Here is a 72,089-nt window from a genome sequence, read left to right as displayed (position 1 = left end):
TTTGAATGTATGCTAGCTGACCTAATGTGTGCTTGTTCTCGCTGTCACTCAGTACTCACTCAGTGTGTATTCTAGGCAAGATATAGGCTAACGGTGTTTTCACTATGACATAATATCCACTGACCATACTGGTGTGACGATAACATGAATCTTTACTCAGGCCTACCTGTGGGACAGACAGGATCACACTCATGGTCCAGGCAATGATCAACATGATTTTGTTCTTCCTCTTGGCCTCACTGATCGCCAGCGGGTTCAGGATTGCAGACTGTCGGTCGAGGCTGATGACAACAGTAACAAAGGCGCAGGAGTACATCGCGACAAGTTTCATGAACATGAGGAATCTACAGGCAGCGTCACCAGCCAGCCACTGTACAGTGATGTTCCACACTGCGTCGACAGGCATCACGATGAATGTCACCAGCAGGTCCGCCACAGTTAGGTTTATAATCAGGATTCGGACATGGGACCTGCGCTTATTGTTGGTACTAGCCTCCCACAGTACGGCGAGGTTACAAACTGCTGACACAGCGCACAGAGCAAAGGTAATTATCACTCTGACTTTGGCTGCAGTGGAAAAAGTAGGCAGCTGTAAAAACGGGTCCGCCGCTACGCTGCTGTTGCACAGCGGGAATTCACAGCTGGTGTTCTGCAGGAGCTGGTGAAACATGGCTGTAGAGGTGTTTGAAGAACTGTCATTCATATCGGACGTTAAGGTGACGGAGTGTTGAAAGAGCTTTCTCCATTCGGGCAAGAACTTGATTATTCGACTGTTTAAAATGTTTGCCAATTTTTGGAGACAGATGTTGAGATATTTGCGAGCAGTTAAACCACCTAGAAAGGGAGGAAATTAAAATGAGAATGAGCACAGACAAATTGAGTTCAGAATCCAGACTCAGACCACGGGTAACTAGCTGATTTGACATGTTATCTGATTGGGCTCAAACTAACTCAGGTTTTTTTTAAAGGATAAACATACGTACGCAGATAAACATACGTACATGCAAAACACACGTTTAAAGGCTATGGCACAGGCCTAAAACGCCTCTTGTGAAAATCTGGACACAGATACACTGTCATGACATCGACAATTGTAACATTTATCAGCACCCTACACAAGGCTATATATCCTCAGAACGTCATAGCAGAGATTTTCTGGCGATGACATTGTACGACGCTGCATATTGCAAGTAAATGTCAAATTAATAGCCTGTGCAGAAAGACAACATTAATTAGGTGCGAGCATTACGCATAGACTCATGAGAGAGTACATTTTATACTTAAATTGAGGAAAAGCCATAGGCTAAAGAAATTTGCAGTGACGCCATTTCATATTTTGCGAAAACAAGTTTTTCATTCAGGTGGGAAGACAGACAAAACACAAAGTAAAATCACATTTCAATGGAAAACACAGCGTTACTGACCTGGTAGGTGAATCACCTCATGATCCCGATGAAAGGAGAAAAGTCCATTACCTTTGCTCGTGAATTAGGTTAAAGTAGTCAGCTAGACAATATATGTCAACAGGTTCAAAATACTCATATACGAGGTAAAATAGTTTCGCAAACTCGAGTATGGAAAATCTTAAAGACACCTGTTTTGAACTTGTGCGGCATAGGTGGGAAATTAAGACAAGCCCTTCTTATTTGTTCCTTTGTGTTACAATATAACACCTAAAAGGGAAATCAAAAGCCGGCAAATTATTACCCTGTGTCCGTGGACAATTTCATATTTTGGTGATGATCCGTGTTAAAGCGTTCAACTGAGCCAAATAGCAGAACAGCAGCTTTAGACGTAGTTGCATGCGAGTTAAGAGCGAAGATCACTTTATTCTACTACGGAAGATGTGGATTGATGAAGATGATGGAATGTGTTTCTTAAGTCCAGTTGCAGGAAAGATGTTATCCAAGTCTTTGAGCGCAAATAACCGAACCTTCATCTGCGGCATTCTGATTCATACCGTTGTACCCTCAGCGGACGTGAATGCCGGAGAATCCCTACGACGTTGTCGTCGTCCCCTCTATCTCTCTCACTCACTTTCTCTCTCACTCACTCTCCTTCTCTTTACGTGTCTCTCTATAGCTGTACTATATGCTGTCATCTTAGGCTATACTGATGGTGTAAAAACCCTTAAAATGTCATGACCAGAGCTTTTGGCTGAAGTGAGCAATGTGGAGTGGATTTCAACACGATCATTAACTTGGTTTAACAGAGTGCCTTTCTGATGTCACCTACCCAGAACCTTAGAGGTGGGGAAGCTCACAGAGATAAGTTATTTAACTAAATAAGCATCTCTGTTTTGGCTTCATCTGAAAACAATTGAATATCTATTTTAAGCATTCCTTTTGCTTATAATCCTCATGATGTTTATTTCATATTTGATATGGAAAATGTTTAAGCTGATCACTACAGAACACAGTTACATTTTAAATCATCTTGACATTTTTAAAAGCTGGTCCTGAAAATTGTATCTCTCCCCCACTGTTTCTTTCAAACACACTGGCCTCTGATCGAAATTGGGGTCCACCAGGTGGAGCGAATTCTGAAAAGTGTGAGCTGGATGATCTTGCTAATGACAATGGGGACGTGCACTTTTGTGTCCGCTCAATAGGAAGACGCGGAAAAGAGATGCCTTTGTGTCATGAGGTGTTGCAGACAGATCAGAGACGGTCCTTGGGTGCCTCTGGTCTTGCAACTAGAGTTGGGCTGTCTGGCATGTCACTGGCACTCTAAGCAGAGACCATGGTTGTCTGCCTTCATTAAGGCCCTCTGTCTTGGCATAGACACGTATGCAAACACGCACACACACACACACACACACACACACACACACACACACACACACACACACACACACACACACACACAATCACACAATCACACACATAAATATTCACACACACAGATAATCTTACAAAATTCACTGGGTCATTTGAAAAACCTGCACAATGAACGCGTTGCAGAGATAACACAGAAGAGGTACACCTGTGCTTGTGCAGAATTGCTTGCATATAATGAGGACTATAATAGGACTGAGCAATAAACATGAAACAAGAAGAGCAGATTAGTGTTTCTGTGATTGTCTGTGGAGCCACCCACTATGGTTATTTGTCTTATGTTATGAAACTTCTGCTCATTTAAAAATAAAAATATATTTTCTCTACCCAGTATTCCATTTATTGATCTTGTTTTTGTTTTGTACACACAGATATGCTACTGTGTGAAACTAACAAAAGTCTTGGACACATTTTAAACTCACTCCACCATTTAAGTGCTATATTATTAATTCAATCATTGACAGCATTTGCCAACACCTCGAAATGGAGATCACAAGAACATGAGATGCAAAAGACTTGGAGGAAAAACTCCCATGACCCTTTAGATGGAGAATAATTAAGAGTGTGAAAACTCCTCACCATACTTAAGTACACAGGAATTCATGATGTGCATAATGTCCAGACATCTCTCTTCACATATTTAATCAGTCATACCATCACCTCCTTGTCAATTACCTGCATTGTCTGGAAGGCAGTATCTTGTACCATGAGCAGAGACAAGATTCTGCCTTCCAGACAGGCGACATGCTGGCCTACAGGAATGCCTGCAAAGAACTACATCTAAGCGCGGGTACAAGCAGTGCATTGAGGGGCACTTTGAAAACAACAACCTCTGTAGTAGCCTCTGTAGCACAGATCAGCCATGACGCTGCCCTCCCCCATTGCCCTGAACCAGTGCTTTGTACGCTTCGACAAATAAACAAGGGGAGAGAGAGCGCCACCAGGTGAGATCCACTCTGATGAAAACAGACGTCACCAAAGCAGCAGGACGGGGTGGTTTCAGGACGCAAACTGAATGTGTGCTCTGACCAACTAGCAGGAGTGTTTACCAGCATCTTTAATCTCTCCCTACCACAGGCTGTAGAGGCACATCCTCTTTGATGACCTTTCATTAAAAAAAAGCCAGTACTTGTATGCAAAGCATCTTCACCTTTCTCTGGCAACTCACTACTTCAGCCAAGCAGGGGCACAGTGGTGGGAGTAAGTTCAGACCGCTTCGAATCCAGGATAATCAACAATGTGCCCCCAGGGCACCTCCAATGCTCAAGTATCTTCATACAGACATGCAGTAGTGATAGCATTTTATCTGAAAGGAGACTGGAACATGTTTTTGAAGATGCTTTGCCAATTATAAGTCATCTGAAAAGTGTGTGCTGTCATGTTGCATTACTATATAATAATATAATTATATATAATATATATATATATATATATATATAAATACTATGAGGCTTGCCATAATGCCTCTGTCATGTGTAGGGGGGAATCATTATATCTCCAAGTTCTAATATTCTAATGTTAGAAGTTGTACATAGTGTTGAAGGGAAAATATATGTGGAACTTCCAACTTCAACAAGGGTATACTGAATATATCAAGACACATTTTGAAGTTTGGGTGTGGGTAGCATAGCCATGTTCTTTCACTGTTGCAAAGTTTGATAGTCAACCTTAGTTCAGGTTCAGGGTTGGTGCTATCCTTTACAAAAATGCACTCACATGATATTGCAGTGTAACTGTGAGGACCAAGAGGATTAGATTTCCTGGCATCCAAAAGTAAGATAACAAAAACAAACATTTTTTTTTTAAACTCTAGATTTTTTAAAGGTTGTATCATTTTTGTGTAGATGTATTGTTAATTTAAGTAGATAGCAGATAATGACCGCTCCAGGCATATTCCACACAATTTTGAATCGTATGCTAAATATCCCCATCTACTCCTAAAAGCTCCAAGGATTTACATTCCAAGCTCTGAAAATCCTCTGCAAGAGGAGGCTCCTCAGGAACCATGAAAAAAAATGAAACACAAATGAATCAGAACGTATATCCCATTCTGTGACAGCAGTGTAAACAGACTGTTCAAATTGTCCTCCCAACCCTAGACCCACATATTTGGCAAACTATTGAAGGGTTCAAGGGAAGACGTGACACCAACACTGTATTATTCCTCGTCTTCACTTTGCCCAAAAAGAAACATAAAAACACATTCAGCTTTGGGGACATTATGAGGAGGTGTGAGACTAAGCATTAAGGAAACAGAGAGTTGGATCAGATCGCCCACGCTGGTAACATCGGTGGCCCTCATCTCAGGATCTCTCTCGCTTTTCCTTCTCACCAGACGGTGGTGGGAATCACTGTGGGAAACGTACAATCTCACTTTTTTCCTGACTGCCTGCTCTGGTTCACCAGGCAGTGTGTGATGGGGATTATGGGAGGGATTATCTTCCAGAGAAAATTGTGGAAGAGAGGCTGGCTGCGTTGAAGTGGTGCTTCTGCCCCTGGCATATGAGCATAAAAATAACTTGCTTAACAAACATGTTGATGACAAAAGAATAAAAAAACTAATCTGAAAGATTTGCGTTCAACATATTCAGATATTTGCCAAGAATAGTTTTGCTGCCCTACTGCTTCCCTGAATGTTTCCCCACCACTAGCCCCTCCTGAACCACTCGGGGGAGGAACAGATATGACCATGATTTGGCAGAGTTCTCGATCACACGTCTGGATACACTCCTAGCACTTGATTCACTTGCGTCTTCTTGTAGATATATACAGCATTTACTAATATGTGGTTTTATATGCATGCGTTCCTGCTCAGGTATTTTGAGTCATTTCACCGTATCCTTTAAGTTGTTTGAGCGGAATTAGACGTTCTCACATGCACATTCACATGCACATTCAATAATTCAGAGAAGACTTTGATGCAATCTGGAGAAATTTCTGTGCAGCCTGTAGTGACTAGCTGGCTGTAGATTCTGTGTTGTAAAGGCAGTTAATGTGATAGGGAACTAAAGTTTCAAAGGAGATTATTGAAATGATAAAAAAAAGAAATTCACTCATCCTGTCCAAAGAAAAAGGTCCCCAAAGCTCATAGTTTTCATATCATTCAGGAATGCTTTGTAGAGTCCTGGGGATTTTTCAGATAAATGGTGGAAGAGCACTTTGAAAAGCACAATTCAAAATAGACTGTGATATTTTCATTCTTTCTTCAAGGGCTTTGGCTTATAAGGGTAATTCAACATACACAAAATAGGAAACAGCTCCACAAAATCTAAAAAATGTTCTAGGAAGGACCACTTGTCTACGCATGGGGGGACAACAGTACATTGGCATTAAAGGTACAGAGTGTAGTTTGTAGTGGCATTTAGAAGTGAGGTTGCTGAATTGCAACCAGGTGAATACCCTTCCCTTTACCAGCGTGTGTGAGTACCTACGGTGAATGTTTGATATATGCTACATGGAGAGGCTCAACAGGAAGTAGCCCATGATCCCTGCGGAGTGGCTCCATCGACTCATTTTACTGTCTATGGTCTATGCCCCTTGTCATGTGACACGGTAGCATCAAAACTGTGAAGGTTCTGGGTGAGTCTTTTGAAGGTGTGGAAATGATTAAGGACGATATAAAATAAATCACAAACAATGCAGAAATCCTGTTACTTAAATTTGTGTGAATTTATCAAAAAATGCAAGATTACAAAATCCTGGAGGGACTGTATAAGATAATATAAAATGACCATCCATCCTTAATCTTCCTTGTCTTGTATGTTGTATGGTATTGTGGTTCCATGCCCATCAACACAATTGATGTCATCATGGGCTCTCTGGAATGCATTATCTCTATGGAGACATACTCTGTCATCACCATGTGCAATTCAATGCAGGCTCTCCTAGCTAAACATGCATCAATGAGTACATTGATTCCCCACCAATTAGCTGCCGGATTGCAACCAGAGTGCTACCTCTTTATCCACAGTAAATCTACTTCCACGCCTAATAACAAGGGCACTCCAGCATGTAATTTCACAGTGCATTATCAAGTGGGCACCCTTATTTACCTGTGCATTGTTGCATTGCATTAGTCCCACAAGGCTCAAGGATGAGTCATAATGTCCTGGGTCCATGTTGTTGCCCACGTTAACGGATGTAGATAGATAGATAGATAGATAGATGGATGGATACTTTATTAATCCCGAGGGAAATTAAGGTCATCCAGTAGCTTATACACATATACACTTATACACCTCACCGACATACATACATAAATCACATATACATACACATAGGGAGAACATTTTCACACCGAGTGTTTCCAGATACAGGAAAGGGTCTGACCCTATTGTACAGAGTGCAATGATTTTGACAGTGTCGGTGTCCAGGAGGAAAAGTGATCTTGTGCTGCTGGTGTGGATAGTGCAGAAAAAAAAATATATATAATGTTCTTGTGCTTGTGAGGATGGGTAGTGCAAGATAGTGATCTTGTGCTTGTGTGTGTGTGTGTGTGTGTTTGGAAAGTGCAAAGAGCAAAGTGATAGTGCAGAATATGTAAGTGGTAAAGTCTGTGCATGGGGCTGAGATGAGATGAGAAGGGGAGGGCAGACTGAGGTAGACTCATGCAGAGAAGTCCATCTCCCTCACCCTCCCCTTCTGTGTGGCATTAAAAAGCTGGATGGCCCTGGGGACAAAGGACTTCCTCAGCCTGTCTGATGAGCATGACAGTGACAGGAGTCTGCCACTGAATGTGCTCCTCTGTCTGTTGAGAGTACTGTGTAGTGGATGGTCAGCAACCTACTCAGGGTCCTTCTCTCCGCCACTGTAGTGAGGCAATCCAGTTCAGTGCCAACAACAGCTCCCGCCTTCCTCACCAGCCTGTCCAGTCGCCTTGCATCCCTCTTCTTTATGCTGCCTCCCCAGCACACCACAGCATAGAAAAGGACGCTGGCAACAACAGACTGGTAAAACATGCGCAGGAGTTTGTTGCAGACATTGAAGGACCTCAGCCTCCTCATGAAGTAGAGTCGGCTCTGACCCTTTTTGTAGATTGCATCAACGTTGGCTGACCAGTCCAGTTTATTGTCCATATAAACACCTATTTGTAGGTGTTGACCACCTCCACACTGACCCCCTCGATGGAGACTGGTAGCAGAGGAGGCTGGGACCTCCTAAAGTCCACCACCATCTCCTTGGTCTTAGTGGCGTTCAGCTGCAGGTGGTTATTCCTACACCACTGCACAAAGTTATCCACCAGGCTCCTGTACTCACCCTCCTGTCCATCCCTGATACATCCCACAACAGCAGAGTCATCAGAGAACTTCTGGATGTGGCATGACTCCGTGTTGTAGGTGAAGTCAGATGTGTACAGGGTGAACAGGACTGGTGAGAGCACAGTCCCCTGTGGAGCACCAGTGCTGCACCACACAGTCTCAGAGACACAGTCCTTCAGTCTGACGAACTGTGGTCTCTCCGTCAGGTAGTCAGTGATCCAGGATACCAGGTGGACGTTCACACCCATCTGCAAGAGCTTGTCACTCAGTCTAAGGGGCGGAGGTAAACAACGCGGTGGAGGAGTTTGTGTTTACATACGGGATGCGTGGTGCCAGGACGCTGTGGTAGTATGCAGACATTGTTCACCACTGGCGGAGTTTATGATCATAAAGTGCCGTCCTTCCTATCTGCCGAGGGAATTTACTGCAGTTTTGCTAATCGCGGTATATATCCCTCCAACCTCCAGCAGCAGTGACAGGAATGCGGCACTTTGTGAACTATATCATGACATCAGCGAACAACAGACAGCACACCCAGATGGATTTATTATCGTCGTCGGAGATTTTAATCATGCTAATCTTAAAACTGTACTACCAAAACTCCATCAGCATGTAAATTACCCAACAAGGGAGAAAAACACCTTGGACTTGGTCTATACCTCACACAAAGGAGCATACAAGGCCTCCCCCCTCCCCCACATCGGACGTTCCGACCACATCACTGTTATGCTATTGCCAGCATATAGGCCCAGGGTGAAAGTGGAAAAACCGGTTCGGAAAGAGATTTCACTGTGGCCCGATGGATCAATGTGTGCTCTTCAGGACTGTCTTGCGACAACAGACTGGTGTAAGGTCTGTGTTCTGTCCGTGTCTAATTTCTGTGTTTGTCTCCCTTGTGTGGTCACATGTTTGTTCCCATGTCTAGTCCTCGTGCTTCCTTGTTCCCGCCATGTGCTTTCCCTATGTTTGTTTGTCTATGCCATGTGCCCTCTTGTTGTTGTCCGTGTCTCCACCCCTCACCTGTTCCCAATCTCCCGGGTTGTGTGTATCATTGGTTTCACCTGTGTCCTGTTAATTCCCCTTGTTTAGTCCACCTGTGTCTTTGTCTGCCCCGCCTTGATTGTTCTCACCTGTCCCTCGTTATCTGTTGCCTGTGTGTATATATAGTCCTTGTTTTCTTGTTCCTCGTGTCTTCGTAAATTGTTGTTTCGTGGTATGTTCCTTGGTTTTCCCGCTGTTCCCCGTGTTCCTAGCGTTTAGCGCTTTTCTCCTTGGTAAAGTGATTACTCGTGCTTCTGACCTCTGCCTGCCCTACAACTATTCTCCTGCTTATTCCCTGTTTGGTTTTGTTTGCAATTGTTGGACTGCCTACCTGTGTACCGAACTCGGATAGTAAAACGTTTCACCCTTTGAATCTACCCCTGTGCTGAGTCGTGCTATTGAGTCCTGCACAACACCCACCAGTCGTAACAACTGGGGCATGTTCAAGCAAGCAGCTACACACAACAACTACATAGACAATGAGGAGCTTACAGACACTGTCTGCTCTTACATCCGCAAATGCACAGATGATGTGACCCACACAATGACCATCATCAATCGGGCTAACAAGAAGCCATGGCTGACAGGAGCTGTCCATCGGCTGCTGAGGGCCAGGGACAAAGCCTTCAGAGCCGGGGATAGAATTGGCCTGAGAACAGCGAGAGCCAGCCTGTCCCGTGGCATCAGAAGAGCAAAACAGGACTACTCAAAAAAAATAACCAGCCGCCACTTCAAAGACAGCAGAGACACGCGCAGCCTGTGGCAGGGCATCCAGTCCATAACGGACTACAAGCCTGCATCACAGACCTGCGAGGACAACATCTCTCTGCTCAACGACCTCAACAGCTTCTTTGCACGGTTTGAAGCAACAAATTACACAAGCCCACAGAAAACTCCCCCCCCCCCCCCCCCCCCCCCCCACGACCAGGCTCTGTGCCTGTCTGCCGCAAGTGTGAAGAGGGCACTCTCCACTATCAACCCCCGAAAAGCAACAGGCCCTGACAACATTCCAGGCCGTGTACTGAGGGACTGCGCAGAGGAGCTTAAGGATATCTTCACGGATATCTTCAACACTTCTCTGAGTCAAGCTGCTGTTCCATCACATTTCAAGACCTCCATCATCATACCTGTGCCAAAGAAACTGGCTCCATCCTGCTTCAATGACTATCGCCCTGTGGCACTGACCCCCATCATAATGAAGTGCTTTGAACGTTGAACACCCACCACTGACCATCGATGGTGCTGCTGTGGAGCGAGTGAGCAGCACCGAATTCCTGGGGGTGCACATCAGTGAGGACCTCTCCTGGGCCACCAACTCTGCATCACTGGCGAAGAAAGCGCCTCTACTTCCTCCTCAAGCTCAAGCGAGTGAAAGCTCCCATACCCATCCTGAACGCATTCTACCGGGGCACCATTGAAAGCATCCTGTCCAGCTGCATCACTGTGTGGAGCAGTAGCTGTACTGAACACAGCAGGAAAGCACTGCAACGCATAGTGAACACAGCTGGTAAGATCATTGGTGCCCCACTCTCACTCCCTTCCCTGCAAGACATACACCACCCGCCTCACCCGGAAAGCTACCTCGATTGCAATCACAACAGTTTATGTGCCAGTGTACCAAGTGAAAATTATATAAACATGTAGTAGAGTCACACCTTAGGGTTTCCTCCGATCCCTACCACTTGTTTTATGTACACATGATGCACTGACCTGGACATGATTGACACATCAAGTCCTTATCCTCACTGGCCACAGCTTGATTGTCTTGTGTGATTATATTTTTGTGTGTGAGGTCACATCGAGGTTGCCAAAACTGATATGGAAACTAAAATTTTTACTTCCAAAGTTATCTTACAAAAGAGTCCAGAGACACAGCGGCAATGGGTTTTTGATTAACATTTTTATCCAGCTTGCAAGTGAGACCACCTGCCATTCTCACACAGTCACTAATACAATCCCTAGAATTGGACATAAGAACAAATGACACTGATTGGACGTTAGACATGGGGTGATCTACACATGAGATGTTACATCAGGGCAAGATACTTGTTCTCCAGTAAAAAGCCTAACTTCTGTCTGCTGACATTTAGTCTTCTGATTTCCGATGTTGCTCAGTGGGTTCCAGAAAGTTGTGCCCTTACAGAACAGTTATAATGTCTCCGTTTCATGGAGATTGTCTTTCCAGCCAATCATATAGTTTGCCCTTCCTTCTCCAAATAAGGAACATTACATGGTGTTTTTTTTAGCAGAGGGAAGTTTGTTATGCTTATGACATTATAGAATTGTTCAGCATTTACTGTAACTAGATTCATAAAAAGCAAAAAGAATTTTTTGTTTAAACACAAGTAACGTTTCCCATTACAATCCACCCATTCTTTAAATAAAACACATAACACTATCATGCAAGCAGACAGCAATTTTCACTGTAATAACACATCAGTAGTTTGTTGCATGTTAGCAAAGTTTCTATTAGAACATCTAATAAAAATTGTTATTTTAAACCTTATAATGAACTACTATTCACAAGGAGAGGGTATCATTCATTAAATCATCCAAAACATTTGTCAGAGAAAATAAGCAAGCAAAGGCCAGAGATTCCTAGTATGCAGCCCATCGTAGGTGCTCAGTCTTTACCACTGGCTCTTTCCAGTCAATGTTAACACAGTCTTTTTTGTATGGTACCTTCAGAAAATGCCCTTTGTTTAAACAAAACATTGAACTCAAAGAAATGAAAGGCAAAATCTCAAAAATCATTCGCTGGTGGATCAATCAGGAAACTCCACTATCTGCCACCCTATGTTTCCTGCTTGTAGTTAGCCTTCCCAGCCCGCACCGCAGGCTTTGTCAAGTAATGGGCTTGACCTTCAGCTCTCAGGACCACCTACAGTATTCCTTCCATTGATGAGTTTTCTAATTTCCAGCTCATACAATTAGCTCAAGCAGATGCTGAATAGGAAACAGGGTTTCCACTCAACATAAAAACAGACAAAGAGACTGATGCGTAATGCTCTGACATGTATGTGAGTGCTCATGCCATATAGCCACTCATCATGAAATGTATGTGAGTGCTTATCATGATGAGTGGCTATATGGCATGAGCACTCACATACATGTCAGAGCATTACGCATCAGTCTCTTTGTCTGTTTTTATGTTGAGTGGAAACCCTGTTTCCTCTTCATCATCTGCTTGAGCTAATTGTATGAGCTGGAAATTGAACATTCTGGTTATCATGCTCTTATTATACGGCTCTTCAGAATGTTCCAAAAAGTTCCGTTGATTTGAATGGGCCATCCCAACGTTCGCCGGTGAATATTTCCTGATATTCACCGCTGCGAAAAGATATTGACCGCTGTCATTGGCAACGGGTTTTTTTGCTTCTAATTCACATCTTTCATATCATTCCGCAAGTAGTCCGGTCATTTAACGTAACAGACTCATTGTAATTTGAAGTCAGCAAGTAATGGGTTGCTACGCAACACCTGAAACTTAAAAGTTCTATTTGCTTGAAGAACTATTTATTTCTTAGCGGAAATCACGAAACGGCAACTAAATCATTAAAAAGAGGTATTTTGGAGGAATGTCTTCTATAGTTTTTGGCAAGTAACCGTATAATAAGCGGGATAATGTATTGTCCGTCGGTCATTATCCAAAAATAAATCCCTTCAGGACGAAATAACACCCCTCCGCTGCGCGTCGGGGTGTTGTTCGCCCCGTCGGGATTTATTTTTGGATAATGACCTCCGGACAATACATTATCCCTTACCTAATTATTGGTATGACACAGCATGAGTGGATAACACAAACAACAGCAGTTGGGACTGCTTTCCACAAGCCCGAGAACAACCAGTCCCACAATCTTAGTTTCGACTCCCAAATGTGATTTCATGTAATTCTTTTGTAATTGTTCATTAAAGTTTTATCATTGCTTTTGTGAAATTACCATTTGGATCAGTGTGCATAGGAATAGCAGTGCAACATCCTTTCCCTATTGTTTCACAAACACCATTTTCTTCTGCCAATAGGGTATCTAATGCTAGTCTGTTTTCTATTGCCACTCTACTTATAGCATGTATTTGTTCTCCTAGGGATCTCAAGGCCTCTTCTGCATGTTGTCTTTGCTCTAAGAATGAGCAGCAACCACACCAGTAGCTAGATCAGTGGACACCACTCCCACTGTTTACAAAATGGTTATCACCATAAGGTGAACAAGAAAAGACAAACCAAACAAGGTTACTGCATTTACCAACAACAAAAATAATGACAGAGGTGACCAAAACAAAAGTAGAAAATAATCTTGTACAGAAAAATCAAGTTGCTACTTGTGGACAGTGCACACTGAAAGCATGCTGTTGAGAAAGAGAGAGAGACTCACCTGTATCTGCTTTACAAAATATCTCTTTCCTGATTAACAGGGAGTTTTTCCTTGCCCCTGTCGCCATTGTGCTTGGTTTACAGGGGTTCTGGCCATGGGCTCTGTAAAGTGCCCTGAGACAATTTTATTGTTTTGGTCTTCGATGGCTTGCCGAGGTCGAGGCGACTTTAAACTCAGTGGGTCACAGAAGATCAGAGACACAGCCAGCTGCAACACACTGAAGCGTACCTCCCACTCAGGATTACCACCACAAATAAGAAATGCAAAACAACAAAGTGACAAGCTCTTCAAACCTGCACAATGACTGCCTAATCAGGGTGCTCAGAACAGAGAAACTCCAACTTGCTGAGGCAATCATCTGACCAAAAAACACAACCAAACATGTGCTCCGACAAAAGAGACACTACACTCAACAAAAACACCACAAGAGATGCACAAATAAAATGACACACATTTACCTCACCTCCTGGACTTTCGATTCGGACTCAAGCCCCCTTTCGAACTCGTGGGTTATGTAATTTACCACTGGTGGTTTTTCTTATTTAGTCTTATTAAGTCTTTTGCTAATTGATGTTTTTTGCAATTCTCTTTCCTCGTCGATGTATTATGACTGTTTGATTGGTTTGATGACTGTAAGTGGTCTCTTTTCCTGTCACATAGCATTTACTTGCTCTGTTTAGATCTCCTCCCTCTCCTAGCCCATGGTTCAACAAGATCATTAATATAAACAAAAACATAAACAATGACACGCCAAGGGTGGTGCATCTAATCTATTTGGAAAGCACACGTAAAGTAGCTTGATTGCTACCCTCCTGTGTCTAACAGTCTCTTTGGATAGAAGGGGAAGGAGGGTGATCCACTGGGTGTTACCTCAGGTCTCTGTGTAACAGAGTTGAAATTAACCTAACTTTAGATTAAGTGAATTCAAACTAAATTTGTATTTCATTTAGATTTAGATTTAGATTTAGATTCAACTTTATTGTCATTGCACAGAGTACAAGTACTGAGACAACGAAATGCAGTTTAGCATCCAACCAGAAGTGCAAAATAGCAAAAAAGTGCAGAGTATGTGCATATGTAAAGTGGAGTAAGTGAATAAATAAATATATATGTACAGTAAGAAATAGATATGTGATATGAACAGAATTGGGACTAGCAGCAGTTGAGGTAAGAAGTGTAGTATATAGTATATAAAAAGTGCAGGTGTAAGTATTAGTGGTGGCAATAAGTGAAATGAAGTGAATGAGGTATTAGTAATACAATGTTTAAGTAGTATTGTATGGTGTAAGTACGATTAATACAGTTATTACAGTAATAAGTGGGATGTACAGTAGTAAAAAAGACATTGTGGTGCAAAAGTTCAGTGGCTGGAGGGGGGTGTCTGGCAGTCAAGCCAGGGTGGAGGGGGGGGGGGGGGGAGTACAGTGCAAATGTGTGTGGCAGTCAAGCCAGGGGGAGGTACAGTCACAGGGGGAGGTGTGTGTGGGGGTGGGGGGGGGGGGGGGGGGGGGGGCTATCGGCGTGGTGCAGAGTTCAGAAGGGTGACAGCCGCAGGAATGAAGCTGTTCCTGAACCTGCTGGTCCGGGAACGGAGGACCCTGTAGCGCCTCCCAGAGGGGAGGAGGGCAAACAGTCTGTGGCTGGGATGTGAGCTGTCCTTGACGATGCTGCATGCCCTCCGCGGACATCTCTTGCTCTGGACAGCATCAATGGTGGGGAGTGAGGAACCTGTGATGCGTTGGGCAGTTTTCACTACCCTCTGCAGTCTTTTTTCGGTCGGCAACAGAGCAGCTGCCATACCATACTGAGATGCAGTTTGTAAGGATGCTCTCGATGGTACAGCGGTAGAAATTCTCCAGAATCTGAGGAGACAGATGGGCCTTCTTCAGTCTCCTCAGGAAAAAGAGACGCTGGTGTGCCTTTTTGACTAGGGATGAGGTGTTGAGGGTCCAAGAGAGGTCCTCAGAGATGTGGACACCCAGGAACTTGAAGCTGGTGACACGCTCAACCTCCATCCCATTGATATGGATGGGGATGTCTGTGCCAGCTTTCTTCCTGAAGTCCACAATTAGCTCTTTGGTCTTCTTGGTGTTGAGAGCCAGGTTGTTGTCGGCGCACCACACCGCCAGGTGCTGGACCTCTTCTCTGTAGGCTGACTCATCGTTGTCACTGATGAGGCCAATCACCGTTGTGTCGTCTGAAAACTTGACAATGGTATTAGAACCATGTACAGGTGTGCAGTCGTAGGTGAAGAGGGAGTAGAGGAGAGGACTTAGCACACAGCCCTGTGGCACGCCGGTGTTCAGGATGAGGGTTGAGGAGGTGTGGTTCTCTACCCTAACAGACTGGGGTCTGTTGGATAGGAAGTCCAGCAACGCATGAGGTTAGCCAGTAAGGCAGTGTTTGCTAACTCGTACCTGAGAGCTAGTCTATCCCTGTTGAAGACGTACGTAAGCAGTCGAGTTTGCAGTAAAGATTTTATGGATTAATTGTTTCTATTGTGAATGCAGGCAATAAAAGCCACTGTGAAGAACCCCTGGTCCGATTCTCTGTCACTGATACCCACGAGAGTGAGGGTCGTTACATCTGCTAGGGTGTGGAAAACTAACCTCTGGTGCACGAGTCAAGTGACGGGTGACCAGGGCCAGGACACAAGGGTTTCCAATAAAAGGCCTTCAGATTAGGGGTTTGATGTTGGCTGTCCAAACCACATCCAGGGTAATTCACCTGCACACACTGTCAAGGCACTGTGACATTTTGGGAGTCTGATCAGATTTCCAGTCCGACTGTTTCGCTGAAGTTGGTCCACGTGGATCATTATTAAGTTGCCCTTGGTGGTTTTCATCTGGTCTGCAAATCATTTTCAAATGGGTGGTTTTGAGTTTTGACTATTGAGCCTTCGCTGTTGCTCCTTTCTTCATGTTACACCTCTACCCTTTCAACATTTAAATCCCACGAGGGGTGCACTTAGGATCTTTCATACTCACCAGTCTGCAATTTACACACATCTTCCTTTAACTACTTTGTTCATATATCAACTATCATTATTATTAATGTACCATGGGAACAATTGAGTTTGCTGCTTGTGGTTTTAATTCACTTCACATTGTTACAATATATATATATACTGTATACAGTATATATATGGCTTTCAGCCATCTGTTGGAGTCTGTTAATTACTTATCTTTAATGGAATGTTCCTTTTCCTAGAATACAGTTGCGTTGCTTCATTTACACTTTTCACACACCATGACTCACTCAGTTGTCATGCTAGACAATAACAGCCAATTTTCCCCACTCCACTGCATCCAGCAGTTCCAGTGTAATAGCAGGGGATCATTCAGTGTGTGATTTGGGGTATTGCTTCAGCATTGTTGGTATTTGCACACATTGCTTACTGTTTATGTACATTAATTTATGCTCCTATCTGTCTAACACACACTGCATACGCCATGGCTCCGAGGGTTATACATAAATGTTGCATTTTAAAGAAACACAATGTGAAATTATAGCCCATGTTGGTTATCAGTGACTCACGAGGAGCATACATTTGGAACCTGTGGTCCATGGTGGTGTGTTTTGAAGTTTCCCTACCTTCTTTCAACTTGCTTTGTTCTTTCCTCCAGGCCCAGCCATGCATTTTTCAATTAACTTTACTGGAGTGTCTCACTTCTCTGTGGTTTCCTTGACTTCGTAGGAAGTCGGTACTCCCCGACAGAGCGCTCAACAAAGTCCCCGCAATGATTCTCACCTGATGATTTCCCTCCTTAAAGGTCTAAGGCCTGTTAGACCTTTTTATGTAGTCTGACATGCCTTGATGTTTTTGTATATTTCCTCTAACTAAAAAACATTGATGCACACGTGGCATATATGATTAAAGGTTTCTGGGGGTGTTCTTTTTATGATTCTAGGACAAAAACTCACAGAGATTTAAAGGCATATTGAGTACAAGAACAAAAAACAATTTTCCGACCGATGGGAAATCGACCTTGAGTCTCAGATGGCTGGGGAGTCAAGAGGCTCTTAGGCTGCGTGCAGTTTTTCAGTCAAGTCTCCAGTGAGGGTGAGATAAGACCCGTGTTAGAGGGATCGGCTCTGGATCGGCAAACTGTTATTGAAATAAATATTTTAACTCTCAAATTTATCCTACAAAAGAATCCAAAAACACTGCAGCAAAAGGTTTTCAATGAAGATTTGTATCTGTAAGTGGGACCAACAGTCACTTTCTGGTGTGGAGCTGATCCTTAAGGCCCCCAACACAATAAAAAACAAAAACAGATTTTATATCACTTTTGTCATTTACCCAATTCCTAGGATTGGACATAAGTAGACATTACACTGATTGGACATTAGACATGGGGTGATATCAGGGCAAGATACTTGTTTTCCAGTAAAAAGCATAATTTCTATTCTGCTGACATGTAGTCTTCTGCTTTCAGATGTTGCTTAGTTGGTTCCAGAAAGTTGTGTCCTTACAGAACAGTAACAATGTCTCCGTTTCATGGAGATTGTCTTTCCAGCCAATCATATAGTTTTCCCTTCCTTCTCCAAATAAGGAACATTACATGGTGTTTCTTTTGAGCAGAGGGAAGTTTGTTAGGCATATGACATCATAGAACTTTTCAACATTTAACTAGATTCATAAAAAGCAAATACAAAGTTTAGTTTAAAAACAAATAATGTTTCCCATTACAGTTTGTTTGTTTGTTTGTTTCATTGGTTTCCCCCTTAATCACAGAGCCTGGGGTAGTCACAGAGCCCTGATTAGGACCTTTTATTTTTCTGAAGTAAAATAACACAGATAGTTCAAGACACAAATCCTAATTTCTTGGATTGATTGGTTTTCCCTGTGCCTACATCATTAATTTCTGTGTACAAGAACAAAAGAGCTTCTCAGGTACACTCAGCTGCACCGGACTTCTTTGGTATCTTTATTGGTCATGTACAATATAGAGAAGCTTTAAGTGGAAATCCTCATTTAATGTAAAGGTTTACGTGTATAACACAACTGCTTTCACAATGTGAGTATGCTCTATGCTAAAACTGTCACTGTGACCCATCAGGAATGTACTATCTTTAAAATGTATTTTACACATGCGGTGTGTGCCAAAAATGGCCTCTAAGGCATACTGTTCTTTGTGTCATTGGTCATGCTGGCTCAAGGATCTAGTTAGCCCTTCTGGCCATAGAAGGGCTTAGATAGGGTTAAAGATAGGGTCCCTGAAACTAGGTTTGCAAAGGGCTTTGGCCTTCAAGAAATAGAACACAATATCACAAACCTGCCTCTTATTTTGCCTATAATCAGTAGAAACTAGCGCTCACTCAAGATCACATGAATTCCCTGCATTGCCTTTCCCCTTTGGTAACCGACTTTGGCTAAAGATGTGGGCCAATTAGTAATGTAACAAATGTTAAAACAAACTGCAGGCAATGTTTTAACAACGTTGCAGGCAAAGAGTTCTCCTGTCAAAAGAATTGTTCACCTTGGTGTGGATATATCAAATGACATAACCAGTGGCCAGAGGTACTCGTCACTTGTTGGCTTTTTTGCCCAGAAATGGGGGACTCAGGGAGAGAGAGCAACAGCAAGCTGTCTCTGGGCAATATGGGAAGATGGATCTAATAATAACTATGTGAAACTAATAATGGTTATCTAATCAACCTTTGATTTTCAAGTAGATTTCAAGGTTTATATGAATAAAGGGACACATACTGCAAGGTGAGTATGCAGTCCAGAAACAAAGAAACATTGAGGGTCACTACTGGATAAAAAAGTAATATACGTATCTACATGTTAATAATAACGTAATGGACTAGTGAGGCAAAAAAAATCAAATAAGCAATAATGATAGTGAATAATGAACAATAATGAATGAAAATAGGTAATTGTGGTTGAACTAAATCGGGGGCCTAAACATACATTTATAAATGACAATCATGAAGCATTGTCCTATAATGTGTTGCACTCGTACATCTTCATCACTGACAGTCATGGAAGAAAGGCACTAAAAATCCCCTGTCATATGCGTATCAGTCTGTCCCCCTGATCATCACTTGGGCCCCCTGCTGTTCTCTCTGTCACTTCCTTCTGCCGATCCTGACAGAAATGCATGCTCCACGCTGAGAGGAATCAGTCCTCCTCCAAGCATTGGCTTAATTTGGGCCCGGCAAAAGCTCTGGCATATTGGTGAGAAATGATTTCTCAAAGCATGCAGGTGGGTATCAAAGTATCCCTTGCGTGACTTGCTGCCGTCCTTTTTCTGTCACGTGTGTTTGAGTCACTTTGATCACTGAAGTTAATTGTCTTATTATCGTGGTCCCCGTTTGCTGCTTGTGTGCTTTTCTTCAGAAATCTGAGGAAAAGATTTATCCCTGAAATAGGTTTGAATGAAACTCAGCTTCCATCAAACAGAAAGAGCTTGTTATATAAGAGTGGTAGGCAATTATAGTCTCTGCAAATGTTTCTATTCATAAATGTAATTGATGCGTTTTAGGCTTGACATTCACACTGTTTTTATTTCCTTGGAATTACATTTTTTTTAAGACAAATGCTCTCTTCTTATGATCCACTGTGAAAATGCAATTGCACAACCTAGGCAGTCAGTCCAGCATCAGCGGTAATTGGTTTGCAGTTGTTATCTTACACCATGATTCTTTTCACCAGATGTATTCTTATTTTATGTGAATATGTTCTATTTCTATGAGAATATTTGACATTGTAACCATATAATTATGAACCTGAACACCTTGCAGTAAAAACAGTGCCCTCTCATTGCTCTTGCTCATGTCATACTGTGCACGCATACTGTCAGCATGTGATTTACAAGTGGGAAAAGCATGTCTTCCCTTTGGAGATCATGCGTTTGACTACTCATTCCATTGTATCAGTCAATATAATGTATTCATGTTGATGTTTTCAGCTTATTTCACAATATTTATATACAGAAAAAACTCAAATTTGTACTACATAGGAGTGCATGAGTATGCAGGCAAAATGAGCATGGCTACTACTTGAAAATAAATCTAATCTCGCCAATACTGACCTTAAATTATAAATGCCTTCTTAGGATTGGCAATATCATTATATGACTGGGACCCCTCCCTTGTCATGTACCTGCCCTTTAACCCTTTCCCTTACTTCCTAAGCAATGAATCAAAAGGTTGACCTATCATCTGAACAGACACACTGGGGAGAGTACCTTAACTGGCACCAGTTGGTGTGGCTGAATTTATATTCATAACAATTAAATTCAACTGTAATATTATATCACACAGGGGGTATGTGTGTGTGAGAGTCCTCAATTAATTCCTCTATGCTGTGATAAGAACACATTTGACACATTTTGATCAGCAGGACGTTCTTGTCATCGTTTTGTGAGAGGATGTCAACACCTGCCGGTTTTTTGTGGCCTCACTCCACAGCCCTAAGGTCAACATTCTTCTTCTTCATCATCTTTTGACCTGTGTGTGTGTGTATTTACAGAATGTAAATGCTTTTTTTTTAACCACAAGTGTATTTTATGGTTACAGGTTTTCCATGTTTATTTTTTTTTATGTGTTTCAATTTTGCTTTGAGAAGACTTTTATTTTATAATGGTCATGGCCAGCGTATTGAACTGAACTAATGGGGGTTAATGCACCTCATGGCTAAAATCATTAATGACATGTCATCTGTTCAATGAAACAGGCTCACGTTTCTTCTTTTATGTCTGTCCTCAATTAAACTTTTTTAAACTTTAGATGCTCTATCCAGAGCACTTGTCTGTTGAGTAAGTGGGCCGTTTTCTCATGGTTACAGACACTGGAGACAGATTGTATACACTGAATATTACCTTCAAGGAATAATGTACAGTGTTTCAGCGGATGGCTTCACCTGGAGCAATCAACCATTAATGTTGTTCACACAGTTTTTATATTCCCTCTTGTTTCAATTGTTCAATTGTGGAATAGATTGAAAGTGCTGATCCGAGTGTACTGATCATATTGTGTATTCATGGATAACATTCATTTTTTGCTGACTAAGCATTTAATTCAAGTCAGACAAATTAGATTACCTCTTTGCAGACACTCGAGACTTTCAAGTGGTTTAACCTTTTAAAACAAACATTTCGGGTTTTTTAAAAGCCTGTCAGGATTATTTGCACGGGTTCCCACCACCAAATGTGGGCCCATTGTGTTACAATGAACATCATAGCTTTTAAAGTAGTATTGATAAAGGAGTTGAGACCCACCTTCAGTTTTACTGTTCAAATATAGGACAACTTACATTTACATGTCCAAAGCTTTTGTCCAAAGCGACATACAAGGGAGAGAACAGTCAAGCTAAGAGCAATAAAAAACATGGTGTAACAATAAAAACTACTTTACATAAGAATTAGAAAAACGACCTAGAAAGGAAAAAGATGTGCAGAAATGTAACTGCTGAAGTGCAAGTTAAGCGCTAGTCAAGGTGCTAGTTAGGAAGGGAGGTGCTCTCTGAAGAGTTGGGTCTTCAAAAGCTTCTTGAAGGTAGAATACAAGTAGATTTTAATTAGGAACACGACTTTTAACTTGGTTTAAATAACGTTCCTCTTTGTTGTACCTCTCAATTCTTTATATTTACAATTACGTTTATTTAGTAGCGGCCTTTATCCAAAGAGACTTACAATTGACCGATCGCGAAACTCCTCCCTAGAACGGCCCTCGTCCAATCATACCTTAGCAACCGCTACTAAGAGAAGAAGGTCCGACAACTTTGAGGTCTGAGCAGCATGGTGAAGCAGTGTGCTTACGGGACTTTTAGATCTGACACAGAGATTAGAGGGATGCGTGTTTTTTTTCCGCATTTCCAAAGCCCAAAACACAAGAGGAAAGGTGCCGGCGGTGGATTAAACAGTGTGGGAGACCCCACTCCCACCTCAATATATCGAAAAACACACATATGTCTGCTCCAAAGTAAATGAAGCTGCTTGCAGCTAGCTATGATATCTATCTAGCGAACTACGCTATCGCTAGGTATGATAACTAACTGTCTAGTTGAGAGAACATCCCCAAACAGTTATGGTTTATGACAACTTGTATCATTACCACTACAAGTACATAACTAGTCTCTCCAACTAAAGTGTTAATGTTAAAATCAAAATGTTACCGTCAAAATGTTAATGTTACCGTCTGTAAAATTGCACTCTGAGCTATCCTAGCTAGCGATAGCAAACGCCAGCATTGAACAGAACTTTTAACGAACACTTTGTATTTATGCTTGATACAACATTGAACAGAACTTTTAACGAACACTTTGTATTTATGCTGCTGGCGTTTGCTATCTCTGGCCAGGATAGCTCAGCGTGCAATTTTACAGACGTAACATCAACATCGCTAGCTAGGATAGCTCAGCGTGCAATTTTACAGACGGTAACATCAACATCGCTAGCTAGGATAGCTCAGTGTGCAATTTTACAGACGGTAACATTAACATTTTGATTTTAACATTAACACTTTAGTTGGAGAGACTAGCTCGAGCTTAACATACTGTATCAATGTTGAACAAAAGGCCATTATGAAGTTGTTTTATTTTAATCTTTGTGGCATTTTGTGAATGGGCAACCTACTCCTGAGTATCCCAAGGTATGCATAAGGCACAACCTGAAAGCAATAACCTGGCGATCTGATACAAAGCCATAGCATTACATCAGGATCATCATTTTACAAGCAAGTTATCACTACAGTGACTGTGAAATACTTTCAGCAACATGCACACACATCCCTTGAACAATAACGTCACTAGCAGCTATCTTGATCCACACTGGTACGTTACTGTACTGTTCTCTAGATTGTCACCATCCTAGCTAGCTAGATCGATAGATACCTCCAGTACCAGAGTGTCTCGCCACTTTATTATAAGAATAAAGAATCTTTGTAGGTTATTAGCTAGCTTGAAATATTATATACATATCTTACCCAGTGGTGAAATAACATGACTAGTCTACAAGGTTTGTGCTGGTTGCATTTAATGAAGAGGTCGTAGGGTTTCTCATTTTTTTTTATTGAGACCTGTATACTTTTGCTTCGATTATTGTTGTGTCCACTTCGTTGTTGATCTTAATATTTTGGATATCCTTCCACTGCATACTGCAGTCCCTTTTGCCTTGATCTGGAGGATATCGTGGAGGTATTACTCCAAAAATCATCACACACTGACAGCTATAGCGCTTGTCCCCGTACTCGCCATGGCTTTTAGCTTGACAGTTCCGGGAATTGTGTCGGACGTAGCAACAGTAACTAAGGGGGTGGGGCCCTGGCGATCGGTCAATTGAGATACAACAATCAAGCTGCAGTAAGTAAGGAGATGCGATCATAATAGGCACCACCACATTTGCCCAGTTAAAGGGGAAGGGAGGGTAATGTCAGCACTACAGACAGGCTCAAGGACAAAACACAGAGAAACCGGAACACTATTATAGACAAAACACCGATTGGAAGACAGAGAGAGGACAAGTAGGGGTGGGAAGTGATTGGGGTGTTAGGAAAGAAGGTGACCTCGAAAGAGGTGAGTTTTTTTAAGAGAACAAGAGAATCTTGAAGCTAGAGAGGGATTGCTTTGAAAGCATCGAGGGACCACGACTTCAAAAGGTCGGGACTGTGAAAGGATGGCAATGCCAGACGTCGTTCTTTGGAGGTTATAGTTGGAGAGACCCACTAAAAGCCTGAATGATGGAGTTTGGGTGGATGGGTGCAGACCTAGTAGTCACTCTGTAGGCAAACATTGATGATATATTTAATTTGAGTAGTCACTCTGTAGGCAAACATTAGTGATATATTTAATTTGAGTAGTCACTCTGTAGGCAAACATTGGTGATATATTTAATATAGCGACTATGAGGAGCCAGTGGAGGGTAATGAGCGGCTAAATGACATGTGCCTGTTTTGGTTGATCAAAAACCACCGCCATGCTCTGGACCATCTGGAATGGTTGAACAATGTATGCTGCTAGGCAACGCCAGCAGAGCATTGTAATAGTCAAGTCGAGAGATCACCATGACCTGTTGAAGGAGTTTGATGGTACTGATTGTCCTGATCTCGTACGGTGATCAGTACATAGAGGTAACATGTTCAGACAAGGTTAGCTGGTCATTAGTCATGACACCCAGGGTTCTCACAACATTGTCATGGTGAGAGATGAAGAGGAAATTTGTATACTGATATTGTGTTGAATAAAAGGATGGGCTGGGAATACCAGGAGTTCAGAGAAGTTAATGACCTTTATAACCTTCAAGATTCCTAAATTGCTATGGAGTAGCTGGAGTGCAATAATTAGCTATGCTGATTGTCTCTGTCCTTGGAATATGCCCCCTTCAGGTCACTCAGGAATTGGTTTTATTTGAGTCAAGACCACCACTTATTGGTACTATATTAATATTACATAAAGTTATTTATTGTTCAATAGAATATCCAAACTTTCAAATGTCTTAGGTCCATTTGATGGTTTTTAGTTTTGTGAACATGTCACTTCTAATTACTACCACCACTGGTCACTACAGCATGCTGTGGACAGTGTTGTTAATAGGCTGATATAAATCAATCAAAAGCCTTTCTTCATCAGCTAGACTTTTGGTCTCGACTTGGGTTGTTTTTACCATGGTCCTGGGGATGATCATAATATTTTCTCTATAAAGTGTTTTCATCCTGGACCACTTGTCATATTGTTTGATGTTCTTCTGGCAAGCAAAACAAAAATCCTCAGACTGTGGGGGATGCAGGTTGGCTGCTGCTCATCCATATAAATCCAGCAGGTACACAAAATGATATTCAATGTGTCTTCTAAAATGCTCCATTAGCTCCATTATGCTATCTACCTTCATGACTGAAACTTCATCCACAATAACTTTTAATAATTGGTCATTTCATTTCGATCAAAGCGATAGCCTTTGCATACAGTCATGCAAAATTCATTTTCATAAGTAATGCATTATTCATTCTCAAACCAGGACTTTATATGCATTTATTCAATTGCCACCTAAATATCTAAAAACATCTGAAAATATCTGGTGATCAGTGTCAGACATAGTTTTCCCCTTCGCCTCTGCATCAAAATGTAAGTTGTCAGCTGAGACTGAAGTCAGGTTGCAATTTCAACCTTAGCACTACACTGTATGATTTTACAGTACTAAATAGTGCCTGGGGAATGAGGAAGGGAGAATTAATTTCTGAGATTCGCTCAGGGTTTTCTTCATTAAATTGGCCATCCTTACATGAGAGTCACTATCATTGTGTACGCTAGTGCTCTTAGTTCTCACGGTCATTGTGCAACACCGCCAAATGGGCTTGGCTGGCCCTCTGGCACATTTGCCACAGTAACACAACAGGTTGCATCTTTAGACGGTTCAGTATACTGCATGCATCATTCAGTACCACATAATTGTCCGCATGAAGCCTTTGTTAATTTTCCCAGGTAGGAGATTCCATCCCCCTGATATCCTGAAAGGAATGAGATTCCATCACCTTGATATCCTGATAGGATAGCAAGACTGTTTGAGTGCATTCACACATGAATATGAACACATGTCTGAGGAAATATGAATGATATGACAAGTGTGATGTATTTGAATCATGAGGTTGCATTTTTGGATACTCTGTTGTGCCGTAGTCTTCTCAGCTTAACTGATGCATGCTGGGATACCTGGGGGTTGATTGACTTGAGTAAAGAGCGTGTTACAAGCAAATGGCTGCCCGTCTACGGTGTGATTATTACAGAAATACACCACAACAAGAATGACAAGAACACGTCCATTCTGCAGGGTGAAGATGAGAGGTGAGTGTGAGTGTATAAGAATGTGTGTGTGTGTGTGTGTGTGTGTGTGTGTGTGTGTGTGTTTGAGTGTGTGTGTGCAACAGAGCGAGCGAGAGAGGGAGAGAGAGAGAGAGAGACAGAGAGACAGAGAGAGAGAGAGAGAGAGAGCGTGTGTGTGTGTGTGTGTGTGTGCTATTTTCAGAGCTGATGATAACACACAGTTCTTGGCCCCTGCTGCGTCACACCCGTGTCCATCAGCGGGGCTGGAGAGCACACATGGCTCTGTGACTCACCATGGCGTTTAGGGGACTGTTCTCCACAGGGGAGCATCCAAACTCTTTCAGAGGAGTCAAAAAAGCTCCAGAACCCAAAGAGGGGCAATTAACATATTATTGCATATTGACTAGTAAGTAAGTAAGTAAGACTTTATTTATATAGCACATTTCGTACAAGAATTGCAGTTCAAAGTGCTTTACATAAAATCAATAAAAGCAAGCAGCAAGAGCAATACATGGAGTTAAATAATGACTAATATTGTATCAGAACCTGATGTTCCGATAGGCTTCTTGAATTACTAAAATCATGATAAAAGGTATAAAAGGAATAAAACCCTTCTGAAATAATAAAAATAGTGAAAGTTACAGTTAGTATCAACCCCACAGAAAATTAATAATATTAATAAAATTGATGGAGATAATTTCCAAACACAGTAATACAGTAACAGTAATAATAAGAAGGTAAAATGGAAAGTAAAAAATGAGAAGGTAAATGGGAAGTTAAGAAAAAGAAGAAAGTGAGGAGAAGGTAAAATAGAAAGTAATAATAAGAAGGTAAAATGGAAAGTAAAAATAAGAAGGTCAGTGGGAAGTTAAGAAGAAGAAGAAAAAGAAAGTGAGGAAAGTGAAGTGTTAAAATAGAAAGTAAGAAGAAAGAGACATCTAAAAGCAAGTCTAAAAGAGTCTGAAAATAGAAACATAACTAACCCTAGTGTGAAGAATAAGATAAAGGTAATTTAAAAGGTTTCGAGATCAGTTAGAGGTATTAAGAGAAATACGTAAAATAACTTTAAAAAAAGGGGAAAAAGTGCGTCAAAATCAGAAGACGTACATGATAATGGCAATAAGAGGTGATTTAAAGTGTCTACAACAAGAAGAAAATTGTAACACTGATATGAAAATGTTTTTACATTATTGGTTGCGCCAAACAGAGCAAAGCTTACGGTAATGGTGGCAAGAAAGCCAACGATTTTTTGTTTTGTTTTGTGTGACTCTGATTACTGTAATTAGATGCCCAGAACAGTAAGGGTGTAAGAAGAAAGAGACATCTAAAAGAGTCTGAAAACAGGAGAGATATTTAAAAAATACAGATTATGTTTCAAAAACATGCCCTACAAACTTATTAGGAAGAGATGTGATATGGGTTGGGCATTAGAATTGTTCCAACAATACATGGGTTTTAGAATAAATTAAACAATGGTGTGTCAAAGAAATGGTGTCTCAAAATTTTACTATGTATAGAATATACACTGTTTAGCCCCAAAAAGATTTAAAGAGAAATTGAAGCCTGTCACACTAACTACATTAACCTAGACTGCAGTGTTAATTTTGGCAGCTATTTTAGATTTAGTCTTAGTCTTTAGACGAAAATGCATATTAGTTTTAGTCACTTTTAGTCATTTTTATCCTCCTTAGTTTTAGTCTAGTTTTCGTCGACGAAAACTCAGAACATTTTAGTCTAGTTTTAGTCGACGAAGTCTCATTACATTTTAGTCTAGTTTTAGTCACATTTAAAAGTCCATCTTATAGCCACATTAAACTCCTTTACTTCCCTTCTCAGGCCCGGGGACCCCTTGTGTTGTGTCTACAACTGCATAATAGTCAAGCTTGCAGTACTTAAACTGTGGATGCAATTAGTCTCTAAAATACAGATCTCCTGGTATATGCCTACAGCTGAATTCCAATGAATTCAACGTAAATAATAATTTTAAGGCAATACTTAATTAACAGTATTATCATTAAAATATAAGAGAATATCAAGTCTAGATTTTGAAGATTCAAATGATGTGATAACACAATACAACTACTATGCCTACCTGGCCTTAGTTAAATCAACCACATATCCTCCATATGAATTGCTGTGCAATCTGATAACCAACATATTTAGCTAGACAGATAGTTTGAGAGTTGAAAGTAATGCCAATGATAATAACAATTGCATAAATAGACAAGGATATGTAAACCAATCACGTATTCATTTATTTTTTCTTGATTAATGTCATGCGTGGCCTGTCCTATAGTCCATTCTGCAATGCGTTTACTAGCTAGTTATCGATAGCTAGTATAACTTAGCTAGCAATCGATAGCTAGTATAACTTAGCTATGCTACCTCATAGTTAGCTAACGTTAGCTAGCTAAACGTTTTGGAACTCATTTGCCTAGCCAAACGGGAGGTTTCAATCGAAAATGACTAGCTAGTTGTACAAGCTGACACAACATATACACTCGACTGCCCTTTTGAAGTTAACTTAACGTTGGCAAATATATTCTAATAACTAGTTAACATTAGCTAATTATCATTGACAGTTATTAGCTCATTTACCTTGGCATAAATGGCAGGGTTGTCTTGTGCGCTTTCAGGTGACTCTTGTTGTGTTCCTCCCACCTATTTTGAAGCCACAAGGTTTCTCTCCGGTTATTGCGGTGCATTGTGTTTTATTTTCTGTCAAGTTATAATTAAAGACTGTCCAGATATCTATTCTTATTTTTCTTCAGCCATCATAACGTCTGTTAGGGCGTCACTTGCATGTCGGGGCATCTCAGGGAGTGGAGGAGGGATAGATACAGGACCGGGCAACATTCAACCAATGATGTGCATACAAGTTTAGAAAAAAAAACTATTGTGACTTAGTCAACCACCAACATTTTGGTCTCGTCTCGTCTCGTCAACGAAAGTTAAAATAGATTTAGTCATAGTTTTTATTTATAAAGATCCGTTTTCGTCACGTCTTAGTCTCGTCTTAGTCCCGGGAAAAAGGTCGTTAACGAATATTTTTCGTCATAGTTTTCGTCAACGAAATTAACACTGCTAGACTGATGCATTGGACTAACACAGACTGGGTGGGGGTTGAGTGCTGGCTCAAAAGAATATGCTGTTCCTCCAGATAAGAAGACCTGTAAACAACATACCCTGATCTTTAAAAAGCACCACAGCCACAGACAAAGAAATAAAGTATGTCTTAGCACATCCAGGACATGACAAAGCCATTCGTACAGACTGTAGACTGTAAAAAAAAAAGAAAAAAAGGTTATATAACATCTGTGTTAATGGATAAGTGGGGACTTAAAGTTGATACCAGTGGCATACTATTCAACACGGCTAGATCCAGTAGCCCAAGCAATGTCTGAATGTTTACAAGCAGTAGTGGCTGCAGGCCTCTGCTCCTATTGTACTAAACAGACACTTACACTGAAAGTTACTTATTTCTTTTAAATTTTTATTTTTTGTTTGCTCACTCAGCCTCGTATCAATATTGAGCGCTGCGTGACATTTAACCCAGTTACACTTTTACTTACAGCAGAGAACAGATAAAACTATGGCAGCCAGAGCTGACCTACAAGATATGCCTTTTCCAAAAGCTGATTTAACTATTGTTTGTTGATGGTTCAAGCAAATAAACATTGAACGCATAGCCACTACTTCCACACTATTCTGCACAAGCAGCGGAACTAATTGAACTGATTGCGCACACATGCAAACACCCGGTTTCATTGGGAAACCACAAAGCAGACAAGGCCACTAACCAGGCCGCACTACAACAACCATCTGACACGTACACAATTGAAGCATTAGATTTTACAATACTAAAAGATATGCTGTAATATTGAGCCATGGTAAAAACATGCCTCAATAAGTGGGGATAGTAAGCATATATTTATACTTCTTATTTATATTTCATGAGAAAGATGTTTAATCATTCATTATTGATTTTATTGAGTTAAATCCCAACGAAAGAAAGAAATATTGTCTAGCCATAGACAGCCATTGTTCATACAACCCCCAGTCAGCAGGACTGGTAGAAAAGAATGAACCAAACTATTAAAAGTTAATTGAGAATCCAAGAGTGAAATTAGTGAAATTAAGCATGCATGTTGTTATCACTGTTTGAAATGATGTATGGAAGAATCTACACTGCCTAAACTCTCAAACTATTTGCTGAAACAGACAAAGAGATTGAATATACATTTGCAGAATTTATGTCAAAGATGATGTCGAAACTAAATGCTCTCAGACTTCTCTCCCCTACACAGGAACACTGTGAGGCTGAATTCAAGGTTGGACCGGGAGATTGGGTCCTAATCAACAGCCTCAAAAGAAAACACTGCCATTCGCCCAAGTGGGACAGACCATAACAAGTGCTACTGTCAACACCTACCGCAGTCAAAATAGCTGATAGAGCCACGTGGATACTTCTGGCTCAATGCAAACGGGTAAGCCTGCACACGGCTGAGGCAGAGGAATAAAGATCATCTTTCTTTGCTGTTTCCAGGGTGTGCCCACTGTGACAGAAGACCAGCCTACAAAGGGGTTTAGATGTTTAGATTCTATTCGTCTCAACCGCTGGCAGAAGATACAGTACTGTCCTGGGGGATTAGAACCTAGTGGAAATTGTGAAGTGAGAGGTCTCTTCCTCTGCAAAGTCATGGGAGGTTACCAAAAAGTGGGCCAAAGGATGTGGGGGACTCTTAGCAACGACTGTACGATTTTACATTGTTGTTCTAGTAACATACTTATGAATGATACAGCAAACACAGGCCCTGGACGAATATCCACGATGGGGCCTGGCTAAAGATCATCCGTGATGGAAATGGGTAAATCAGACCGTCAGAACGCAAGTACCACAAGTTAGTTTAGTCTGTTTAGTCTGTGCAGGGCCCAGGGTGCCGACCAAACCACTCCTGGCAACCTCTGTACCTTATGACATAGATCACTGCGACAAAGAATTTAGAGAAACTGAAGCCTGGAAGAAACATGTCAACTTACTCTTAGTTATCAAGTGCACGTGTGAGATGTGCCATCCAGCGGACACCTCGTGTCGTAGAAAAGAATGTTCATATCTTCCTGCCCAATGTAACTACATACAACAGCCAATGTGTTCTGCAGAATGTTTGCTGATGATGGGAAATAGGGCGTTTAATGATACAGCTATACAGCATGACTGTTCACATTTTAACTGACCCTACATGCCAGACAATGTTGCCCCACCTCCACACATTATTAGAAAAGATGCTCTGTTTGAATGCTATTTAAAACCTGGGGAAAAGAACGATCCACACCTAGGACACTGGACAATGTAAAATGTGATAGATAATGGGAAAGAAATACAGTTAAATACTTCCACTGAATGTAAAATAGCGGGGATGTGTTTGAATGACAGACTTCTTGAAGTACAGGATATAGCCATAGCTGATAAGTGGGGATGGTGAATTAAGAGCTACACTACCTGTGGGTTGGTCTGGGCCTTGTGCTAGAACAATGTTGGTACAACCTTTTCAGATTTCCCTCAGGTCCAAGACTCACCAGTACCTGAGGAACGTTCCAATTCATTCCGTACGAGGGATGAGAGAAGCAGGGGATGACAGCGGGATCTGGTCCGATGGCCTGGGCATTCCCTGAGGCATTCCAGACCACTACAAAGCCTTGAACCCAGCAGCCAATGGCCTGGCATCTACCCTCTGCCCCTGGTGCGTCATCGGAGCACACACAGATTGGATTAACTTCCTTTACTACGCTGAGATGAAGTTCCAGAACCTGACCAGAGACGGACTACAAAAGATCAGAGAAGAACTACATGCCAACTCCAGGTTTAACGCGGCAAAACACAACCGTGCTTGAAATTCTCACTGCCATGAATGGAGGCATTTGTGTCATGCTTGGTACTGACCAATGTTGCACATATGTCCCTGATAACACCCGAGATGGGAAAGACTTAGATCTGATCCTACAAAAGATGCAAAAAGTTGTCCAACAGAATGCCTGATGGGGAACAGGGCCTTCAAGGACACAGCAAAGAAACCTTGTTCGAATGTTATCTGAAGCCTAGGCGAGCTAATGACACACACACAGTCGACACCCACTATGTTGGCCTACAAATGCAAAGTATACAAATGTGTGATAAGAAATATGAGGACATTTTAAATGATTAACTTATGGAGTGATGTTAAGTAAATGATCTCTGTTCCGAAAATCCATGTGATTAAGCTCAGAGTGATGATTTTGAAGTTATCCATTGAAATTGATAATTGACGAATTAAGAAAGATGGTTTGTGATTGTGATTGTGATTTTGAATTATCCATTGAAACGGATAAAAGGAGGGACTGATGGAGATAATTTCCAAACACTGTTAATGACTTAAGAATATAATAATCAAGTGCCTTGTATTATTAATTACCTTATATGAATCATGTACTTATGTAAGCAGGAACATGGCTTTTCTGTGTTTCTGCGTGTGTGTAACTTAGAATATTAGGTGCCACTTAGTCTGCACATGTACAAGAGCATGTTTAGACCAGAAGTGATAAGAAGGTTCGAACTGTGCTTCTTCCGACCTTGCAAAACTTCCATCCTTGCCTCGGATATCAGAAATCCACCACGTGGTTATCTCGCTGAACGCTCAACTTCTGTCTATATAAACCTTGTGCGATGTGTTTATCAGGGCTTCACTTTCATACTTGTTTTGTGAGTGAGCCCAATTGCAATTGTTGTTTGTCTAATAAATATACTTATATGCAGCTCCGGAGTCCTGAGGTAAATAGGGTGAATTTTCACCTATCAAAAATGCTTTGGTAAAAAGATAGGTTTTAAGCTGCTTTTTGAAAGTGTCTAGCGTGTTTGCTTCCCTAATATTAATGGGTAATGTGTTCCATAATTTTGGGGCGTAGTTGACAAAGGCTGCATCGCCAATCTTCTTATGACTGCTTCTGGTGACCTGTAATAGACCTGTATCTGATGATCGCAGTGTTCTAGCTGGTGTGTAGTTAGTAAAATAGTTCAATGTAGCTAGGTCCTTGTCCATTTAGAGCTTTGTATGTGAGGAGGAGGACCTTGAAGTCAATTCTAAAGGTAACAGGAAGCCAGTGTAAAGAAGCTAGGACAGGACTAATGTCTAGCATGTGTCATAATGGTTCCTCTAAGAATGCTTCAGGGTATCAAAAATAGATAATTCTACAAGGAAGGCACAGGAAATACGGATGAGTTCATTGCTTTGAAGCCAGTCACTCTCTTGTTTGCTGATAGCGAAACACTACATCTGCATTTTATCTCCTGTCCATGTTCTAAGTCTACAGCAACCTGTCCCTGAGAGGTTTCCCAGCATGTGTGACAGCGAGCTCATTAATGTGTGTCTCCTGTAATGGTCCATGGTCCATTCTGCTCACGATGTGATTGACATAGATGGTCTAGAATGCAGCACCTCATCGCCATCCCCCTAGGCATTTGCACTCCTAATGCCATCTCGCCTGGCTCTTTGAAGCAGGAGCTATTGATTAGAAAACGAGTAGGCCTGTGATGGGAAAGCATTGGTCAATTTGGAAACATCTGTCAAGCTCTGTGTTTCACCTTGCATGTGATGTCGATGCAGTAAAGGTGAAATGTACTTATCTACTGAAATACCTCACTCTAAATCTAATCTACTGAAATAACTCACTCACAATCTAATCTACTGAAATAGTAAATTTGCACAAACAAGGACTTTGACTCAATTTAACTTACACAAAATATACAACACAACAGCAAAAAGGTCTAAGAAATCTAAGAAATACATACAGGGAGGAATGGCTATATACAGGAGCTGTGAACTGTAAACACAACAAGTAGTGCAAAGAAGTGGAGAGTGCAATAAGTGCAGAGGTAAATATTAAATGGTAAGAGAATGACGTATGAAGTACAGTATATACTGTATACAGCCTGTATTTGTACTATATACATTTCGTATTTGTGAGTAAAATAAATAAATATGAAAAATATGATTTGTAGGTGTAATTGTACAGTGGTTGTTTTGGTGATCCAGGGTTATTGCACAGTGCCACAGTGAGTTAGCTGTTCATTAGTGAGACGGCGAGGGGGAAGAAACGGTTTCTGTGTCTGGGGTTTTGGCGAACAGTGTTCTGTAGCGCCTACCAGAGGGGAGAAGTTGAAATAAGTTAAGTCGAGGATGTGAGGGGTCTGCAGTGATTTCCCCTGCCCATTTCCTGACTCTGGAGGTGTACAAGTCTTGGATGGTGGGCAGGTCGGCACCAATGATCTTTTCTGCAGACCTGACTGTCCGTTGGAGTCTATTCCTATCCAGTTTGGTGGCCGATCCAAACCAGACAGTTATGCGAGTGCAGAGAACAGACTCGATGACTGCAGTGTAGAACTGGATCAGCAGCTCCTGAGGCAGGTTGTACTCAACTCTTTGCCAGTAGTCATACATAAAAGTCTTTGCCTCACTGCAGCACACAATCAGTCATGCAAAAGAATGCCAGTGACCAGAAATAACTATCTACAATATACTTCCTTTGAATAGAAAATGACTACGATGGAATAAGAGACAATCCTCCAACTCCTTTTGTGAACCAGAGACAATGAGACCAGTATGGCATAACTGACATGTCAATTTCACCCTTGAAGGCTCCACAGTTATTATCAAGCTAAAAACACGAACAACAGTAGGTGAATACTGGTTTGGGCTTTTGCAGTAAGAGTAAGATGGTAAATAGTGGTTTTGGTTTGTACACTGCACTACGATGAACTGATGCTGATTTCCAAAACACAACTTGTCTCGTGGTATGGTAGAGGGTACATAATGTAACCAATGGCAACAAATCTGGTCTTCCACCTGGCTATTTACATATTGTGCTGTTATTTTGGTCCACTGGCTCCCAGTATCTAGCTTCAGTCTTGCCAGAGGAATGCCTACAGCCTGTGAATTTTGCCTTTGTGATCTTGCAACTTGCGTCAGAGATGACTGCATTTAATAAAGCACTGGAAACCCGCTGTGAAGTTTTTCAAATGAACATATCGACTACCATATGGACACTGCCAAAGGAAGAGAAAAATGTACACATGTGGGAGTCAACAAAGATGAGGGAAGGATCACATTCATTGCAGTTCAGCTCAAATACCTCAATTCCAACCTGCCAGGGATTTTAAAACAGTTCCCTGTATAGTGTGTTTTCAAGACAGACAGTTTTTATACTTTCCGTCATCTTCATGTCAGTTCTGGTCAAAGAGGAACTCCCATTCTAGACATTGCTCATGTAATGTCAGTGATTCTTTCAGTCCCCTGTTCCCCTGTTCACGTCACTTACTGGACTAGACTTACTTGCTGGTAGGATTATTGCTTGGAAATGGACCGCTGGAATGTGAGGCTGGTTGAGGCCCTTCTGTGATATTGCACTTTTATCAGCTGCACTCAGACTTTGCTGGCACATTCTATCACAGTGGCTTGATTGTACACCTAAAAAGAAACACGTTTGGCAAAAGCAAAAACTAAGTAGTTTTTTAAATCCCTGCTGCTCTAAACATCCAAATATGTTTTTTATATATATATAAAAGCACACCTGAACTCACGGTGCCTTGAAAAATGATAGACTTTGGAGCTAATAGCATGTAAAAATGGTACATGTTCATGAATACATTAATTTAATATGCAACTGGCCTTTTACACTAGTGCCTATGAGTAGTTTAAACCATATGAATACTACTACCAGGAAAGGGACTCTAAGTTTGAAAGGGTAGACTGTGGCAGCATCTAACAACGGAAATCAATGTGTATGAAATTGGCTGCTTTAAGACGCTTCAGAGTGCTCATAGTCTGGATGCACAAACTAAAGTGATGAATGAAAGCTCAATTTCACCTGAGGAATGGATATAAGTTGAGCAACGACAGCAGTAAATGAAATAAGATATGCAGTACATTAAGTAAGTTCAGCATCATCTGTCTTTAACACACACACACACACACACACACACACACACACACACACACACACACACACACACACACACACACACACACACACACACAACCACATGTTTTTGGAGAATATTGGGAAAGCAAACTTGGTCACTGATGGCCAAATAGTACCACCTAGATTGCTGATGTACTCAACTGCAGTGCGTCACAGATAAATATCCACCCACTCAACAACTGCAAAATGCAATCAGCACATGAATAGCCAGAGGCTGCAAGGCCATTCCACTTGTGTTGCCTCCAGTGAAGACAATGCTGTGTCAGAGATGGGCCAGGCTTAGCTTCAGAGGCAACAGACAAAACATGTATGCATATGCTGAGATTCCAATCCTGGTTTCAATTAGGGACTCAACCTTGCAAAGCTACGAGCCCTGCTGGAGAGCTAGGAAATTAGTATTTGCATTCATTGGCCAACTCAGCCACATCTGTTGGGAAATTGGGCAATCAAATATTTATCTTTCACTTCAGTTCCCGGCTATTGCTTGCTTCTGGGATTATCCGGATGTGGAATGTGGTATACGTTTCCTTAAGCACATACAGTATATTTATGGCAACAGTGGGTTTGTTCTCCTTTGAGAGCTTTGCGGCAGAGTTGGTAAGGTTCTTCTTCAGATGCATTCTCACTGGTACCCAACGCATCTGCCCTCAGGATGGAAACCGTTTTTAAAATCCCACAAACCGTCTTCAGCGTCCCTCCGCATCACTGCAAATACAAAACAACAAGCAAGCATACAGAACTGAGAGACTTGCATCAGTCACAAAAAGCTAAACCAACCATGAAAATAAAGTGTATCTCTATGAAACATGTATGCACGCTAAATGAGCAGCCAGCATGGTGAGGATGGTTGCATTTGAACCCAAACAGGACTCATTGCTGTCTAAATCATGGCAATTTTACACGAAGAACGTGGTGTAGCGGCCAATAGCCCTTCTCAACACACACAACCATGCATTCACACACACACACACACACACACACACACACACACACACAACCACAAATACCGTTTGCAACCAAGATGATGGCTTGAACTGTACATTGCTGCATGCAACCTAATCTCCATATATATTGTTACTTACACACTCATTTGGTGCTACGTTGTGAGCATGAGTAAACTAGAGCGGGCTTCATTCTCTCTATCATGGTGGAAACCCTGGCTGAAGTCAGTCTCACAGCACTGATGACGCCACAACACACCACTGATGATTCACTCCTGGAGGCCAGCACACTGTTTGAAGATGTTAATAACCTCATGATTCCCCACAAGGCAGTGTTAGCTTATATCTTTTTTTTAAGCTACAGCCACATGTTGGATGTCAGAGGGTGTCTCAAGTGTGTGTGTGTGTGTCTCATATTTCCTGTTCAAATAATTCATGAATCTGTGTTGTTCGAATGATTCGGTGAAGGTTGAAGCACTAATGCTGGCAGAGACACGTTGACATTTCACAACTGTTGGCATAGATCTTATAACATTGATTTTATTTCACGTGTCAACTGGTGTCAGATGCACTGTTTTTCTAAATCAATACCAAGGAAAACAAAATGAGAATGAGGGTTTAAACCCATTTCTCAGTGGAAAAGATAATAAACCGGACTGCTCATTTTCAGCCAGAGGACCCTGTAGGTGATTCATCACCTGAGAAAACATGCAGTCCACAGCGCTACTCATAAAGGAACAAACATGGAAGTCCATAAAAGGAAAAAAATATGAACTATGTTTGAACATCTGTGTGTGTGTGTGAGAAAGAGAGAGACAGGGAGATTGAGCAAGAGAGAGAGAGAGAAAAAGTAAGTGTGTGTGTGTGTGTGTGTGTGTGTGTGTGTGTGTGTGTGTGTGTGTGTGTGTGTGTGTGTGAAGAAGGCCTGGACAGCATAAGGCACAGCTGATTATTATAGCCAATTGAGCCATCAATAATATATAGTCCAAATAGTTACGTTAATGTTGTTTGTAGGTCTGTTGTCACGAAGCAATTACCTCCCTGCGGGAATTATCGATATGAATGGCCAATTTACATTTTAGCTGAATTATTTGTCAAATAATAGTCAAAAGCTAATGGATATCTGCCGCCTTGTGGAACTGAATGGAAATGCAATGATATTTTGGGCGGATCGTCATGGAAATGTCATTGTGTCAATTAGTGATTTATTTGTGTTGGTGAGGCAAGTTTTCCCTCTCAATCATGCTCTAGAGAGTATGTGAGGGCGTCGACCTAGGGTAGCCTATATGTAACAGTATTTCTCAAGTTTCTTGGTGCACAGTCTCAGTCCTTACAAGTTAATGGTAAGTGCAAGGAGAATTTAAACACTCACTCACTCACTCACACGCAAACGTGAGGCAACAGATCAGCATACAATTTGGAATTATTCAATATTAGTCTTGCATATTGTTTTAAGATTAATGTTAGCAATGTGGGCATGCGGTCAGGTTACTCCAATGTTTCTTTGTGCCCTGGATGCAATTTACCATTAGTAGATTATTACTTGTGGATTAAATTCTAGTTTATACTCATCATAGACTTATATCAACAGTTTTGTCAAGATGGCATCGGAGAAAACAGCTGTGTGTGATGGACAACAGAAGCAGGTAGGCAACGTCAAACGAGCGACACAAATCTTCATTTTCAGTGTTGCTCATAGTACTTAAATGAAATCAAAAGCATTATCTAAAGCCACCAGTCAAAATTGCAAGATTGTGCACAATATGTTTCACTGCCTAAAGAATGAAGCTATTGGCTGACAATGCTATATTTGGAAAGCCTTATAATCGTCCCGATATGCTGTTTTTGTTATGTGTCCCCTTCCTGGTAGGAGAACGTGTTTGTCCGTCTCCTTAACTTCCCCGTCGTCAGCTGCACCTGTGAGATGATCGACAGGACTTACAGTGGCACTAAGCAGACACATCCACTGGTGAACTACGTGTGTGAGGTGTACGAGCGCGGAATGAGGACTGCTGGTAACTTGGCTGTGAGGGGTGTGCGACCTGCCATTGATAAGCTCGAACCGCAAAGTAAGTAGCTACCCTACTAAAGGCAGACTAACCACTGGGCATTATAACACATCGTGCCATTAAGAACCAAAGACTAAAACAGTGAATGCTACAGAGAAATGTACCAGATATACATATTTACTCCATTCTAGTAGAAACAGTGGAATTTGTAAACCTGAAGGAAATCCAGCTATTTCCAACATCCTTTAAAAGTATTTGTCATTATTAGTTGTGTAACTTTTCAAGCAAAATGAGCTTGTCAGTGTATAATCTATGAAACATTTATGAAATGAATCCGGCCCAGGGTAAATAAACTCGTCAAAAAAGTTTGGAAATGTGTGTTTGGCCGACAATTTTTCTGTTGTTACAATGCTAATTGGCATTTTATTTTATATCGTTGGAAAGCCTGTTAATTTACCTTTACAATGATGTACAACTTGTAAGGTTCATTCATTTGTGGGATGAGCAGCACAGCTGATTATGTGGGTAGCGCCCTAGTAAAAATTGCCAAAATTCTCTGTCAATGCTAAACAGTGTATTCTCCTGTTGATATTGATTCTTGTCGATTGGATGATTGAACTCTCGATCAGTAACAAGGAACAAACAAGACATATTGGCAATTTTACACTTTATTCATTTAATACACCGTCAGGAGCCTCAGTAGCGGGTGTAAGATCCACACGGATCGGAGTGTTGGTCACTCTAACATGTACATCACGCCCAAGCTGATCCCACAAGTGTTCAATTGGGTTGAGGTCTGGACTCATGGCAGGCCATTCCATTCTCTCCCTGACGGTGTATTAAATGAATAAAGTGTAAAATTGCCAATATGTCTTGTTTGTTCCTTGTTACTGATCGAGATTTCAAACATCCAATCCACCAAACAACTCAAAACAAGAGTCAGTATTGACAGGAAGGATCAGCAGGAAAGGATCTTTGGATTGGAAAATCACAGATGGCCTTCTTCCTCTGGTAACTGCTAATTTGTTGGGGGTTAGGTGTTGGATTATGGTGCCCCCAACAAACATTCCAGAGATGCAGTGTACCAATTGTTGGTCACCCACCCCCCTGCTGAGACTTATCTCAATCTTCTGTCTCTGGTTTTCTCCCTGTGCTTTTCCATACCGGGGCGAAACTAGGGGCAGAGAAATGAATGTAAGAGTGCTGAAGTGAAATATTGCATTGGAAGATGATTTCTTTATCATGTTTGGACTTATTTGAATGGTCTCAGTCTGAGTGGTAGAGTGGTCTCAGTCCTACAGCTGCATAGATTAGTCTTAAAGCAACAATATGTAACAATTTTACCTTTAAATAACAGCTTGAAAAAAATTGTGCCACTACAATTACTTTTATTATGGAGAATGGCCTCTCCGCCATTGCCATCGGGGGTCTGTAGGGAAAATGCTGCGGTATGTAAGATTTCTGGAGCGGCCCGGTCCTTTGTGTCTGAGCATGCGCGACTAGGATCGGGTAGCGATTTCGATTCAGAGCTAGCCATCTTTCTGCTGGATCAGTAAGTCGTTTATTTGCTGTCCTGCTTTGTCTTGTCTTGCACTTGCTTGATGTTTGACTGTGTTAGCAAAGTTGTTGACTCGCTAGTTTATATTGGCATTATATGCTATAATTAGCATTGTAACAACAGAGAAATAACCGACCAAACACAAATTTCCAAACTTTTTTGACGAGTTTAGTTAAGCTCTGACTTTGTGTGACATGTTTAATAGCTAATAGTTATTAGTTGATGTCGTTAAGATGAAAGACCTGTTAGCCAGGGAATCCCAATGGCCTGTGCTGGCACTTAATTTAATTTCGACAATGCTTTAAAGCAAAGGCTGGGACACTAACTCTATGCTAAAAAGGTAAGATAGAAATGTTATGCTGTTCATAATTACATAATTACAGTGTATTACATGTCATTGTGTTATTGATGGTCTTATGTGTTCTTCCTATTGTAAGATGTAGACTTTTTATTGAATTATTTCTGCACTTTCAGGTCAACATTGATCTCTGTCTCAAAATAACTACATAAACAATCTCACCATTATCTAAAAGTATTAGTGTTAAAAAATAAAAAAGGTTTCACAAACGTATGATTAAAAGACTATAAACATATACAAATACGGGACAAGGAATCAAGATATTGTAAAATAAGATGTTTTTAACTCTTCTTCTAGACGTCCATCATTATTATAGGTCTGGATTTTTTTTTATTTCAATACAACAAAAACGACATATTGCACCTTCAAACACCTCTGTCATTTTTAGGAACGTAAAGCTTTCTTCATGAACTTGTTAAACTCCAGTTGTCCTTCCATGCCCCCAGGGCACCTGTGGGTTTGCACTGTCCTTGTGAAATCCCTAATGCCTTCGCTGAATGCTTTCCCCGCTGCGGTCTCATGCCAGCCCCTATCAGCTGAAGTGTTCTCAGACATGGCTAGACTGTGTTCCATTCTTTTCCTCTTTGGGGATGGCAGACTATCCCTCAGAGGCAAAGACAGACTCACCTCGGTAGCAACAGTGTACCAGGTTGTGCAAGTGTCTGAAAACTAGGTGAGAGTGGGAGTAAAATAAAACTTTGTTCCGAAGTTCAGATGCCTTTGTGATTGCATGATTAATTGGGCAATAACATCAAATATTGGTATTACTTGTATGTCCACTTGGGGATTACTCAATATAATCTGTCTGCAAGAGCTAAGGCAAAGGTCAATTTGATTTTGAATACTAGCTTAATATTGGAAAAAGTGGATGCTTTATTGTGCAAACTGGTTTACATAGCATAAATGTTCTACACAAATTATGTGTAACATTCTATACGGCACCAATTGATAAATTACACAAATACATTAATACGTCCATCCACCTTATGTCAAATAATGTCTTTATGTTAAACAATGCAGTGTTGTACATAGAAAGTGTACACTTTCAAAATGAGGGTAGGATATTCAAAATCATACACTTTGAGACAGAGAAAGATGTGTTTTGTCATGACAGTGACCCTAAAAACAACTGCCGTTGTCTGAGAGTGTGTGGCAAAGCTATCAGTGTGTGCAGCCAAGTAAGACATTGCCCTGTTCTGACATTCACAGTCAATGCCGCTAACATCCTGGTCTGTCGAGGCCTGGATCATCTGGAGGAGAGGATCCCAGCTCTGCAGTACTCCCCTGAGAAGGTAGCCAGGAACACTCATGCTGACTTTTAGACACTCAGTGCCTCCCTCGTGTGTCCTTAACAGACACTCCATCTGTGCTGCTCTCTCTCTCTCTCCCTCTCTCTCTCTCTCTCTCTCTCTCTCTCTCTCTCTCTCTCTTACCCAGCTGGCCACGGGGATCTCAGAGGCGGTGGCTTCCACCATGCAGACGGCCAAGGATGGCATCACCACTCCCATCAGTGCGGCGTCTGACACAGTCGTCAGCCTGGCGTCTGGGGGCTTCCAGATGACCAGGACTGCCCTGAGCGACGGGGCGCTGTACGTGCTGAACAGCAGGCCCGTCCGTCTGGCTGAGGAGGGGGCAGACAGTGCCCTCACCATAGCCGAGCGTCTGGTCGCCTACGTTCTTCCCCCCTCCCCCGATGAGACGGGTGTGGAGAAAGGTGAGGAACACGTCAAGCTGGCTGCTGACAAAATGCTTGGTTTAAAAAAAAAAAAAAAAAACTACAGAATACCTGTGTTCAGTGTTAAAAACTGGTAGGTAACACACTATTGTCCAGATCACTGAAAATAAGTGTGTTTCCTCATACTGACATCAATTTGACCCAAACAAGAGTGCATTCATTCAGTCTGTAATGAACTATGTTTAGTCCTTTTCTACACTTTCATCCTTTGGTTATTTAATTTTAACAGATACCAGTATCTCATGAACAGACTTTTATTGAATCCCTTCTCTCTGCTGTTCAGCAGGTTCACCTAGTCTGGTTAATAACCTTAACCTTAAGGCTGCCACCTTAATCTAACACACTTTTGGAAGGGTTAGGGTTGGGGTTAGGATTAAACTTTTTCTTACTTCTAATGGCTGATGGGGGGAAGTAGGTGAGGGTACCTATAAAAGGCTTTGACTAAAGGAGGCATGTCAACTGGAGAACACATTTGCACATTTTATTTTAGTTGTTATGACCACTAGATGTCCTCATAGCTCTGGATTCTGGTACGTGACTAACCTGGTAGTGAAGAGGTTTGCTTGCCTGTTAGGTGGACCTCTTTTTGATTAATATAGAACAGTATGAATTTATTTTTTTGTCCATTTGTGTTCGGTACCAAGTACTAGAATCCGTCAACATGAGATTAAGCTTGATCAGGATGAGGAACAGGAGGATAATATTCATGATCATGATTCATTTTCTTTGTCTGGAGAGTAGAAATTCCAGACATCGAGAAACAAAATGAGACACAAAAACAGTTTAATCTTTATTTTCAAAACAAATGACTGATGAGAAGATACTGGCTGATGTGACCACTGGAATAGCATGAGGATGAGGTCAAGGAATAAGTAAAGTGTTGTTCTGGGTGTTACCACAGGAGGGTGCTGTAGAGATCCATGTGAACAATCCATGTGAGCCATGTGAACAATCCATTTTTGTTGAGTTACGCACAGATCTTTCATCAAGCTGTTTTTGAAGTAGTGTTTTGAATTTTCAATTCAGTTCATCATGTGAAGGCTAATATGAGGTATTTGAGGGGTTTTCATTTATGTTCTTGCAAGTTCATTTGACTATCTAAATATTTGCCTATTATTTATGTAATAGTTATTTTCGCTGCCTGTGGTCTGCTCACATGCAAACACACAGGTAATGTTACCCCCTTTTTCAGCCCGGGGAACAGGAAGAGCTCTTGGCCCCTGGTGCTGGAGGTTAAATCCTACTGCCTCCCCCATCTGACTTCATGCTGAGCCTCAGGGTCTTGCTCCCTATAGAACAGAACATGCTGTACTGGAGCTGATGATTAGAGCCGGCTGCTGGCCACTGTAGTGCGCCAATGTCCCTTGGTCCCTTCATCATCTGTGGCCACCAGACCGCTGCCCCCCGCCCCCCACCGCCCCCCAACTCCCCTGACAAACAAAACAAAAGTCCCACAGAGGACCTTATGGTTAGTGCAAAATATGGGCCTCTGTACTATTTAAAGACACCCAGAGTTCCTGGGCCTCAGAGGTTTTTTTGAAGGCACTGCTATATGGGCTGGTTTCATGATGTACTTTTGGGAATTGGGGCTGGTGGAGGTTAGAAGTTTGTGTGGGAATGCTTGGTCACCAGCTCCCTCTTTTCCCACCCCCAACACCCCACAGGCGGTGAGGCCCCGAGAAACAACAGCACACAAAGTTCCCTTTGCCCTAAGGACAAGCCCATGTACATGTCTCTCTCTTTCTGCTTCCTCTCTTTTTACCCTCCCTTACTTTCTCTTGCTCCCCCTCTCTTTCCCTCTCCCTCTCTCTCCACCTGGTCTGTGGAGCTCTGATGGAGCATGCCAAAGTGTCTCAGTTGTGTGGCAGAAGTAATGCCAGCCTCACGTGGACCGCCAGCAGTCCCACGTTGGCCGCCCGGCCCTGTAATGGTGCCTCCTCAGCCTTTTCTCTGGCGCTGCTGCCTGCCTGCCGCCTCCCTTAATGGAGCATTCTCCACAGACAATCCGTTTAGCGTGCTTTTCATCTGCCCTTCCAAATTGAATTTCGTCAGCGATATGGCCATGTATCGAGTTGGAGGATGTGCTGTATGGAAGTCTGCCCCCCCCCCCCTACTCACAAATAGGCAGGATGTTGTTATCTGTCATTGTGATGCCAACTGCATGTTGCCGTTTACATTCATTGCAAGCGGCAAGGCACTAACTCTGTCCTGAAGCTCAAGTCTGGTGTCAGATGAGCTCATGTTCCACTCATGTGCGACTGTCCGGGGAGGATATATCATCAGCCAGTGGACTCCAGAGTTACCCCCAGTCGCTGTCTGACCAAATGAGTGAAGCCTGCTAGTGAGCCTGAGGCATACATGTAGGTCAGGGAGAGGATACGGATATTTCATGATTACATTAGTGGTTTTGTGAAACTGCAGGAGAGGAGTGGAGTGATTGGGCCTTGCTTGCTAGAACTGTAAACACAATGGATGAATCGTTCACTGTCGAAACCACACTGAATTTGTTTTCGGCAATAAATGTTGACCATTTGATAGATAAGAAAGAGGGTGTGAATGCTTCCAGTACATTTATCTTCAGCAAAAGTTAAAATCCCTTAGAACTGCACATTGTGCATTTAAATAGGAAAAATATAGAGGAAAAAAAGCTACAGAGAGATAAGAAAAGAATGAAAGGGAGTGAGAAACAAAACAGAAAGAAAGTCAGACAAAGTCAACAATGTGTCTTTCTTCATGTATACTTGTCACTGAGAGGGTCATTTTCGTTTTCAGAAGGAGACGTGTCGAAGGAGCAGCAACCTGGTGATAGCAGGTCCCCTGGCCCAGAGCCCAGCCTGAGACGGCTCAGTGCCCTGGTCAACACTGCATGCCGACGTGCCTACAGCCAGACAGCCGTGCAGCTCCAACACACCGCGAGTCAAGGCCAGGACCTGGTGGCACGCATCCCTGGAGTGGTGGCACTGGTAAGCCGTCGGCCGAACAGACCTGTGGGCTCCCTTTTACCTCCCTGGGTTTAGTTTTGTGCATGTGGTGTGTTGTTGTTGTTCGGCTGTGTTGGTGCATGCAGCTTAATAGGAAGTATCCTCAAGCAAATGACCTATGCAGTCAGCCCTGGCCAACATTGTTTACTCACTGAAAAAGGCTTCACTTAGGTCATACTGGCCTCATTTTTGTATTGGCCTCATATCCAATACAATAAAATCCACACAAACATACAAACAAAAACTGCTTCATGTGCAGCTAATAAACACTTAAAGGTCAGGTTCGCAATTCCAAACCAATACACGGTTTGTCAAACGTGCTCCTCACGGTCCTCTAGATGTCAGTTCAGTGTGTGTGTGCTCATAAAACTCTGGTATTTGTACACAGTCCTGGCTCTGAAAATGGTAAACAAACCTAGTGGCTTGGACCGAACCATGAACAATTCCAGCCAATCAACATGTGGCTTCAGGAGCACAGAAGGTATATGAGGGTATAGGAGTGTAATTTGTTTGGCTGTTGAGCTCATATATCAACAACCATCTTTAAGCATGTTGTGGAATGTCAACAGCAGTTCAGAGTCTATCTGTTGTTTGTAATATGAAGATTAAAAAAATACTTCCTATTGTAGTCTAGTTTGCAGCAGGCAGAATGTGTTTGTACATTGCCAAGTTTTTAGGCACACATTGAGATAATATTATGCCTAACATGGGTGCTAACGTGTTAGTACTTCTGCCCCTGAGAGTTCTTTACACTGAAGTCAGTGTATGGGTGTTTTTTAAGCTTTGTGATCAGTGTGTTAGTGCTTGAATTGGTGCGTTTAAAAGGGAACAGAAGTGAACGGAGCTGAGGGTATGCGAATCAGCATAGTTTTAGGAAGAAAGCAGTTCATGTCCCAGGACAGATTTTGTGGGTTACCACCTTTCAGTCCTGTCAGTGAACAGCCAATATGTTTTACCTGATAGCACTGCAAATGCAGCTCCATTGTGTTCTTTTGGCAAGGCAGCAGTGCCCAATATAGCAATAAGCAGACATTTTTGTCTGACCTAATTCCTGAAAAAACAACCCCTAGAAAAGACAGACATCATACCACCGCTTTGAAATTCACAAGGCCATTTTTTATCCTGTGGTATTTCACATTATTTCACATATTATCCTGTGGTTCTGGAGTCAAAGTATTTTTAGAGGATTAATAGTTCTGCGGACTTATTCAAGTAAGTATCAGATGTTCGCAAATACAAATATAAAAACAGATTCTTTTGCATTTACAGATGGAGAGCTGACACATAACAAAAGAGGGAATTATGATATTTTTAATCTGTGACAGTGTTATTACTGAGGAATGCCTTTGATTATCTTGTGAAGTTTTGAATGAATGAATGAGAGAATCTTCCAGGTTCTGTTCAGCGCCTATGTAACAGTAGTTTTATAATAGTTTGTCTCTCCTTGTCAGATGTGAAATTGAAACAGTGTATTTGTCACATAGTGAAATTGTGTATGTTTGAATAGGAGGTTGTGTCAATTTATTTTCCAGAGAAAGATAAAATTATACAACAGAAAACAAAAGAGGTAGCAGGATAGCATGCTCTTGGTGGCTTTATTTGTGAGCGCTGCATATCTTTTTTTTCCCACCACTGTAGCACTTGACACAGTAGCCTTTCTCTTCTTTCCTTTTTGAGAAGCAAAACCCCAAAGCTGAAGGCCAGTGATGATGAGGGTCTGGATGTTCTTGTTACATTCAGGAGTTTGACGTCAGCTGATAAAGGATGATGAACTGCAAGTGTTTTTTGTGAAAGGGTGCTGAATTTGGCTCTGCCTTTGATAGAGCCCTCTTCTCCACATTGTATCTGCACTAGACTTATGGAATAGACTTGTTCTTCACAAACCTGCCTGTCTGCATAGCAGGATTGCCGTCCGCTTGTGGCCTTAGACTGAACAAAGGGACAGAGATACTGAAGGAGAAGATCACAGATCATTCGCCAGAAAGCACTGACGCCATGCATTCACACTGAATCTGCTAGCGGGTCTAGACACACAATATTAGTTCAATAATTTTAAGTCAATGGACTGGATCTGAATAGAGGGAATATTCCTTGCATAATATCTGGGACAAGCTTATTAGATGCTCTCGAAATAGGGTTCTTAGCTCTCCGTCAATATGTTCCATTTTTCAGACAGGACATTCATATGCTACATTTATTTTGACACAAAATGTGATACGAAATAGGTCACAGAGACATTCTGTAATGCATCACCAGAGTGACTTTCTGTTCTGTTACCCTGTTTTTCGTGCAGGCCGACTTTGGAAAGCGGAACCTGGAGACTGTGAGTTCTACAGTTCTGGGCCTCGGTGGTGCAGTAGCTGGACTGTTTGTGGAAGAACCTCAAAGGAGAAGACAGGAGGGGACTGGAGAAGCACTTCAGGTTGCAGCACTGACATCATATCATTATGTTCATGCAGCGCATAGAATACCTTAATTAATGGTCCTGAATAGATATTAGTCAAATATACCAAAGACCACTCTCTCTAGGTTAAGTCAAGGTCATGCTTTATATCAATTGAAGAGAAACTTACTTGGTCGGTTGCAGGAGCGACAAGTCACTTTTGCAACTGAGGCTCCAACTCCAACATTTTAGAAGTGGATGTGGGGGTGAGGTGGTGGGGTGGTGTCTAGTTTATGATACAGAGGGTTGACCACAAACTTGTAGTTGTGTCATGGCTGGTTTCATCAAGTCAATTTCATGTTACACGCATATTAGAGACCTTTACTCACAATAAAAGGGAGCAACCGTTTCAAAATAATACATAGTAAATAATAAAATAATAAATACTATCCTATGTTAATTATTTGTTAAGATAGGTGTGTTGCACATCAGCAATATTTGGCTGTGAAATATAATGTTCAAAATCAATTTAGCCTACAAGGTCGTTTCCAACAGATGTGACGTCTCGATTCAATTTCAACCAATAGACTTTGCTTTCTGAACTCACCATATACAGATGTGCAGGAAGATGTATCTACATGTGTTTTATTATATACAGTGGCATTTCACTGATTAAACTCAATGGAGGACATGCAGTTTAATAGTTCATCATATCTTCGTGATGGCGTGACTGTGTTTCTGATCGGATTGGTGAAGGCAACACCAATTTAGATTCCCTTGCCCACACAGTAGCATTTTACTATATGTTTTTATGGACGCCAAACATTCTACAACACTCGGTACAACACTCAATTATTATTGGCTAATTATTATTAAATATTCATTGAAATGCATGTGCAAGCCTAGGCTATTGTATAGCGAGAGATTTACTTGTCATAGAATAGTCAACGATATGATTTTGAGAAGCAATCTCGTCACTATAGTCGGAGGGAAAAAAAGTAGCCTACATAATCCAAAATAGAATATAATGATGTGAAATGTTTCATTAAAGGTTATTTCACGTGTGTTATTGTTATAGACATTTTCTTGTCTTTTGTCATTAAATTCTGAAGAAGCCTGGTTTCCATCTGGCTTCTGCTAGGATAGTGGATAGTGATGGCTAAAAATGATGATCGCTAAATGTATTTACCAATGTTTGAGTACACCTTTGAATTCAAAATACATAAAATAAATAATAAGGAAAATAGAATTTGGCTAACATAGACAAGGTAAACATCTGCTCATCTGCTCATCTGCAAAGACCATCAACCTAACTGTGCAATTGTCAGTCATATTACGGTATGTTTCAGGTACATGTTGATGGGTGTCCTCACTTTGTCTGGTGAAGCCTTTGTTCATATCGGCAGCCTTCAGGTGCTTCATACACTGGAGTGTTGGCTGTCAGAGTGTTGGCTGTCTACATCTGATCTTTGTCAGAGAGTTAAAAGCACCCTTTCAATTAAAAAACGATGCTCAGCTTAACTAAGCTCACTCCATGTCACAGTTGGTACAGGTATTTAGCTGAAAAGGTCAGAGATTGTGATGACGATTAGAGTATTATAACTTTGCAGCACTAGATGAACGAACCCCTATTACTGAAGCTTTAGATCAGCCACACATTCCCACTCCAAATAGACAGATCGTTTTCTTTCTCCAAACAATACAGTTTACTGCCAATACCGTCACTTGCATGTTTTCCATCAAAACGATCCTAGAGTGCAGGTGTATTTATTATTGCTTTGTTTTATGTTTATTGCTATTTATTATAAGGACCGATAGTAGGTTAGCATGTGTGGATCAAGTGCTTACACCCACAATCAGCTTCCAGCTATGTTGAGCTATGCTTTGTTATGTCTTTTTTAACAGAATGTATTTCAATGTATTGTGCTCTACTTTGGCCTGGGGTATTCACTAGCTCTACTAGTGTTCTATCGGTGTTCTTCCCTACATCAAACACCAGCTGAAATCTATTTGGTCTTTCCCTCTGAAGGATGGCCCTGAGGATCTCCCAATCTGACCCCACCATTGCGTTATAGGGGGGAATTCTCAGAAATCTTTATTAAAGACATTCTTAGCATTCAACACGCATTCCCCACGCCCCCCCCCCCCCCACCCCCTGCACTGTAATTCGGGTGGGTGGCTGTCGTATAAAGAGATTTTAAGTGCTGTTACACAACATTCCCCTCTGATACTTTCACTGTGATGGCAGGAAGCCAAGGCTCAGTCGAAGTTGACTGATGAGCCGGTGACCATACGCCATAAAGTATGTGTGTTTATGTAGTTTATGTAACAGTGCTGCAGCTTGCCACCCGTTGGGGATGAAGCCATGCACATGTGTATGTGTAGTGGCCCACTGCACGTGTTACTGTTTATAGCAGAACAGCAGATCTGAGAAGTTGATGAGTGTTTGTGTGATAGAGGTGTTTCCCTACTGTGTTGCAGAGTGGAAGTCGGGTGCAGGAGCTGGTGAGCGTTGTGGGACAGCAAATTCAGACTGCCTACGTGTCCATCATCTCAGGGGTGAAGAGTGCCCCCAGCATCACTGTGGGTCTGGCCAAGGATGGGTCCGACTTGGTTGTAGAGTCCTTGAGCTCTGCCAAGGAGCGCTTGCTCAACAACATCCCTTATTTTGGTCTGGTGAGTCAGTCATCCCCGCTTGTGATTTGATTTGTCTGCTCACGTGCATGGATCTGTCTGGCATCTACGGGCACGTGGATGTCTCACGTGCGCACACCCCTTCCACGCACCCACAGGTTCATCCATCCGTCTCCCTCCACCCCCACTTGGCCCCAATGCCCCCACCCACCCCCACCGCCACCCCATCCCAGCCTGCCTCCCCAATCCAATCACCCATTATCTTCACCAGTAATGACCCCCTTCCAGCGAATGACGTGGCAGATTTTTTTGCTGCCTTTGTTCTCGATGGACAGTAGAGTCTTTGGGTAATGAAGATTCATCACTTGCCCCCACAGAGAGCACACATGGTGTCTGTACTTTAGATTGATAAACTCTGTAGATTTAATCCTGGTCATGAACTCACATGCATATTTTTAATGATCTTTACCAAAACACTGGGTGGAAATGACCTTTCAACTTAATGTATCGTTTTTACTCTCGCGCACAATTTGAGCAAAGTAACTCTAGAACCTCAAGTAAACGTGTCTTAAACAAATAAATGTCTCTACTCAGAGGTAATATTGGTTGGAATGGATGTCATTAATTCAAATCCATGGCACCCATAAGCACACAGAATGGAACACTGTGTCCAGAGTCTGAATTTCATATATTCAAATATTTAACGCAATCTATTTTTAAACTGTCTTCACATATTCACAAGGAATTCTCTAAAGCCCATGTGGAGAGATTTCTGACCGTTTTTTCACCCTCAAATTTGATCACCTATTACAAACCTCTTCTTTTTTAGTATCTTTGGAGCATCCGGTGCTCTATTTGACCATCAATAGAGGATTCTATAGAAGCAATTTCTTTCATGTCTGAAAGTTATTTAGCTCTCAAAGCCAAATCTCTCATGATGGTTTTTTTTTTGTGATTCAAGCTGTAATATTCTTCCCTGTGTGTATAGCTTAAATGGATAGACGGAGATAGGAAACAGAATCCCCTCTCTCTCTCTCCCAATCATTTCCCTGCACCACAGCCTCAGGGATATGATAAAAGAGGGGATTATACTGTTGTGCTCAACTCAAATCTTGCCTTCATTACCAGTAATTACTGCAGGAGTCCAGGTTGTTCCTGACTGATCCGTCCATTCTGCAGTAATGATTACAGCGAATATAGCTCAAATAAAGCAGCCAAACATTCTCTCCCGTCATTACATCCCTCTTCATAGTGCTCAGCAGTCAGCTCGAAGTCGGGAATGTAAACAGAACCAAATGTCCTGAAAATATTTCCACTCACATGTAGGGATGGGTATCGTTTGGTTTTTATCCGATACCGGTACATAACCGATACTTTTAAAACGATACCGGTGCCTAAACGGTGCCGGAACCGATACTTTTATAAAAAAATAAAAAAATGTTTACGATTGACGACATTTAAGCTTTATTGCCAAATATATGAACTGTTTAAAGTAGATTATATATATAAATAAATACAAAACACCTTTTAACTTAAAACTTAAATAATATATGAACTGTTAACAAAAGTTTAGACTATACTTAAATAAATACAAAACACACACACACACTCTGTACACACACTACAGCTTCAATTTTTTTTCTTCAAATTGAACAATATATTAACTGTTTAAAGTATATTATAAATATAAATACATACAAAACACTTGGCTTCAAACTTTTTAACTTCAAACTATGAACATTATATTAACTGTAAACAACAGTTTATAGTATACTTAAATAAATATAAATAAATACAAAAAACAGCTTCAAACTTCTTTTGCAAAAATATGAGCATATTTGCCTTTGGAGTCAAAAATGTATTATTTTGTTTGCATTTATTTCATGAAATTTCACCATTTTATGATTTGTTTATACCTATCTTTTCTAGCTTGTTCATAGTTAATCTTGTTACTTGAACACACTGAGTACGAGAAAATGTGTACTGCCCCTTTAAGAGACTACCGTAGGTTAAGTATAGCTGTCATCTCCGTTTATTTTTCAGTCTTCGGTTGCTGAACTGCCGTTGACTCTTTGCCTTCTCTCCACTCTTTTCACGCAATTGTTTTGTTGCATTTGCTGCACGTCGCGATGTTTGAATATTTTGGTGCGAAATACAGCCACACTTTTGACCGTTTACCTTTCGGTATTTTCTCTGTTAAAAGGTTGATGGCTAGTTCTGTTTGTGCTTGCTCTGTGAAATGCTGCATGCTCTTCACTGTCATAAGACTGTTGCTATGAAAACACCAATGAGCGTGAGCGACACAGGACAAAGTTTACATTGGGAGCTGGGGCAGTTTTACATGTGCCCCGCGGAATCTGCCTAGCAACCGTTTTCAATTGGCTCAGGCACCGAAATGAAGCACCGAAATCTGCGTTGCATTTCGGTCCGGGTAGGTACCGGTTGTATTGGAACCGGTTCCATATTGGTACCGGTTCTCGGTACCCAACCCTACTCACATGTCACTCCAGTCTCAGGCATGGGCATGATGCCTGCCTTCCACTTGCCCAAGCAGTCGTGAAACAGAACTCAGTGAGGAGGTGTGTTTCTGTGTGTGTGTGTGTGTGTGTGTGTGTGTGTGTGTGTGTGTGAGAGAGAGAGTACTGAACTGTACGTTTGGTGTGATAGCATGAGATATTTTAAGATTTTGACAGAATATACCCGCAATGCATGAGGTGGCATCACTGAGGTTTTTCTTTTTCAGATTTCCCTATTTCTATAACTATTGTAGTCCTTCAAAACAGATGATTGCAATCATTTACATGTACTGGTTTCACTGATCTACTCATTGAAGAGCTAAGGCTTTCATTCAAACTGTGTGTTCTCCCCAGGCCTGATGACGTGGGTACTAACAATGAACAGCGTCCTTGCTTTGATGCTCTACTGAAATATTTAGTGTCCACCTGGCAGCACGGCAGTCAAGTCTCTCATTCAGGAAGTGACCTGCTGACCTGTCATTAGGGATGGGTATCGTTTGGTTTTTATCCGATACCGGTACATAACCGATACTTTTAAAACGATACCGGTGCCTAAACGGTGCCGGAACCGATACTTTTATAAAAAATAAAAAAATGTTTACGATTGACGACATTTAAGCTTTATTGCCAAATATATGAACTGTTTAAAGTAGATTATATATATAAATAAATACAAAACACCTTTTAACTTAAAACTTAAATAATATATGAACTGTTAACAAAAGTTTAGACTATACTTAAATAAATACAAAACACACACACACACTCTGTACACACACTACAGCTTCAATTTTTTTTCTTCAAATTGAACAATATATTAACTGTTTAAAGTATATTATAAATATAAATACATACAAAACACTTGGCTTCAAACTTTTTAACTTCAAACTATGAACATTATATTAACTGTAAACAACAGTTTATAGTATACTTAAATAAATATAAATAAATACAAAAAACAGCTTCAAACTTCTTTTGCAAAAATATGAGCATATTTGCCTTTGGAGTCAAAAATGTATTATTTTGTTTGCATTTATTTCATGAAATTTCACCATTTTATGATTTGTTTATACCTATCTTTTCTAGCTTGTTCATAGTTAATCTTGTTACTTGAACACACTGAGTACGAGAAAATGTGTACTGCCCCTTTAAGAGACTACCGTAGGTTAAGTATAGCTGTCATCTCCGTTTATTTTTCAGTCTTCGGTTGCTGAACTGCCGTTGACTCTTTGCCTTCTCTCCACTCTTTTCACGCAATTGTTTTGTTGCATTTGCTGCACGTCGCGATGTTTGAATATTTTGGTGCGAAATACAGCCACACTTTTGACCGTTTACCTTTCGGTATTTTCTCTGTTAAAAGGTTGATGGCTAGTTCTGTTTGTGCTTGCTCTGTGAAATGCTGCATGCTCTTCACTGTCATAAGACTGTTGCTATGAAAACACCAATGAGCGTGAGCGACACAGGACAAAGTTTACATTGGGAGCTGGGGCAGTTTTACATGTGCCCCGCGGAATCTGCCTAGCAACCGTTTTCAATTGGCTCAGGCACCGAAATGAAGCACCGAAATCTGCGTTGCATTTCGGTCCGGGTAGGTACCGGTTGTATTGGAACCGGTTCCATATTGGTACCGGTTCTCGGTACCCAACCCTACTCACATGTCACTCCAGTCTCAGGCATGGGCATGATGCCTGCCTTCCACTTGCCCAAGCAGTCGTGAAACAGAACTCAGTGAGGAGGTGTGTTTCTGTGTGTGTGTGTGTGTGTGTGTGTGTGTGTGTGTGTGTGTGAGAGAGAGAGTACTGAACTGTACGTTTGGTGTGATAGCATGAGATATTTTAAGATTTTGACAGAATATACCCGCAATGCATGAGGTGGCATCACTGAGGTTTTTCTTTTTCAGATTTCCCTATTTCTATAACTATTGTAGTCCTTCAAAACAGATGATTGCAATCATTTACATGTACTGGTTTCACTGATCTACTCATTGAAGAGCTAAGGCTTTCATTCAAACTGTGTGTTCTCCCCAGGCCTGATGACGTGGGTACTAACAATGAACAGCGTCCTTGCTTTGATGCTCTACTGAAATATTTAGTGTCCACCTGGCAGCACGGCAGTCAAGTCTCTCATTCAGGAAGTGACCTGCTGACCTGTCATTAGGGATGGGTATCGTTTGGTTTTTATCCGATACCGGTACATAACCGATACTTTTAAAACGATACCGGTGCCTAAACGGTGCCGGAACCGATACTTTTATAAAAAAATAAAAAAATGTTTACGATTGACGACATTTAAGCTTTATTGCCAAATATATGAACTGTTTAAAGTAGATTATATATATAAATAAATACAAAACACCTTTTAACTTAAAACTTAAATAATATATGAACTGTTAACAAAAGTTTAGACTATACTTAAATAAATACAAAACACACACACACACTCTGTACACACACTACAGCTTCAATTTTTTTTCTTCAAATTGAACAATATATTAACTGTTTAAAGTATATTATAAATATAAATACATACAAAACACTTGGCTTCAAACTTTTTAACTTCAAACTATGAACATTATATTAACTGTAAACAACAGTTTATAGTATACTTAAATAAATATAAATAAATACAAAAAACAGCTTCAAACTTCTTTTGCAAAAATATGAGCATATTTGCCTTTGGAGTCAAAAATGTATTATTTTGTTTGCATTTATTTCATGAAATTTCACCATTTTATGATTTGTTTATACCTATCTTTTCTAGCTTGTTCATAGTTAATCTTGTTACTTGAACACACTGAGTACGAGAAAATGTGTACTGCCCCTTTAAGAGACTACCGTAGGTTAAGTATAGCTGTCATCTCCGTTTATTTTTCAGTCTTCGGTTGCTGAACTGCCGTTGACTCTTTGCCTTCTCTCCACTCTTTTCACGCAATTGTTTTGTTGCATTTGCTGCACGTCGCGATGTTTGAATATTTTGGTGCGAAATACAGCCACACTTTTGACCGTTTACCTTTCGGTATTTTCTCTGTTAAAAGGTTGATGGCTAGTTCTGTTTGTGCTTGCTCTGTGAAATGCTGCATGCTCTTCACTGTCATAAGACTGTTGCTATGAAAACACCAATGAGCGTGAGCGACACAGGACAAAGTTTACATTGGGAGCTGGGGCAGTTTTACATGTGCCCCGCGGAATCTGCCTAGCAACCGTTTTCAATTGGCTCAGGCACCGAAATGAAGCACCGAAATCTGCGTTGCATTTCGGTCCGGGTAGGTACCGGTTGTATTGGAACCGGTTCCATATTGGTACCGGTTCTCGGTACCCAACCCTACCTGTCATAGAATAGTCAATGATGTCACAGGTACAAATATATATATTGTTATATATAGAAAAAGTGAGGCTGCACACAAGCTGTCCTCTGAGCCCACAGGAAGGAAGAAGCAAGTGACATGCTTTGGGAGAACACTCATGTAGCCACCTTCAACAGGTGTTGTGAGGATGTTGAGAGAATTTCTTTCTTGAGCTGATGTAAATGACAGGAGAGAGCGGAGAGGAAAGAGTGATGAAAACCTCTGTCTTCCCCTCTCCCTGCCTCCCTCTCTCTCCCTCCCTCTCTTTGTGTGTGTGTGTGTGTGTCTGAGTGTGTGTGTTTGCTTGAATGAATGAATGAATCATGCAGCTCCTTTTGTATAAACAGCAGCTGGGATAGGTTTCAGTAACACCTACTTGTCTAACAGACAAGTGAAATAATAAGCTACGGTATGAGAGGCCAGTGGATGGTTCAAGGCACGTTCGGTGGAGTACTCCAGCTCGGCCTGCAGTAGGGAGGGAGAGTGAGAGAGAGAGAGAGAGAGAGATTTGAATGCAGGTAGCAGGGACGGCCAGACCAAAGGCACGTGCACAAGCATGTTTTCGGGGCCTGTGAAAGGTGTTGTTTTTTGAAGGAAACACCCAAATTTGGCTTTAATCAGAGACAGACTAGGCCCTTTACGTCTGATTGATGGCGAGAAAACGTGTTATTCTTCTGTTGAAACGGAGGCAGTAAACGTGAAAACATAATGCCTCGTTTTGTACCGGGCACACAGGCATTCATTTTCCCATCATGTGAGTTTCAGAAGGAACTGCAATTTGATTGTGAAATACATGGCCATTACTTTCCACCCTTGTGAAGTAAATTACTAAAAGCGACACACATTCTTTCAGTATCTTTTAGAGCAGGCAGGTTTGAAAGATAGGCAGGAGTTTAAAAGAAACTTATAATAATAAATCAATAAGCTTGATTTCCTTGAACAGTGGTGAATGTTGTCCGTCGTATTGAGCAGGCTGTAAGAGTAAGGGAGGGAGGCGGAGTTTGTCGGCACTAATTCGTTCAAAGTCAAGAATTGTGTGCACAGGAAGTTGAGGTGTGGAGGCCAACTGGGGGGGTCTTTCACACAGCTGGGGATCCCAGGTGCTCTGGAGGGATTCTGGATGACTGGCATTTTTGAACTGTGAACACATTTCTAAATGGCCATTTTATTAAAAAAAAAGTTTTAGTGTTTTACAGTTTGTACATTCCAGACCCCCTGCTAACCATGATAAATCGTTTATTCTTAGAGGTACAAAGTTAGTATGAGAGTGGAAATAAAACAGCACTACAGGGTTTTATAATGGTAGACAAGAGGGGTCCATTCTATGCATTATGTGGTGTATGACCTCATGCGAATAATCTATTTGAAACCATTGGTTGATAAGATTTTGCACACTGCATTGCAGTGTCATATCTTAGATACATGTCTTTACCTAGGTTCTGTAGAGCCTTTTTTCACATACTGTCACCGACATGCCCTCTCTCTGATGTACTTAATCCCTTGATCCCTTTACTTTTTCTCTTCAGAACGGCCCCAGAAAAATTTGAACAGTTGCTATGTATCATATTTGTCTACTCCAGTCCATACCAGTCTAAATTTAGAGTAGGGTAAAGGAATTCTGCACAAACAATGTCTGAAATGCACCTTAATCACAGACTCTTAGAAGGAAATTTTCACATATTTTGAGTGATTCCTTGGCAACTTGACCAACAGGAGGTGGGGGTGGTTTGGGTCATAGGGGTCCACAAATGGCGTTGCTGTGTATCTGTCGGCAGTGCAACACAGTCTTAAATTCATCCACCAGTATTCATTCCGTGGCCAATGTAACTTTACCATTCTCTCCAGCATGTAGAAGAAAGGACTGAGTGTTCTTATCCCCAGGGTGTAATTTAGCACTTAGCTGAAATACGGTACATGTATTGATTGAATTTTTCCAACCCTTCAAACCTATGTAGAAGTTGTATAATAATGTCATGTCAAAGCGTTTGTAAGGTGTCTGAACAGTCTGAATGCTATCACATATGATCTGTTCTGCACTCATTTCCGCATATTCCAGCTGTGTCTATTCTAAAGGAAACCTTTAAAGATAGGGGTATCCTTGCCAGTCAATGAATTGTCTAACTAATAATAACAATCATAATCATAATCCTAATAATAACAATAACAATCATAATAGAAGAAGAAGAAATATTAAGTATATATTCAAAGCCCCAGTCAAGAAGAACAGGTAACACATACAAACAACATAGATCAGGTGAAAGGCACTACAGGGAAACCCTTAGGTCACATGTTTTATGGGTATGGGTAAAATGCTTTGCTAAAGAGGTGTATTTTTTACTAAGGAGACTAGCTAATTAGCATAGTTGACAGAGCTAAGCTCTTTGACTGAGGGTTTTATCTTACCACTAAGAGTTCTGACTGGCACTGAAAGTTTCTAACTAAATGTTTTCTCCTAAATCCTATTCACAAAGCACCTGAGACCAACTTTTACTGAGGAAAAGCAAGAACTTACAGAGAGAAAAAAAGAGGAAGACTCTGTTGCTATGGCTGACATTAAGTGTCATGCACTAGTTTATAAGTTTTCAAAGACCTTGGTGATTGGTTGATAAATGGCAGGTCTGTGCCAGTGAGCAGGCATGCGCTTTATAGGCTAACACGAAGAATGAGAATTAAATTAATAAATAAATAAATATGTAACATAGGCTTCATATGAAATAATAATGGAACAGTGCTAAATGTCCTCAGTGCGAAATTACATGTTGAATTACACAAACTGGATAAAAACATATATCAATAACAACGCTTGAATTTTTCTGCAGTGCAATTTGACACAAATTGAAAAAGAAAACCCAGCAATAACAATGCTTGAATTTGTATGCATTGCAAATTCATTGGGGTTGTATATTTTGATTGAAAACAAAATTCCCGCATTTTAGCTTATACTTCCATAGTGGTATGGATGATGAACATGATTTATACTGCATTTATAGACAGGATGGTGCCTAGAATTACTCCAAGACTGACCACAAAATCCTGTGTGTCAATGCTCCACTGACAATAAACAGGCTTCACATTATGACTGAAATCGAGACAAAGTAAATACTGTTGATGAAATGGTGATGGCAGAAAACGCCATGACCAATCCACAGATCCTGTTTGTTTTGTTTGTCTTTGTATACCCTTAGTTTATTTACTGCAGCTTTATTGACTTCTCATAAAGCCATGTCTAATTCAATATCGTGTGCCGTAATGCAGTTAGTGCTACTGTGCTGAATTCAGTGAACACAATGAGAACCAATTGCTAACATTAGCATTGATCAGTGGTGACTGGAGAATTTGTAGCAGGGTGGCAAACAAAAACAGAGAAAAAAAACCCAGCACATATGGATTGGTCTTGAATTCACTCCTTGACTTCACATGTCCTACTTTGAAGGCATCGTTGTCCTGGTGATGTACTCTACTCTTATTTAGTAAAACCTTTTCCCCCTATAGCGGTACCTGTATATCAATTTAGTCAATAGGTTTTGTTGCCTTCAAAGTGCTCCATAGGCCTACTATTCGTCAACTGAAAAGGATTTCAAAATGAGTGTTGTGTGTGGAGAGAATGTTCTCTGTGTGCATGTTGCTGAGAGATGTAGGTTCAACTTGAAATGTAGTCTGATAGAATCAAACTGTATTTGATGCCATTTTCTTTTGCCTCGTTTTAACACTGATCCTTCCACTGATTTTATAACTTGGTTCCAACTTCAACTTCTTGGTTCAAAAGTCAGGATTCAGATGTAATTTCACGGACAGCAAGTTATTTTGTTTGCAGAATGGGTTTTTATTAGAAATGGTCATGTGAGCTTAATGCGGAGACCACGGTAATAATACCTTCTACAAAGGTGAGATATGAAAATTCAGATATGCATGCTTGATTTTCTCTTCTTCGCTTAATTAAGTGACAAAATCAGAGTGTGTCCACTCAGTCCTCACCGGAAGTAATGAATGAATCAAGGCCCCGTTTAATATATCCCAGTTCCACAACAAACAAAAAAAACCAACAGGAACGGTCTCTTAGGAACCGATTCACCTTGAAGACAAACCCTGCTGGCTTTCTTCCGGGAAAACACTGTCTGATATTCTAATTAGCTTCCTGCTGGACATGGCTATTGTATCCAGTGTCTACGGTGCCCTCAGTGGCGTAGGTGGTCAGCGGACGCTTACATCAGAGCCGGAGGACTACATTAGGGGTGAATAGGGTGACACCTCTCAGCCCACACTGTGTGCCAGCCACATCCTCTCACATGGATGAATAATGCATCGTCCTCATTGCCCCGACGCCGTTCATTAACATCACTTTTATGATGAGCTCCCGCTGTTCTGTTAAATGTGCAGACCGCTGCAGACACGTGTACTGGACTTGTGAATACATGCGTCTAACAGCTTGGGTTAGATTTTTTGGGCTGATTTCACCATCAGGTGGATGGGTGTCGTGCTGTGTTGTTTAGTCTTTCAGTGTCTTTGTTTCTGAACAGGAGTGTATCTCATCTCCCTGAAGCTGATTGTGGCTTGCTGTTGGTCTTAGGCCTGCATGAGGTGGTGTTCTAAACCCAGACGGAGGGTTCCAGGTTGTTAGTCATGCGTAACAGTAGATCACAGATATCCACATACTGTGAGTCAATTGCCTAGTGTCAAATGAGGTTCATGGTCTTTTACACGCAACTTAAGGGTAAACATTGGTGTGGCCTTTCCCACATGGAAATCGCTGATGAGGGACAAATGTTTTCATAATAACGCCAAAGTTGCATGTTTTCTGCTGGACTGGTAACATTACTAATCTAAATTAAATTTGTTGTTTGATAGCTTTAGCTAGAAACTGGCCATGGACATAGTTACCAACACAAGTAACCTTTTTCCCTGTGTCAATGTTGAAATCGAATTGCTACCAGGATTGTAATTTTACAGTTATGCACCAAAACTAGAATTTGTCTTAGTTATTTGGACCCAAAAGTCCAAATGACGTTACTGAGATTAGCCCACAGCTGCTAAAAACATTATAGCCAATAAAAGCGTAACGTTTAAGCTTTGTACCTCGTGTCGGACAAATAACTAACAGCCAAACTTCACAATTTACAGTTACAGCTATGACCAATATTTTTACAGACTAAATAACTAAACACAATTTCTAAATATCTATCTAAAGTAACCTCATCACATGACATACTATGGCTACGCATTACGGTTGTAAACGCTGACATCATTTTAGAAGTAGCCACTGGCACTTGACAGACATCGTACATTCTCCCACATACTTGGAAAGAAAGAGGTGAGGGAGTTGTATTCAGTTAATTGCAATCTGTAACCTCACCGCTAGATGCCATTAAATCCTACACACTGCACTTTTAAATTATTTACATGGGGCAATTTGTAATTATTTACATTACATGTTTTTATTTTATTTGTCACAACATGGATTAAGTAAAAAAAATTGCACAAATGTGTGTTACTTATTTCCCTGTATCAGAAAGAGCTTCATCATATCGGCTTAGAGACCAGGGAGAAATGGTTTTGAGAAATGGGTCAGGGAAAGAGACAAAGAGATGCTTCACCACCAACAGACACGTATCTACTCTCTTTTTAATGCTGTATGTGCCTGTTTTTGGATCCTTAGAAGCCTCGAGACAAAAAAATAAGAGCAGGCTCCAAAGCTCTAGCGACAGCATTATCTATCTGCTTCACTGCTCATGGTTTCCTTACATTCTTTTGTCGGCCATGTTGAGAGAGGGGCCCTGGAAAGGTGTGAGGAAAGAGCCCAAGAGGCTGACCTTTGACCCCTCAGGGAAGGTCATCTCAAGTTCACATGCATCAGCCGACAGCATGGAAGACTATTAAACTGTCTTCCCCATACCATTGTCTTCTAGATACATATTGAAACAAACTGAACTTGGATAACCCCCTCCTCATGCACACACACACACACACACACACACACACACACACACACACACACACAGCACAAGTAACCTCAAAACCACTATTCCGGTAAAAAGGTTTGCAGTGTTCTAGTGCACGGATTTCTCTTGGATTACAGCTGTGGTTCTCTGGCCAACAACATCTGGTGGAACTGTTAATGGCTAGACATTAAAAAATAAAGATGTCCCAGAAATAAAATGAGAGCAAGGTTCAAGCTTTAATGCTTTGGATGTTTATTCCATTTCTTAAATATATATATTCATATAATCCACTGATTTTCCTTTGATTGTTACTAAGAACATTAGTTAGTCCAAGAAAATCTAACACATACATTCTAATACTATTGAAAGTAGTTGAAAGAGTGGGATGGAATTGACAGCTATCTTTGTTCAATTATCAGGTTTATTCAGGTCTAAAAATGTCATTCTAATCTGCTCATTTGTATCTCCCTAAGTTCTCCCGTGAAGACAAACAGGCCGCCCCCACTGGGAAAGAGGAGAAGGAAGGGGGTAAAAGCACATCCTGTGCCCAGACTGGATCAGGTCACCCAGATGCCCAGAGCTCATCTGAGACCATGGAGCCCCAGGTGTCAGAGGAGACTCGGCTGCTGCAGAAGAGGGTCCTTCAGGAGATCCCTACCCAACAGAGAGTGATCCTCCGTGGGTCATCCAGGTTTCTCACTCCCCCAAGCTCCAAAGAGATGGGCGAGGGTAAGATGGGCCTGACTATGTCAACACGCACCACCCACTCTACCACTGTTATCAAGGCGTGATGCTTGGTGCATCATCAACTCCCTCTAAGCTCAGTGTTGTTACTGGCTATTGCAAACAAAATAATTAACAGTAGTTTTGGCAAAAGTAAGCTTTTTTGAAACACTGCCAAACTAATACTTCCAACTGTTTCATTGTTCCAAAGCCTCTCCCAACAAACCCACATATGAGTACCCCCTTGGCATTGATCTAATTGGCTATATATTTTAAGTCTATTTGGATATCTGGACATTGGAGTCTAAATGTATTTTATTCAGAGTCTGGGGCAGAGCGCATACTTTTCCCCTAGAGCATATGACTTAACGATTGGTGTGGGAAATTGTAGATAAGAGTTACAGTGCTCTGAATTAATATCTCAAACCCCACCTTTGAAAATGAAATCTAAACCATTCTTTGACATCTGATATTGAGCTTAAGCTTGTGCTGATGCTATGAACAAATTGGCTTTGCAGATATTGTTACAGTAGTTCAGGCTTTAGAAACGGCAGAAGAGCAAACTGTTGTTCAAGCAACAATGAATGACATGTCTTTGAGGTGTGTAATGTTGTGCAGATTTTAAACGGTACTGCCGTGTTAAGTTGCCACTTAATTCAACTGGACTATTCCTCCTCATCAGGTAACGCTTAAGGCCTTAGCAAGTTTACTCCCCTCAAATCTATGACTAAATATTCTATGAAGGCTCGCTTGCTGCGCCATTTCTCATATCATCACGCAGCCGTGACAACAAGAAAGTAGCACTAATGTAGTGTATACATTACAATTATACATCTATAACTAATGGCAGTGTCATGAGCGCTGAATAATCATGTATACAATGACACTGAGCCATCTTGCTAATCCACCTCTAGTATTGCCTTGAAATGTTCCTGGACAATGTTAGCTGAATTATCACACATAATATTCAGGCTTCATTCTGACAGCAAGGTTTCAAACAGTTGATATGCCCACCATATCCTTACTCTTTCTTAACCGCCCTTAGTGCAGCCGACAGTCCAACTGAAACTGGTGTAACGTGTAGGATGAAAACAGACTGAGGCTACCATGCCTAAGGTTCCATAAAGACTGAGGCTACCATGCCTAAGGTTCCATAAAGACTGGAACGGTGTGTGCTGTGGCTCCTCAAGGCTGCATGGTGCATTAAAACCTTGACACAGTTTGACTCTGAAATGTATCAGTTGTGAAGGAAAATGGCTGTGAGTGCCAGAGTGACAGTTCTGTTTTGATGTTACTATGAGAGTATCCAAGAAATTTAGCTGTGCCAAGCATATTAATAAATGAAAAATGGATGCGTTTTCCTCTTTGTTGGTAAAATGTGGTCATCGAGACTCTTTCAATGACATAGATTCAGGGATTCAGAAGGATCTGCATATGCAATAGTCAATGATATTTGCCCATACAATTTGCAGGTGTTGGTATTGTATGAGAATTATTTGCTTCAAACATTTGCTTACTCAATACTGGCTACAGTGACTGAGGGACCCTAACAAAATATTTTCCCAATAAAAGAAAGTATTGCATTTTGTCTAATGTTTCCTTTGTGATATCTCTGAATATGTTTAGTAGTCCCTTGTCTGCACTAATCAGTTATGGGTGAAACAGGGCAGTAGTGGTGTGTGCCAAACAAATGAGTCAGCTTCAGCCTTGACACGGCAGCCATTCAATCATTTCTGTACAAAGGCAGAGCCACTTTATTAAACATTTCATTTCAAACTTCACAACAGGAACATTATGTGCACACCTTTACAGTTTTTTATATATTTACAGACTAATCATGTATTAATCTCCTATTATATGTGTACACTGGCCAATAAATATAATTGACTTACATTTTCAGTTGACCATCTCCTCAAAGCCAGCTAAAATAGAAAAGTGCTTACCTGAATTAAAAATCAATGCATATGGAAGGTAATATTACAGAATGAAATGCTACCACTAGCCAAGCACCAAAGAAGCTTACAGTGCTGTTTCTGATGATAACTGACTGGAATAGATTGAATTCTTCACACAACCTTGGAAAGCTGATACGTTTTTTTTTTCCATACTTGTATCAGAATCACGGGACAACGCTGTCTCTGAACTATTTAAGGACCTCAGAGGTGAGAGCTGAGAGGCTGTGATAAATGTTCCATTCAAACATCTTTGCCTACATAATATCATTTTGGGATTAAACTTTTAATATAGAATTTCAACATGCCACGAAGGCAACTTTTTGCCTCAATGAACAATGGAAATAAGGACACTAAGTTAGACAGTCCATGGATTTCTCGCCTCTTCTCAAGCAGTGAGTTTCAATGTGTTCCCTATGGCTACCCCAGTTTCACCTCCATCCCAATGGCTTACACCCTCATCCTCGCAGCTTCATCTGTGACTGACAGCATGGGAGCAATGCTCATCCTCTCATGCTAGGCTACCCTACAGCCATCCTCCACTAAACAGCTTAAGCACTGGAAACATGGCCTGGGATCAGGGCCTTGTACTCCCCAGCACATCAGAGACCCCTCTGGTTTCCCTCTGGGCTTGTAAAACAGTTGAGCGTATCAAACACTCCCTCCTAAATGATCCAGTTTCCCCCACTGATTCCCCCCGGCTAATCTCACAGCGAGTCGGTGCGCCTCCTGGCAAACACGGCCGACATGCTCTTCACGATGCCCTTGATGCCGGCGGGCTTCTTGATGACGGAGCGCGACTCTCTGATGCGGTCCACCAGCCCGTGGAACACCATGATCACGCTGTGGTAGTTTTCGGCGGCCGACACCTCGAAGAACTGGCAGCCCGAGGCCAGGGCCAACAGCCGGCCCTCTTCGCTAAGGACCGTGCGGCGGTGGTGAAGGTCCCGCTTGTTACCCACGATGGCGATGGGCACCTTCTCCAGCCCCATGTATTCCTTGGTGGCCTTGATGCTCTGGATGAGCCGAGTCACCATGTTGAAACTGGCCCTGTCGCAGATGCTGTACACCAGCACGAAGCCATCTGCCCACTGCAGTCTCTTCTCACACAAGGAGGAACTGGTGGAAATGTCCTGCTGAGGTGAGAGGGAAATACAGTTATGTTAACATTTAACTAATATTCTTTTAAGTCGCTTTGGACACAGATGTCTGCTAAATACTGCTAACTATTACTATAACTTTGAAAGAGAGGTAGAGTCCTCTTCATTCCTTTAACTCCTTGATCTCTAAGACTGAGGAAGTCAGGGGATTTTCCTGGAACTCTCCAAGATTATGGACGACAATATGTTTGACTTCATGAAAAGACTCACAAGATATAATATCAATGTGTTGACAGAGATAATAATTTATAAGGATGAAGGTAGACGTAACTGAATGAAAAGGCTCTGAAAATAAAATACAAATGTGTTGAGGAAGATAACATGAGAATGACAATAAGTTTGACTTTAATGAGGTCAATCATCACACAACATAAAATAACAAAAGATATAACATCCATGTGTAGGGGAAGAAAACACCATTTTGATGTCATTTCCATGACTATATACGTTGACTATATACTGTTCAAGTTCTCACTTCATACCCCAATTATCATTTAAATATACTTTGACTTAAAATAATAGTATTTTACAAACATAAGTTAGGGATAATACATCTCAACACAGTCTGCATATTCTTTAAGAAAAATTTGGAAACATTTTCTCAGACTCATAATCACCGTTCACTAGTTTTGAATTAGGCACAGTTGTTTACCTGAGAATAAGGTGAATCCCAGATACTGAGGGTCAATTCTCTTCCATCCACGCTGAAACTATGACTGTAAATAGTTTCTACAATAAGAAAAGATGGCAGCGTGAGATTGCACCAGTGAGGAAAAGACCAAATCCATCCAATTTAAGACACAATCGACTTAGATTGGACAATAAACCCACCAATGTCCCCGTATTCTCCTATGAATCTCCGTGTTAGGAAACGTACTGTCACTGCTGCAATGACATTGACAGAATCAACGTAAGTGGCAAATACATTTCGAGATTTTCATTACAGTTTAATTTTTAAAAGCTTACTTTTTAACTTCACTAACAGTCACTGGCTTACCAGATTTTCCAACATTATCGGTCCCCAACACAACAATGTTTGCATCCATCTTCAGAGCGTTAAGTCCAGTCATGTCTGAGCTATGACAACAAGTGAGGTTTACAGGAGAGTGGAGGCGGGACTTAAAAAGAATCCTATATACACAAGAAGTCGCAAGTACGATTGACTCGTTACTCTGAGGGGTGTATATACAGAGTGTACATAAAAGTTGGGCTGTATCACTTTACAGTAAAACAATACATAACACACCAACAGAAAATAAGCTCATCGGTTAAATTGTGTATACGGTGTGTAGTTTACTCAAATTATGATGGAAGTCGTAGTTCAGTGTCCGTGACTGTAATAGTGTGCTGCGCGTGTCTAAATAGTATATTCACATGTTTCAATCCATGCATTCACATGGATAACCATGCTTAGCAACAGCATGACAGAAACCAACAGCATTCAAAATAAATTCAATATTCTGTCCTATAATTAACTAATTTCACAGACTACAACTGACAAACACGTTTAAGTTTTAATACATTTATATTTTATTTAGATAGTATGGGTTAATATATTATTCATAAACATAAACACTGTTACAATTTGTCAGCATGAACAGCTATTCTATGCATCACTGCCTCAAATTATGCATTTCTGCTTTCAGTATGATACATCTTTTGTAATATCTAACTAACATGGGGGCAGATGAAGATGGTACAAACGTAGGCATGGTCTCTTAGGCACTCTTACGGCTGAGCATGAGGAGGCAAGGCAAAGATGAGAGGAACATTTGGAGTGATTGTCGTGCATTTGCGCCTTCATCCTTGGGGCTATATAGAAACTGGGCTATATAGAAACTGAAGGGCTATATAGAAACTGTGGAGCCAATCTCCCATTTATCTGCCTCTCCTGTTCTTCTCATCACTTATCTGTCAAGCCTTTCACCTCACACCCACCTATTCTCTCACTGTCACTTCTTCAGATTATTGTATGACATCATCACTGCAAGTCATTTTGTAAAGCAGGTAGATGCAGGTGAAATGAGAATAATTATGACAGTCTCAAAGGTGTGACATCCAATACTCTCACAAACACATAAGCTGCCTTTCTGTCTTGGGCATATCTCACAGTGACATTGCAGTGATGACTGGAGTCATATTTGAACTGAAAGCCAACCGAATAGTAGGCTTTAATATTGCTCTTGACTGGTAGGGTGGTCCTGTGTAATGTCTAAGGTGTGACATTTCTGATGCCTATCACAATGGGCAATGCTCTCTGTCTGGACCCTGAAATCTTACTAGTCTTGTTTATAATGCTGCTCGTTCATGCTCGTATGTTCTTGGCAGAGCAGGGTGCTGACAACACTAAGGTCATGGGTTTGATGCCCATGAAGCACACAAACTTACATCTGCACTGTGCTGTAAGTCACTTTGGATAAAAGGGTCTGCTAAATCAAGAAATAGGGAATATAAATGTGAAATACAGCTTATACAATTCCGACAGTTCGGAAAATACACGTGTCAGGTTCCTGTCCAAATAACTCTAGATCTGTTTAGTGTCAATGCAACCTCTATGTACACATACAAATATATTTATATTTATTGTAGATATTATATTGTATGACATATATAATATAATCATATCTTTGCTTGTCTTGGAGAATAAAATAGGCTCTCAGATTAATTTATCTGTGAATTTAGAAACCTCTATTTGAAATTGAGAAATGCTTCCCTCTAGTGTTGAAAAACAACTAAACATTTATCAGAGGAGGAGAGGAAGGGGAGAGAAAGGGTCAGAGGAAGAGACTTCCTACGTATTGGAAGAAACAAGTAACTGCAATGATACTTAAAAGTTTGCAGAGCATCTTGTTCGACATTTGTCTTAGTGGTTGTGTGTCCTGGTGTGACCTGTGTCTCAGTGGTTGGGTGTCCTGGTGTGACCTGTGCTGTGAGGCACACAGAAACCCGCTGGGCTTGTCCTTGCAGCCTCTGCCATGGGAAGCAAGCTTGTTTCCAAGAAGGCTTAAACCCATGGGTGCTAGCACATGTGACAAGCACAACTCTTGAAGCACTGGGGATTAAGGTTTGTACACTTTTGGTCTCCGCTCCATTTACCCATGACAGGCCAGAGGTCAGAGGTCATTGCCTCAAAGAGACCATGTCCACACTGAGCAGCCTGCAATGCCTTTGAACCAGTCATCTGATAATTATTCAATTGGTTTAATTCACAGAAATAAACCATGGTATTGGTGATGACAAGTGATGAAGAGAAATTGGTTAGTAAAAGTTTTCTGGAATTTTCAAGAGGGTATTTCAGACTATTACTTTAAACCAGATATTCCCCCACCGCAATCAAACCAATGTGGATATTAGCTTGTAAGTCAGATCAATTAAATTAATCGTTATGTTCATATTGTAAGTCCCTTGAAGCCAGAAATATCATTGGTTCTGAATAATGCTGTTTTGTATTTTGCTTGCTGTTCATTATGTTCACTTAAGCAGATTCAGTGGACTTGAACCACAGTGACTGTGACTAAGGGTCTATCTAAAATGCATCTACAGAGCTGCTGAGAGAGCAGTCAAAAACAGGAAATACATCAGTCTGATAAGAGTGAAGTCAAATGCTGGAACTATATCAGTCTGATGAGAGGAAAGGTCTACAAAGATCAGACCTGTCTTGATCACAAATGTTCAGTATGTTCAATATCTCAGCACCTTTGAGAATAGGTTTTTGAAAAGTATGTTTTTAATGTAGTTTGAAAAAAAATTAGTCATGCCATTCTTTCTACTGAATTCAAGTATACTGTATGCAGCTCTTTTTTACATAGGTGAAATAGAAATGTCATAGCATGCCAGATCACTGTAAAGGTCCCTGACAGGCCTTGGACCGAAGCGGGCTGAATAGCCATGTGCTGTGCTCATTCATCAGAAGATTTTCAGAGTAAAAATTGTGAAAAGAAAAACAACAGGCTTTGCATCTTCATTTTAAAGGGAAAAAAACATGAATATCTGATTTACAGAAAAACATACAAGTCCACCAGCAGACCTATAACTGTCTTTCATTTAACATGGCTACCATCATCCCACCACTCAAGCTTGCTTATAAAATAACGTAGGTTTCCTTTGCTGGTCTCCAACAAAGCAAAAATGATAAGGGATAATAATACAATGGGTCCTCATAAACTTTGTATTGACTATTGAACAACTGAAACAATTGAAATGAATTCATTAACAATTAGCATGGTCTCAACGAAGCTTAAACCGAGCGTGAGAACATTGCCTCTGTCTGATAGCAGTGTCTGGATGCTTGTATGTGTGGTTACAAGACAAGCAAGTTAAAGCATACAAGTGACTCTCTTTAATATTTAAGACGTTGTTCTCTCAGCACGCCTGCAGTGTTCATCATTATAACTGGGCTTATTTACAAACAGACATGAGCACACATACATGCGCACACATCTCCTACTCTGCTCTTGTGATATAATAAATGCAGACGGCAGCCCTCAGGGAATCCATTGTGTAGCGGCAGTGGGGAGCTCTTGGCGTTTCTGTTCTCCCTTTATCCTAATTAGGAAGTCATGTAGTCTATATCCTCTGGGACGCGCCAAGTCTCTCACTCAAGAAGAATAATGATGAAAGGAGGCAGTCTGCTCCTGTCTGTGACAATGACATCGGAGGCTAAACAGTTTTGTTTACGTCATCCTGTCCCAGCTTTCCTTATTTCCTTATTATCAGACTTGTTTTAAATGTGCTTCTGCTCACACACGGGGCAGTATCCCAGCTGAGACACTCTGAGCTGAATCAAATACATCCAGCAGAGGATGCTAACGTCACAGTAATGTGTTACAAACAGCACTGTTCATGCCTTTGACTTTGTCCTTCCCAGGTTCCTTGCGGAATTGATTGTGCCTACAGAAACTGACCAATGTCATCCAATTTAAACTAGAAGATTTGTCATGCTTGACAACACTCCCAAACACCCTAGATGACAGCATTTCTTTTTTTATTTAGTGTTTATTTAATCGGGACAGATTATACATAGAGAACTGCACAGCAATTATCTAATGCAATGCATCACAGCATTTATAGCTACTGCTAATTTCTAATGCCCGTCCCTAGAAGGGCCTTAAAAACAACAAACATAAAACATGTTCACAAACAGCAGAATTAAACAAAGTAGTAGATTTTGTTGATGTTATAAAACAGCAGTACAACTTCCTGGAATACACATATATATACATACATACAGAAACATATACACAGTATACACGCATACATATACTGTAGGCTTATATACATACATACACAACTACCCTCCCCACCACCCCTACAGATTCAATTCAATTTCTATTTAATTCAATTCAATTTGATTTATATAGCGCCAAAACAATAAAATCGTCTCAAGGTGCTTTACAGAGCCCAGATTGATACGCTTTTAAAAACTCTTTCATTTTTAAAATGTTGACAATTGTGGTCTGTTGTAAGTTCAGTAGGCAGCTCATTCCATGTGTTAGATCCCTTTTCCTCTCTACAACAATGATGATTCAGGCCCTGCTGACACCAGGTTGCTATGAATATGCATGGACCTCGTCA

At 41.1% G+C, this 72,089-nt stretch overlaps 3 protein-coding genes across 4 annotated transcripts in view; 1 reads left to right on the top strand and 2 right to left on the bottom strand.

Annotated features, from left to right (window-relative positions):
- The window catches only part of gnrhr4 (gonadotropin releasing hormone receptor 4), an 18,986-nt gene extending 16,846 nt beyond the window's left edge, over positions 1-2,140 (bottom strand). The window contains exons 1-2 of the mRNA XM_012833569.3: positions 1,425-2,140; positions 167-834 (exon numbers count right to left, since the gene is read on the bottom strand). Coding sequence (XP_012689023.1) covers positions 167-703 — 537 coding nt within the window. The 5' untranslated portion in view covers positions 704-834; positions 1,425-2,140. The remainder of the gene's footprint in view (positions 1-166; positions 835-1,424) is intronic.
- Positions 2,141-38,443: 36,303 nt separating this feature from the next.
- plin1 (perilipin 1) lies at positions 38,444-64,991 on the top strand. Its single transcript, XM_031564434.2, has 9 exons — positions 38,444-38,570; positions 38,819-38,873; positions 39,098-39,296; positions 42,362-42,444; positions 42,590-42,866; positions 45,660-45,850; positions 48,162-48,290; positions 50,733-50,927; positions 63,154-64,991. The coding sequence occupies exons 2-9, from the start codon at positions 38,829-38,831 to the stop codon at positions 63,469-63,471; spliced, it is 1,437 nt and encodes a 478-aa protein (XP_031420294.1). The 5' UTR covers positions 38,444-38,570; positions 38,819-38,828; the 3' UTR covers positions 63,472-64,991.
- Positions 64,992-65,130: 139 nt separating this feature from the next.
- Positions 65,131-67,607, bottom strand: si:dkeyp-59c12.1. 2 transcript variants are annotated; one of them, XM_012833591.3, is made up of 4 exons: positions 67,513-67,607; positions 67,347-67,400; positions 67,168-67,244; positions 65,131-66,491 (listed from the first exon to the last, which is right to left on the bottom strand). In XM_012833591.3, exons 1-4 carry the CDS (start codon positions 67,583-67,585, stop codon positions 66,063-66,065), a joined length of 633 nt encoding a protein of 210 aa, XP_012689045.1. In that variant the 5' UTR covers positions 67,586-67,607; the 3' UTR covers positions 65,131-66,062. The 2 variants fall into 2 exon arrangements, with proteins under 2 accessions (XP_012689045.1, XP_042559281.1); XM_042703347.1 differs by having other exon boundaries at positions 65,131-66,488.
- Positions 67,608-72,089: the final 4,482 nt, after the last annotated feature.

Source organism: Clupea harengus, chromosome 3, assembly GCF_900700415.2.
Source record: "Clupea harengus chromosome 3, Ch_v2.0.2, whole genome shotgun sequence".
Lineage (NCBI taxonomy): Eukaryota > Metazoa > Chordata > Actinopteri > Clupeiformes > Clupeidae > Clupea > Clupea harengus.
This window is presented reverse-complemented; position numbering and strand designations above follow the sequence as displayed.

What these genes read in the sequence shown, in the direction of transcription:
- plin1 (XM_031564434.2), top strand. Translation starts at nt 38,829, where the DNA reads ATGGCATCGGAGAAAACAGCTGTGTGTGATGGACAACAGAAGCAG. An exon ending in GGACTGGAGAAGCACTTCAG is followed by an intron (nt 48,291 to 50,732) that starts GTTGCAGCACTG and finishes ACTGTGTTGCAG; the next exon opens with AGTGGAAGTCGGGTGCAGGA. An exon ending in ACATCCCTTATTTTGGTCTG is followed by an intron (nt 50,928 to 63,153) that starts GTGAGTCAGTCA and finishes TATCTCCCTAAG; the next exon opens with TTCTCCCGTGAAGACAAACA.
- si:dkeyp-59c12.1 (XM_012833591.3), bottom strand. Translation starts at nt 67,585, where the DNA reads ATGACTGGACTTAACGCTCTGAAGATGGATGCAAACATTGTTGTGTTG. An exon ending in CGATAATGTTGGAAAATCTG is followed by an intron (nt 67,401 to 67,512) that starts GTAAGCCAGTGA and finishes ATGTCATTGCAG; the next exon opens with CAGTGACAGTACGTTTCCTA. An exon ending in GGGATTCACCTTATTCTCAG is followed by an intron (nt 66,492 to 67,167) that starts GTAAACAACTGT and finishes CTCTCACCTCAG; the next exon opens with CAGGACATTTCCACCAGTTC.